This window comes from Euprymna scolopes, chromosome 14 (genome assembly GCF_053919585.1).
Source record: "Euprymna scolopes isolate OS-2025 chromosome 14, ASM5391958v1, whole genome shotgun sequence".
NCBI classification, from domain to species: domain Eukaryota; kingdom Metazoa; phylum Mollusca; class Cephalopoda; order Sepiida; family Sepiolidae; genus Euprymna; species Euprymna scolopes.
In genome coordinates, this window is record NC_136495.1 from 69,281,964 (window position 1) to 69,343,050 (window position 61,087).

At 33.5% G+C, this 61,087-nt stretch overlaps 2 long non-coding RNA genes across 2 annotated transcripts in view; both read right to left on the reverse strand.

The window, feature by feature from the left end:
• LOC145293062 (uncharacterized) overlaps positions 1–5,888 on the reverse strand; it is a 21,004-nt gene extending 15,116 nt beyond the window's left edge. The window contains exon 1 of the long non-coding RNA XR_013869650.1: positions 5,583–5,888. This is a non-coding gene — a long non-coding RNA (uncharacterized LOC145293062). The remainder of the gene's footprint in view (positions 1–5,582) is intronic.
• Positions 5,889–30,973: 25,085 nt separating this feature from the next.
• Positions 30,974–56,448, reverse strand: LOC145293061 (uncharacterized). The gene is made up of 2 exons (XR_013869649.1): positions 56,058–56,448; positions 30,974–31,349 (listed from the first exon to the last, which is right to left on the reverse strand). It is a non-coding gene; the product is annotated as an uncharacterized LOC145293061 (long non-coding RNA).
• Positions 56,449–61,087: the final 4,639 nt, after the last annotated feature.

Genomic DNA, 61,087 nt, shown 5'->3' on the forward strand with positions numbered 1-61,087 from the left:
AGAAATTTAAAATTATATAGGTCAATAGAAAATTAAATTTGAATGCATTTGTAGTTATTTATTATATAATCTGCTTAATTTAAATTCTCAGTTGTTAACTGTACTGCAAGAATACCTAGCTAATTTTTAATAAAAGTTATTTATAGTTAATTTTTTTTATCATAAATCTATTTCATCGACAAACTAATGAACAATAGTAAAAGTGATTTATCCCACACACTTTATCTCTGTGTCTTTTTTACACTTCATTCATATAAGAATTTTTTCCCCCATTTACTTGTCATCATTTTGCTACTTTCAGAAAAAGCAATCCTTGTCACAATAACAAACTTTTTAAAATAAAATCGTAAGAAAATTAAATTCTTATTTTTACTTGAATTTACTTTAACAAACAGAATGAATAGAAAATTTGTTTATTCATGAGATACTGTTTAGAAAATGGTAAAAGAAATTCAATTATTATTTGCTTTTATTTTCAATCTGATTTTGAATTACTGTTTATTTGAATAGATGTGAGTGATAAAATACACAATGGCGATTGAAAGAGCAGGTTCACAGAAAATTAAAAAGAAAGAAAAAGTAGTGAAATGGTTTTTAAATATTGAGCATCTCTTTTCTTTGATTGGAGGTAAAATGATTATGTTATTTATCTCAATGTTTTACTATTTTAATGAGAAAATATGAAAAATACACCATGTTACATTCATATGATGAAAACTTTAGAGGAGGCTCATCTTAACATGGCAGCTTGCCAATCTGACCCAATATAATTGAATTTAAGATACATATATATGCTGATGATACAAGACTGTATTCTAGACATGACATTACTTGAACACACATATCATAGGCAATTGCTGAATATTTATAAGATGACCCCCGGTCAGTAGTAGAATAGGTCCAAACATGGATGGTTAGATTTAAGCTCCTTTCATTTAATAATTATAATTTTTCGTGCTATTGTAGCAGATGATAATCAGTTAAATCATCGCATCCATCCAAAAAATGAGATTTTACATCACCTTCCTTCCAAGCTAAATTCCTTCCATAGAATTTTGCTTCTACCATTTTTTCCTTTTTAGACTTTGTCCAAAAAATTTAGTCCTTTTCCTTTCACTTCTCTTCACCATTTGTGTTTGCCGATTTTTTACTTTTGGGGAGTGACTGGATTTCTGAGTTACTGGTACTTCCTTGTTTGGAGGTTGTATATGGAAAGTGTCATATAACACTTCCATTGGTAACTCTTGGTTTCTGACTGTTTCTATGTACAGTTGGTTAATATATTTTTTGTGGAAAAAAGTCTGCCCTTTTATAATGTAAACCATTCTCCCAATTCTTCTTGAGATTATGCCTTCTTCCCAAAAACTCTTCTCTGCCTGATAATTTTTGAAGAAAACTTTATCCCCGTCCTTGTAAGTCTTGTACCTTGATGCGATGCCTCCATTAAGTCTCGAAAGACAAATGATATCCTCTGTAGGGGCAGTTGCACATGTAATTGTGAGGCAAGGGTTGCGCAATTCTCCAACCACACTTCTCCTGACTCGGCACTGTTTGAGTCCAGTGGCAAGGAAAAGTCCAGGCCGACTGGAAACAATGCCGAGATAAGCAGAGAGCACATACATTTTATATTAGGTGATTATATGTGAACACAATGAACTTTCAGGAGAGGGAACAAAAGCAGTTAATTAAGAATTTAGGGTGTGGGATCTCTTTTAAACATAAATTTAACATAAAATGACCATTCATTTTTTTCTCAATCATGTTAGTGGTATGGTTAAAGGAATGTTTGGGAACTGTTGCTACTCAGGCTCAGGATCAATGATCAAGTTAATGGAGATTTAGTATTATTGTGGATTAAACCCTCAGATAAAGCATAAGATTTTACTTTTTTTAGGCAATTATATGTAAACATCTTGAAAATTTTAGCAGAAAAAATACGAAAACAAAAAAAAAACGCCAATTATTTTAGCACTTAAAGTCTCATAAAAAATGTAACATAAAATTATTCTCTGCTTCAGCAATTAATCAAATTCCAATCATTCTAGCCATTTAACACAGTTAACCTCTAGAAACTGGTTGTTATGGGAAATAAATCCTGTTAATAAAAATTTAATTAATAACTCTAAAAAATTGGAAATGATGGATCATTTTATGTTGAATTTATATACGAAACTAATCCCTTATTCTAAATAATTGTTTTTGTTTCTTTTTCTACTAAGTTTTTAAGGGTATTCACACATAATCGCCTCAATGTAGAATGTGAATTTTTGTGTGTGTGTGGGAGCAAAGTGATTAGATTGCTAGTATTAATCTATAAAATTTGATCCCCCCTCCCCCCCAAAAAACACACACAATTTGTCTGTTTAATGATAAGAAATTCTGGTAATGTACCCTGAAATTTCATTGGCTTAGATAATTGTTCAGAATAGGTGATCATTTACATTTATATGCAAAATTGATTCTCCACTTTAAATTACAAAATAATTATTTGTATTTTTCAGCAATTCAGAAGTATGGGTGACCTTAAATATGGCCGTATTGGTGTCAAGTGAAAACCTTGATTTGAAGAAAACAATGGCCCGGTTATTAAACTGGACTCTCGATTTTATTGTAAAACAAATAAACAAATTTTCATGAAAGAAAATGTGAAACTTTTGTATACAATTTTTTTTTCTTACATATATTGTACAAAAACAAGCAATCATTTTTTTTTAATAGAATACAATGTTTTTTTGATGGTTTGAATCTGTTTTAGTATTATAAAAATATATTATTTTATTAAATATTCATTGATTTCTTTATATTAATTAGAAAAACCGAATAAGATGTTGTTTTTTATATTATTATTGTTTTTATTTTATTTGAAAAATACAATAGAATGGTTTTTTAATTGTTTGAATCTGTTTTAGTATTATAAAAATATATTACTTTATTAATTGATTTATTTATATTAATTAGAAAAACTGAATAAGATGTTGTTTTTTTTGTATTATTATTGTTTTTATTTGATTTGAAAAATACAATAGAATGTTTTTTCAATGGTTTGAATCGGTTTTAGTACTATAAAAATATATTATTTTATTAAATATTAATTGATTCTGAGCGATGCAAGAAACTAGTTTAGAAAACTTGAGTTAACTGCCCTAAAATCCTAGAATAACTCGGTAATGGGAGATCATTTTACATTAAATTTTAATTCGAAAAAGATTCTCCACACTAAAATTCTACCAAATTTGTCACGTTATCATCTTAGTAATGTAGAATTTATTTTGATGGAGGATTTGAGCGAAGGGTATTATTGGGTAATTTACTTATTTTATTTTGTGTATGTGAACATTTTGTTTCATTGGAATATTTTTTGTGTGTGAACATTTCTTTTTTATTGAAATATTTTTAAGCAAAAATACTTTTTCTTTAAATAAAATAAAACAACCTAAACATGGCTGTCGGCGAATTAAAAACAGGAAGTACAGTTTCCTAATCAGAACAAATCTACATCAGTAAGCGATTTTTAACTGGCATCTGTATGGGTCGCCCATAGTTCTGAATCACCATTTATTCTAAAGTTTTTCAGGCTGTTCATATGTAATCGCCTAAAAAAGTGTATTCAAAGTTATTTAAGTAGGGCAATGATCATCCGCAAATTTAATATTTTCAAATATTATTTTTTAAAGTCCTCTAATACTTTCAAAGAAGATGTCGCTATTTTTTTTTTTTTCGAATCTGGTCGGAAAAAGTGAATTTTTTAGATTAAATAAAGAGCAATAAAAACTACTTGAAAACCAAAATAAATGCGGCAGGTAGGTATAAAATTAACTTTTATTTGCTATGGTAACATTTATTTCTTGTATATATTTATTTTTCGTATAGTTGTTTGTTATCATCTCTGCTAAATACTAGGTATGGGCAAAAATGGGTGGACAAAAATAGGGGGGGGCCTAGTTTTGAAAGCCGATTTATCATAATTTTTTTGTAGGTTTCCGACTACTTTTTGATTGTATTTGAAAAATTAAAGACTAAAGTTAATTTCCAAATCAAAAAAATATTTGTACACGTGAAAAAAATAAGTTATGAAAAATGTTTTCACGGCGAGCTACTCAATTCAAGTAAATTTTAAATTTAAATAAATTCATTGTAAAAATCCTTTAAAAGATAAATATTAGTTTTCTGGGTCTATTTCAAAGATAATTAGTAAAGTCCTAAGATATTGAATTAAATTTAAAAAAAAAACACCTTGTTTGTACAAAACATGCATTAATTAGTCCCAAAACTGAGTGATTTTGCCGTTCGCAAAATGCAACAAACTAAAATTTTGTATATATGAAGGCCCAAAATTTGAGGCACTCGAAAGACTGAACATGATGTGATGTAATTAAAAGGGAGGAAGGAGTGTGATATTTTTCTTTTTTTTCCCCCAGACATGCATCCATACATTCCTATTCTGAACGTTTGTATAAAGTTTTCCATTTTTTAATTTAATTATTTTTCTATGTTCCTGTTTTTAAATTAATTATTTTTTTAATTATTGTTCAATATTATATAAAAAATATGTTACACCGAAAGTTTCACATTCTTGCAAGCAAGGAAATTATTTAAATCTTGCATATAAAAATTATATGAAACCTGTAATTAAAAAAAAATGTAGAAATACTTTTTGCAATTATAATTTTTTTGTGTGAAAATATTAAAGTAACAATGTTTGATTTAATGGTAATATTGGTAGTTCGAGAAATTCATTTTTCTTTGAGTTATATCGAATTCATTAATATGGATTTTGGGGCTTTTTTCGTAATGTCCATGTAAAAATTATTTTATTGTATTTTTATTGTAACAAATTACAATACTTTATTTACATAAAAAAGGCAAAAATAAATTCTTGCATTTTTTATTTACTACTGAAAACCATAACTTTAGAAAAATTATTTTTTGTTTCAACAAAATAATACATTTCCACAAAGATTTACATAAAAATAATCAGTTCATTATATTCTGCGATTGTTATTTGATAAATACTAGGAATTTCATTAAAATTGGTTAATTTCCTGATTTTTGGTGATTTTTTAAGTAAAGAGAGGGGTCAAAATGTTTATACATTTTGAGCATCGGCATTCATTTTGCCCGTACCAACTAAATACCTTGTAACCCGGATCCCTGAGATGTCTCTTATATCTGGGTTACACTGTATATCACTAAGAAGGAGAATTTCCATTTTGGCTATATCTGCCCCCAGTGCCCCCGCCCCCGTCCCTAAGTGTGGCTTTAGTTTTCAATCTGTTTATATGGGGCTTTTTCGCTGGGAAAATCTGACGTCATGTTTTATATTGGCACTCCGCGGATATTTGTCAAGTTAATTTCTTCTTTTTAAGCGATTTATGTTTTACCTTTTATTTTCAGACGCATATGCATGCTTTTCTTTTCTTTTTTAAGACGAACTTCTTAACGACCGTTTATCAAATAAATGTCTTTTTAATACTTTAAATTTCCGAATGCCTCATCTACTTTAACGAACGAAATGAATTAAAATGTGTCAGTTCATAAGAAATTATTTAAAAAATCGTAAAATAATTTCAATTATTACTTACTTTTTGCCATTTGCTTTCGAATTAATATTGATTTGAACGTAAGTGATCAAATACAAGATGGTGACCGGCACGGCTGGTCCGCAGAAAATTGTAGAAAAAAAAAAAAAAAAGGGACGAGTCAGCAACATTACCTCTGATTTCAAAGAAAATTTGGTGCTTGTTAAATCAATTTTTGGAAAATATATCGTTTTAAGCAAAAACAATATTACGTAAGTAATTGGGCCCTCTTGCAGTTTAAGGAAACAAAAATATCAGGAAGAAAATGGAACATAAGTCGTGCTACACCGGTTACTACCGGTGTAACACGACCTATGTTCCATTTCCACTTGATTGGCTCGTGAAATTGACGTTATTTTATAGATAAATGAAATATTGAAATTGACAATATTAGAAAACAGATTTTTTTAAATGATTTTTAATTAAATACAGGAATTAAAAAAAAAAAAAAGAAGATTTTAAGCAGTTTAGATTTTTTAAAATCACTTCCGCGTAGAAACAATAAAAAGAAACGATATTGAAATTGACAATAGTAGAACACAGATTTTTTTTTACAAAACTGGTTCAGTTCACTATAAATAGGCAATCAAATTGTATTACTTATAACTATTCAAAATGTTTTACAATAATTATTTTATTTCTATTATTTTTCTATACTAATATTTTAATTATTAAATACTTAGTAATTAAGTTCTTTTACAATAATTTCAATTTTTAAATAACTATTAATATTTTATAGTAATAACTGGAGATCTAATTATTTTTTGTAATGTTAAAATAAAGTAAAATAGTTCACTATATATTTATCGAATTGTGTTACTTTAATATGACTTTATCCTTTTAAACGTTCTTTCTGCAAGAAAGAGAGAGACTGTTTCCTCCGTGGTGGCGTTACTGTCTGGTTATGGAAGCACAAAATGTATATAATGGCACCCTTGAAATAAAAATAAATGTTTTTGTTATATTTTAATTTTACACATGTTTTTTTTTTTTTCAAACATATTTAAGTTTTATTTTTTTTTCAAACATATTTACGTTTTTTTGTTTGTTTTTGCAAACATATTTAAGTTTTATTTTTTGCAAACATATTTAAGTTTTATTTTTGAGTGGGCTCTTTCTTTGATCACGCGCATATATATATATATATATATATATATATATATATATATATATATATATATATATATATATATATATATACTCGCGGGAAAGATAAAATAAGTGCAGAAAAAATTAAGAAAAAAGGGGGGGGTCCATAACAAATAGAGAAAAGAAAAAAAAAACATTTTTTTTATTATAAGAGCGGAAAAAATACTCGCGGAAAAAAGATTGTACCCATAAACATGTCTAAAAGAAAAATATAGCAAAAACATTTAGTTTATGCTTGCAAAAAAAAACAAACAAACAAAAAAACGTAAAAACAAAAAAAGGTAATGTTTGAAAATAAACAAGCAACAAAACGTAAATGTTTGGGAAAATACAACTTAAATGTGTTTGCAAAAAAAAAAAAAAAAATGTTTAAAATTAAAATATAACAAAAATATTTATTTTTATTTCAAGGGTGCCATTATATCATTATATACATTTTGTGCTTCCGTAACTGAGTGAACAGTAACAGACATTAACGCCACCTATAGTCAACCGGAGGAAACAGGCTCTCTCTTTCTTCCAGATTGCCTTATTTTTATACTAATAATTATTAAATACTTAGTAATTAAATTCTTTTACAATAATTTCAATTTTTAAATTCTATCAATATTTTATAGTAATGACGTCATTTTCACTGTCCAATCAAGTGACATTCTTATTACCGGTGTAACACGACTTATGCCCCATTTTCTTCCTCATATTTTTGTTTCCTTAAACTGCAAGAGGGCCAAAATACTTTAGTTTTAACACTTTGTGTGCTATTACGAAACAAAAATAAAAGAAAGAAAACACTTACGTATTATCAAAGAAAGCAATTATTTTATTTAGAAAAATTAATTTAGTTTAAACAATTCTTGTGTTATTACGAAAGAACAAAAAAGAAAACACTGTACTTATGTATCTTTAGTACCACGCTGAAATAATAACGTTATTATTTCGAAAGCCATTCTTGGGACGGGGAGGGTATCGTTTTATAGTCATTTCAGGCGCACTTGTGCAGGATGCAAACGGCGGCTATTGTTAAGGGGTGATAACTCCAACTTCTTCTTGGTCAAAGTTGTACAAATAGCCTCGAACCCTATTATCATTAAAAGGGACATGTTGGGTCGACACCAGTGTTGCCAACAGAGATTTTCAAAACCCGCTAGATTATGGGATATAAAATCTCCAGAAAATCGCTAGATTTTTTTACTTTTTGTAACCGAGATTTTGAAAACCCGCTAGATTAACAAAAAAAAAAAAAAAAAAAATCTCCAAAAAATCAAAAAAAAAAAAAAAAAAAAAAGAAACACTAGATTTTAACGTTGTATGTACCTTATATATAAATTTAGTCGTTATGCTGAGTACGGAGCGTGCTTTTTTTAGACATCAATTTAAAGTTAAATTCAATTTTTACGGTATCTTTTGTTTATTAAATTGTAAGGTAAAAGTTCACAGGAGTTAACAAAAAAGCCAATCCTCCCACATTAAGAAGGTTTCTAAATAATAAATAATAACGTTATTATTTCAGTGCAATCAGTATTCTGCATAAGTACCATACATTTACGAATATAAAAAATATTACGTCTCTCTCTCTCTCTCTCTCTCTCTCTCTCTCTCTCTCTCTCTCTCTCTCACACACACACACACACACACACATTCAATAAATTATAAGTTTCAATTTATATTCCTTGTCGAATAATAAATTGGCGTAAATTCTAATTTACAGAGTTTAGATAAAAAAATTTAATTTTTTCATTAGCTCCCAAAATGATTGTCCGATTTTATCAATTACTTTTTTGCAGCAGTGTGTAGAGGACTAGGATATGTAAATCCTTATCCCGTTACAAAAGAAAATAATGAAATGAATGGAATTGAAGGAAACAAAAACTCAATTGATGGATAAGATAAACGTGTCGTTTGTTTATTGTTGAAAGAATGAATGTTTTAGATATAACATGTGTTCATGTCCGTGTGGGTGTAACCATCGTTTGTTGCGGGACTGGTGGTGTAGAAAGAAAAGGAAATGTGTGTTCATCTCACTATCGTTTGTTCGCGCGTAGGAAAAGAAGTGAGTAATATAGTAGAAATGAGAATGATGGTCCAGCATGTAGACAAAGACAAAGACAAAGATAGTGGATTAAGCTGTACGCCATGTTAGCAGTCAGCTATGTGAAGGTATTCTCAGGGACAAGTTGTATATATATAGAGAGAAAGAGTGAGAATGTCAATCCAGTTCATGGAGAGAGAAAGCATATAAAGTGTACGTACTGTTTGTTAGCTCTTTGTCCCACACAGTAGCAAGTGGCGTGAGGTACGCGCGTGCATGCGCCTGCTGAAACAGTAGTGGCTGGTGCGCCGGCCAACCACCTCGGAAGACAGGTTGGAAAAGGAAGAAGCCGCTTATTGCTCTTTCTTTTATAGGTGCTTCCGGTGGTCTTTTGTGCATGTGTGGATTTCCTTTGAAAGGGGAAGTGACGTTGTCCATGCGTGCGTGTATGTGAGTACATGTGAGTACGTTATTGTGTGTGTCTATATACACGTGAATGTGAGTGTATGTACACGAACGTGAATATATGTACGTGTGTGGACGTGGGTGCATATGTTTGTGTGCACGTATGTATATGACAAGTAATATAGCTTGAAATGTGAATGCATGTTTTTGTGTGAGACTAGAAAAGGCTCGCGCAAGTGACAGGATAAAATATCTATATAATACTAAAAGTCTATGGATCTTGTATGTTTGCAATCAGATTTCCGGTTTTCAACATCCGGTTGCGCATGCGTAAATAGCAACATCTTCAATCCGTTATTCCAATTCCGGAATTTTTATATCGCTTTTAATACAAACAATTTCATTTAATTTGATCAAATAGTTATTTATATATACAAATAATACATAGATTCATAGATAATTATAATATATATTATAAAATCTATTTATCTATGAATCTATTAATAATATGAAATATTACCCTATACAATTTATGGAAAGAAAACACCTCTCACTTTCCCTCTAATAGATTTCAACACTCCTACTCCCTCTGTTTTCGTTACGTACGCGAGAAATAGTTACGTGTATGTGTGAGAGAGAGAAAAAGGGAGCGATGTAAAACTGGATAGAGTTATCCCCCTTAACTAATGCAGACCTTTTTACTAGAGGGCGTTATTACAAAAAAAATTCTTTTTCTTCTTCCCATGTTTTTTAAAGTCGTCTGCTTACATTTCCAAACGGAAAGCTGAATCGGTAAATGCACACATTTCTATTACATTAAATAGTGTTTTCCTTTACACAATGGGTACTGAATGTTTGCTTAAATTAAATGAAAAAAGTTACATTTTATTTTCATTTTCTATTTAAAAAGCCATTATTAACATGTGGAGAGTGTTTTTTTTTATTATTCTGTACTTTCAACTAACAATTTCATTTAAAAGATGATATATCAAAATTTGAATTTAACTATAATAAGGATTATGATACCTGTTCAGTGCATAAGTATGACCAACCACTTATAATTCAGTAACTGTAATTTAAAAAAAAATAACAATTATAATAAACAGAACGACTCATAGAAATCTATCTATATTCTTTTTTCATTTTAATATACTTTCATAGAAATGCTTCTGTTATGTAAAAAAAAAACTATTTTCTTTATGCCACAAGTGTCACGCTCATACATGAATTCCATAGCTAATATAACGTACTGACCCAACGGGTCACGGGTGGTCTAGTTAATTATAGAAATATGTGCAGATATGAATTTGTCTGTTTTATTTTTCATTTTGCGAATATTAATGTGTCTGAGTTTGCAAATAAATATTATTTTTTTCACAAATATTAATGCGTTGCTATTTAGACATAGGGCTAGTCGGAGGTTTTGTTGTGTAAGAAACAAATTATGAAATCACAATTTTTCAGATTAGGTCCACCTCCACAATTTTCTTTTAAATGACAACTTTTATAGGTTTTCGACTATGTTGAATACGAAAATCGCATGGAAATTTTGCAGAAATAGGTAGCTTTGTATTTTTTGGTGGCCATCACGCGCGTGCACGCGCGTCATAAACAAATCTACTCATCTATGACTGACACTGCACGCGCATAAAAAAGATGGCCGCCAAAGAATACAATGCATATACAACTTTTTATATCTCGATAACTACTTATTTCTGCAAAATTTCAATGCTATTTTCGTATTCAGCATAGTTGAAAACTTCTACAAGTTGTCATTTAAAAGGAAATTATGGAGCTTTGGACTTAATCTGAAAATTTATCAAAATTAAATTGCAAGATCTCAATATCGCCGAAGAAATTGTCGGCAAAAAATACAATTCAAATAAATATTTGTATAATAAAAACAACAACAAAAATCAACGATTGCGTGTGCATTAAAACTAAAAAAAAAATACATTTTAAGTAAAAGCATATTACATGTCATGTCGAAATTAGTAAAAATTCCAAAAATGATACAAAAAATGCTCAAATTGAAGATCTAAAAGTTTTAGACTACCCCCCCCCCCAATCATTATTATCGACGCATAATTTTCTACTTTGAAATAACGAAAACAAGGAAAATAAATCAGTCGGTATTGACTGCAATAAAAAAAACCCATAAAACTGCATTTTTCGACAGATTTTATTCTTTTTCTTGTAATTGTAATGTTCTGCTCGATCATTTTTCAGAATTATTGAATTTATTTTTATTATGGAAACCAAAATGGCAAATCACAGCGAACTCTCCAGATCTAGCGGGAAACTCGCTAAATTGGCAACCCTGCCGGTGCCGGCCCAACGTGTCCTTTTTTGTGACAATATGGTTCGAGGCTATTTGCGCAACTAAATGGCAAATTTGGCAACACATTTATTTAAAAGTCTGCGTAAGAAAATATAATTTTAATTTTAAAAAAATTGTAATAAATATAACATTGGATTTTTATAAAGTAAAATAACTTCTTCTTTTTTTTAATTAATAATTTAAATGTTTTTGACCGAGAAGCGCCACCTAGCGACATTTTGATGAAACGCACCAGTTTCAGATGATTATTTTAAGCATATTTGGAACCCCCTCAAAACAAGGGGGGTTGTAAGCAAAAAAAAAAAAAAAAAAAAAATATATATATATATATATATATATATATATATATATATATATATATATAAATATCGTTTATGAAAAATAAGTACAGTGTTATAAAGTTCATTCTTCTCTTAATAATCGCTGAAAATTTCGTATTGATTGGATAATTACCTGATTTTTGGTAGATTTTTAAAAAGACGGTCCGTCAAAATGTACTTACTGTTGCGTATAGCTAAACCCCCACCAGCCCACCACTGCCCCCACCTGCCCTTTCTATGATCTCTCCGAAAAAGGAGGAAGACTCTCTGTATGAAAAAACATGGCGCTCAATAAAGCTGCCGTCCCATCCGGACGAAGTAAAGAATAGATACCCCGTAGCAGACGACGCCGCCTGGCGGTGCCAGGCGCACAATTCAACTAACACCGGTGATTCGACCTTGACATTGGCACAAGCACATGGCGTCGGTTGTTTTTAAACACGTCAAATAGCAAACATGCTCGAATATTCACCAGCATTTTTTTAAAAATATATTTACAAAACCTTTGAAGATTTAAAAGAAAAAGTATATATTTACAAAACATTTTTTAAAAATAAGTAACAAAACGAACGTATTTAAATAAAAGATATTTAAATAAACGGGTGTCTCTTTCTATTTTGGATTTTTGCGACCAAGATTGATTTTTATGTACCGTGTTTTTTTTTTTGGGGGGGGGGGTTCTGTGTGCGTTTTTAAGACAATTCAATATTTATTCTTTAAAACATTAACTTCAGCGACAATTAATATATTTTCAAAATAATATTTTTAAATATTACATTTTTACGAATATTCGCGAGCAAGATTTTTTTTTTAAAATAAAAGATATTTCAATAAATGGGTGTCTTTCTGAGTGTGTGTTTAATATATTTACAGAACTTTTTAATAACTATTTTATTCTTTTTATCAAACAAAAATAGAACTTTTATAATGACATATATATTATGGACTGTTTCAAAATTTTAAAATTAAAGTTAGTTTTATTTAAAAAAAAAAAAAAAAAAAAGACGAGGTGTTTTTTTTTTCAATTAAATTATAAACTTTATTTGAACTTTCAACAAACTTTTACAGACATAAAAATAGACTTTATAGATATTTTATAATTTTTTAAAAATATATTTTACGAAAAGTTTTTTTTTATCATTTCATTGTTGAATAAAATTTCAAAGTAATAAATGGTGACAAAAAATATCTCGAAAAGAAAAAAACACCTCGTCTTTTTTTTTGTTTTAAATAAAACTTTAATTTTAAAATTTCGATGTTTGAAAAATAGTCCATAATATATATTTCATTATAAAAGTTCTATTTTTGTGTGATAAAAAAGAATAAAACAGTTAATAAATAATAAATAAATAAATAAAACAACAGTCCATTAAGTTCAAATAAAAACTGTTTGAATAAAACTTATAAAAAAAGGTTCATTCTATACGGTTTTGGCCATTTCTTTTTTGTGCGTTTTTAATACAATTCAATATTTATTTACAGTGCGATGTATGTCGGTGGTCAGTGAGGAGAAATCCTTTTAGGCCGAGGCATTTTTTTACGCATAATAAAATCACAAGTATAAACAATCGAGATAAAAAAAATATTATTTTATTCACATATCTTTTTATAACTTTTATTTGGATCAAGTAAAGAATATGGGATTATCGATAAAATATTTCACACATATTTCTCGAAATGTAGCATATATGTCATTCGGCCGTCGGTTTCGAAATATTCAGTTGCATCATGGCATTTTTTTGGCTTATTCTTTGACTCCCATAGATATATTGCTAATATCCATGTCTGTAAGGATAACTTAGAATTTTTAAAAAATGACTTGTATCGTATAGATGTTCTGTTTTTATATTTTTGACACATTTTATTTTGGCATTTCCAAACATATTTATCCAATGTCATTGAATGTTTCGTCCAATTCATACGGACATTACAGAATTCACAATTCATTTCATTTGCAAGTAGGAAATGCTGTTTCATCCATTCAATTATGGATAGATGGTCTCTAGAAATCAACGGACACACAACATCTTTGAAAATGGCTTTATCCATTTGTTACAGTATTTAAAACAAAATGGTCCAAATATTAATTTCTTTTAATACCTCGTAAAATTTTGGCTTCTTCGACTTTTGGATTTTTTTTGTCATTTAATAAATTGATCACGTGATGGTATCATGAGATTAAATCAAAATTCAATATTTAAAAATATTATTTAAAAAAAATATATTAATTGTCGGTAAAGTTAATGTTTTAAAGAAAGAATAATTAAATAAATACTGAATTGTATTAAAAAAACACACAGAAAAAAAAAGAATTATAAAACACTTTACATAAAAATCAATCTTTAGCACAAAAATCCGCGAAACATAATTATTATTCTAAGGTTTATCTTCAAAAGTTTGTAAATATATTTAAAAAAAAATTGCTGGCGAATATTCGAGCATGTTTGCTATTTGACGTGTTTAAAAACAACCGACGCCCTGTGCTTATGCCAATGTCAAGGTCGAATCACCGGTGTTAGTTGAATTGTGCGCCTGGCACTGCCAGGCGGCGGCGTCTGCTACGGGATATCTATTCTTTACTTCGTCCTTATATCCTAACTCCGTGTCGTCTTCACTCTGATATTAACCCGTGGACGTAACATGGTAGCAGCGGTGTTTATGGAATTAATGACATCCAAGGAGACCGACAAATCATCAAAGAACGTGTAAGCAGTATTACTTTTGGTTTTAACTTCTGCTATGTTTTTCTTTTATTAGTCGGTCGCTCTAGTAATGGCGTCTCGTGGTCCCAGCAGTCTGTTATTTTTAGGATCGTTATTATTGATATCGAGTTGCTGTCGCAAGTGATTCTTGCCAAAACTTTTTTTTCCTGCCTCTTTGCATGAATTAACGTTCAAATCAAAACACTTCTGCTTGACGGCGATGTCCGTCGAAGAGAATATGACTGCTGCAAATGATACCGTGTCATTGACTAAAGATATGTCCGGCTTACACATAAGGCCACCAGAGTGACTCATATTTGGTGGGAATAAGGCAGACTCGTGGAAAATATTCCATAAACGATGGTCCAACTACTCGTTATTGACACGTCTGGACCATAAACCACGAGAAATTCAGGTTGCCCTTCTGGAGAACTGTTTGGGCGATGACGCCATGAAAATATATCAGGGCATGCAGTTCGACACCCCGGAGACTGAGCGCACTGTAGATGACATACTACAAGCTCTGGAGGAGTATTCCGTCGGAATTCTCAACGAAACATATGAGAGATTTGCGTTCCGTGAGAGGAAACAGGGTGAGGGAGAGGCTTTCGACAAGTTCTACAATGATTTAAGGGTACTGTCGAAGACTTGCAATTTCTGTACCCGATGCAGTGACTCACTTCTGTGGGACCAAATTGTAGACGGTGTACGTGACCAATTAACCAAGCAGGAGCTACTGAAGATACAACACCTAAATCTACAGAAGAGTGTTGACATATGCAGAGCGGCTGAAATGGCCTCAACCCACAGCCAAGGAATGGGACTGGATACAGCCCAGGTAATAAGAGTATATGAAACCAGTCAAATAAAGGAACCCGTCTCCAAAAGAGAATGCCAATTCTGCGGCTATGCACATGTGCCAAAGCGCAACAGATGCCCAGCCCATGGCAAATTATGCCATGCATGTAATGAGAAAGGACATTTCAAATCCAAATGTCCCAACAAAGACAGAAGGACGCGAAAACAGAGACAGAGCACACGGATGTATGGAAGCAAGAAACGTATTGCACCCTCACCACGGGTAAACCAACTCGATACATCCTCAACAGAAGAGGATGAAGAATACACCCACTGGGTAAATGCGATAAACCCCCAGAAAACAAAACAGGCAAAAGATGCCAAGTGCCTTATGTTTTTGAACAAGAAAGAAATTATTTTCCACATTGACACAGGGGCATCCATTAATACCCTCCCTGAAAGGTTTGCAAAAAGGATGCAACCATACAAAGGGGTTTTGTCAATGTGGAATGGGTCTTTGATGAAGCCACTTGGTGTATGCCGAAGAAAGATAAAAAACCCCAAAACGTAGCAAACCTACTCAGTGAAATTTGTAGTGTTTAGGGATGGAGATGATTGCCAACCACTGCTTGGCCTGCGGGCAAGTGTACAAATGGGCCTTGTGGAGATAAAGCAGAAGAACTTCCACCATGTCGCAGCAGTCAACATAGAGGAAAAGCTACAAGGAAGTATTTGATGATCAACTGGGCAAGCTGCCGGGCGTTGCCACTCTCCAGCTCAAGCCAGATGCAATACCAACTATAATGCCCAATCGGAAAGTTCCTATAGATATACGCTCTGAACTGAAGAAGGAGTTAAGTCGACTGACCACATTCGGAGTTATCAGACCAGTAGATAAACCCACTCCATGGGTTAGCCAACTTGTCATAACAAGAAAAAAAAACTGGACAATGAGAATATGCTTGGATCCTCATGAGCTCAACAAAGCACTCATGCGAGAGCACTACACCATACCAATTCTTGAGGACGTCCTTCATGACATGAGAGATGCAAAAGTATTCACAAAAGTGGACCTCTCATCAGGATATTGGCACGTTGAGCTCGATGATGCATCCAGTGACTTGACCACCTTTCAGACATGTTTTGGCCGATATTGCTGGTGTTGGTTACCATTTGGCCTGAACTCCTCAGCTGAGATATTCCAAAGAAAGCTGAATGAACAATTCCAGGGTATGCATGGAGTTGTTATCATTGTAAATGACTTGGTAATCTATAGGAAAGACCAAGAAGAACATGACAGACGGCTCCACAAGCTACTCCAGAAATACCAAACAATAGGAGTTAAACTCAACCCAGAAAAACTAGAGACCAGACTAGACGTGATCACTTTCATGGGGCATCGCATCACTAAAGACGGCATTGGAGTCGACCCAGAAACAGTAAGGGCTATCAATGACATGCCAGCACCAGGAAACATTGGGACTCTCCGCAGATTCCTAGGTATGGCGAGCTACATAGGGAAGTTTAATCTGGTAACAGTGACAAAACCCCTCCAGAACCTGACTAAAAAAGATGTTCCGTGGTCAGGGTCAGATTCCCAACAAGCAGCTTTCGACACTGTCAAAGAAGCAATTGTCAACTTACCCGTCCTTACATACTACGACCCCCACAAGGAGCTGATTCTCGAGAATGATGCATGTGAGTACAGGTTAGGAGCAGCGCTAATGCAGGTGGACAAACCAATTGCATTTGCAAGTAGATCACTATCAGATGCCGAACAAAGATATGCACAAATTGAGAAGGAGATGCTGGCAGTTGTATACAGTCTAGAGAAATTTCACCATTATACACATGGAAGAAAAATAGTAGTTTTGACTGACCACAAGCCACTTGTCTCAATCAGCAAAAAGCCCTTATCGAAGCCGCCAAAACGGCTGCAGAACTTCCTGCTACGTGCGCAGCAATACAACTACACACTACGATATAAACCAGGGAAAGATATCCCATTAGCAGATACGCTGTCGCGAGCAGCAACAAGCAAGCAAGAGTTGGAAGAAATAATGTCAGTGAATAATCTGACAATGCAGCCGATACAAGACCATAGGCTCGCAGAGATTCGCCGAAAGACAGTTGAGGACTCCAATATGAGAGCACTGGCAGAAGTAATCGCTAAGGGGTGGCCGCATAATAAGGAAAGCTTACCCAACTCTGTCAAACTGTTTTTTGATTACAGAGATGAACTCACGGTACAAGATGGGCTAGTACTGCGAGGACAAAGAATAGTCATACCACATGCTGTGCGGAGTGAAATGAAACAAAAAGCACATGCCGGCTACCTTGGCATAAATACATGTCTGCGACGAGCGAGGGACCTCATATTTTGGCCAGGAATGTCTAAAGAGATTAGACAATACATCGAAGCCTATGGCACCTGTGCAACCTATGCAGACTGCCAGCCAGCAGAAGCACAGATCATAGCACCAGTGCCAGAAAGACCTTGGCAACAAGTAGCAGCAGCCCTTCTATCATGGGGAGGGAACAACTATCTGATCACAGTAGACAGACATAGCAATTTCTTTGAAATTGACAAACTGGATACGCCCACATCAGAAGCCATGATTGAATGCATGAAAGCGCATTTTACACTCCATGGAATTCCAGAGGTGCTGACATCCGACAATGGTCCTCAATTTTCGTCTTATGCATTCCGAAGGTTTGCAAGTAAATGGCTATTCATACACGAGATGATATCGCCAGGCAACAGCCAAGCAAATGGTGCTGCCGATGCAGCAGTAAAAATCACCAAACCCCTCTTCCGAAAATGCAAAGCGTCAGGAGAAGATCCATTTCTGGGACTATTGAACATACGCAACACACCAGCTGAAGGACTAAGTACCAGCCCAGCACAAAGACTCTTTGGTAGAAGGAAAAGATCAACAGTACCAGCTGTCGAGTTAAAGCTCAAGCCACTTTACCTACATTCAACTGATGAAGCATGGAGGAAACAGGAAAGGAGGATTAGGCACAATAAGACGGGAAAAGAGCTAAAAGGCCTCAACGTGGGTGATAATGTTCGAGTCCAGCCACCCAGTCCCTACACAAGAGAGTGGAGGGAAGCAACGGTCCGAAAACGAATGACTGGTAGGTCCTATGAAGTGGAAGCAAGAGACGGACAACGATACCGCCGAAACAGGCGATTCCTGCGCAAAACGCCTGAGTCAAAACATTCCTTCCCAGGACACCATCAAACAACACATACAGCTGATGATCACCCTCAGTCTCAAATACAGCCTGACAATCCCATATCACAAAGAGAAAGGATTGCACAGGAAAATGAGCCGACTGAAGAAAACGTTTGTGTAAGGAATGACAGCCAACAAGTGACCACGCGCTAAGGACGCATTATTCGAAAACCTGCACCCTACAACGAATCGGTACCTAAAATAGCACTGTCTACATCCGCCACTATAAAAATGTGGGTAAATGTTCTATGCAGGCCTAAATTAAGGTCCATACACTTCTCCCCATATGTGTGTATTAACGAGCCATTCACAGCTCGTAGTGTGAATTTACAGGGAGGGGATTTCTTGTCGGCTGCAGTCGCAGGAATGAGAGACACCTATGCCCCGCTGTCCACCAAAAAGGACGTACCTGAGTTTTTGTCCACCACATACAATAGGCGGCCTGAACAAGATGCACCGACAGTTGATGCCGCATTCTTCTGTCGGTTTAAGCGTAACTACAAGGTGGGATACAGGAATTTGCCTTCTCCCCAAATCTCTTGTGCTTCCAGCAAATGGTCCTATCCTGCCTCCGTTCTCTGGAGTGGCTGCGCCCCCCCCCCGCCTTTGCTTATTCTCGAGGGTAAGTCTCGCGATGTCCTCCGCCATTTTGTTCATGTGAGCTTCCAATCTGGTCTGTCCCTCCATTAGTTTGGAGAGTAGCTCGTCTTTCTCCGATGTCTGAACGCCAGCCATCGTTGACGACCGTGTCGACATTATATCGGCAATATGGTCGGCTATCTCAGCCACTCGTTCCACTGGCATAGATTCATCTTGTGCAGGTATTACCACCTTATACTCGGTTGGTATGCGCTGTAGGAAGATGTGTTTGACAATATTATTGTCCATTGTCCCTTCAGCCAACTTCTGCAGGCGCTTTAGAAACTATGACGGCGTGCTATCCCCCATCGTTTCCTGTTCTAATAATTGTGAGATTCGCCTGTGTGCTGAAACTGACACAGCAGTTGTCACTCTTTCTCGTAGGGTGTCATATGGTTTCTCCGTGGGAGGAGATATAATTAGGTCTCTCACCTCGACGATAACATCCTGAGGTAATTTAGTCGCCACATGGCAAAACTTTTCAGTCTGTCCTGATATCGTTTTCTGCCGAAAATATAAATCTAGCTGTGCGAAAAACAAAGCAGAGTCATTCCGTACATCCGTTGGAATCAGACTGAATGTGGGCGACGCCATTTCACATTTATTTATTATTATTATTATTATTATTATTATTATTATTATTTATTTATTTTTATCTTATTTATTTATTTATTTATAGCGACAGTTAGCTAGATGACACCGTATAGTAGTAATAGTAGGGACAGAGCAAGAGGAAGACGAAGTGTGACGTAGTATTCACATCAGCCAATCACGAGACTGGCGCCGCGTGCAAACTGAAGAAGACGCGGTCGGCCATATTTGTTGTGCGAGAAAAATGTGAATATCCCGATGAAAGGGTAACGATACTTGTATAAAATAAATATCGGCACAAAAACGTAACTAGTCATTATTTTTTTATTTTTTTATTTTTAACTTACGTACGTAAATGTTTTGTTTATTTATTTTTAACTACTCTGACGCCGGGATTCATGTTATGGATTATTTTTTATTTAAAAATAAACTTTAATTTTACGCATTTTCCTTTTGTTATTAAAACATAAAAAAACGTTGCTTTGCGTATTCTATGTTGCTAGTTGGGGTCACCACTGTTGGTACGGGTTTAGGTTCTTCCAAGTCCCAAAACTACCGACCAGCTTTAATAATTACTAAACGTACAACAAGTATAAACGACAAGAATTTATTAACAAACATGAAAACATGACAACACTGCAATTCAGAACATTAAGGTAAAAAGATTACTCACTTCAATAGTGGGGTTTACTGGAGGAGTGAGGACTGTATTCTAGAGTTGTACTCTACCTGTCCAGTATTGTCTTTTAGGAGAAGAACTTTTTGCGTCCGTGCCTCATGTGTACGGACTCTCCTCTTCTTTTCTCAAGGGACCTCACTCCTTACCCTACACCGGTAATCCGGTGCTCTTATTTATTCCCCTACAAACAGTTAGTATACCTAAGAGAGAAAGTCCTCCAGCTGTCTAACCTGTGGAATACTATAGGCATTTTGGGATATTTGGCCCCAAACATTGCCCTAAGTACAAAACGGCGCCTTAAAAAAGTGTGTAAGGAACAGCGCTCACACTGAAAGACAAAGCAATGTGAAGAAATGTACATCAGGGAAACTTTCTTGCATACAGTCAACAACTGGACTCTCATCATGATCCACTGACAGGACTTAGCCGGGAACATCTGATTGTCGTATTTGACAACAATCAAATCACCAACTTTTCATCCTGGAGAAATTTGTGTTGCAACTTCTGCGATCTTGTCATTGTACAAAAGTGCAACTGTATCCCCATCAGCTTCTTCCTCCTCCTCATCATCGGATACCTCATCATCGACTGCAAGAGAATGCTCTAGTGTGCTCCTTTTCTCAACAGGTAGTTGAAGTTTATTCTCTCGGGTTTGTCTGCTCTATCAGGAGAACAGGCTTCTAATCTGTTGTGGGGTAACATATTTCTCTGGTATTAACCGTGCCCTTATAATGTGAGCTGCCTCTTCAGGAGACACTTTATTCCCTGTCAACTCTCCGTTGATGAAGCAATCATACAGAATTGTTTTCTGCTCAAAGGAAAATCTGAAATTACTTCGCACAGGGAGTGCCCAGCCCTCAGTCTGCAACATCTTCATGTATTTATTCACAGAGGATGATTCATGGTGGACGACTGCCAAAGCTGTGGACCTAACCTCTGACAGGGCTTTCATTTTGGCCACAAACATGCCTTTGACTGCATCCATTGATGTAACTACTTGTGCCACCATATGTTCACCAAACAACATATGGCTTTCAAGATCTTCCCGCTTCTCAAATGAACTAGAGCAGCCTGATTCCATGCAGTCAGAGAGAGAGAGAGAGAGAGAGAGAGAGAGAGAGAGAGAGAGAGAGAGCGAGAGAGAGAGAGAGAGAGAGAGAGAGAGCAGTGTTGGCGACCTTGCCGTTTTGCTTTCTTTGGTTCTGACACCATGGCAAATTCTGTGCACTGCTTATATGTGTTGTTGAAAGGAAGAATTATGGCTTGGCATTAAGATTGGTGTAAGGGTGTGACTGACCTTCCCCAATGCCAAAGAACTTCCAGAAAATCATGTTTTCTTGCTTGAATTCCACAGAATGGTATGATTGGATTCCAGTGACTTTGTCCCCTTGCAGATCCTGTGTTTCTACCTTGATGACTGAACGAGAAACATGTGGCGGGAAAAAACACTTGAGCAGTCCAATAAGACCCTTGTCATGTGGAACGGGTCACAAATGCAACTGTTAGGAGAACGTCGGATAAAAAATGATAAACCCAAAAACTAGACTCAAGTATGCAATGAAGTTTGTCATTGTAAAGGAAGACTTCCATCCACTACTTGGAGCGAATGGCATCCAGCAAATGGCACTCATTAGTGTGAACAATGACAAATTTAAGAGGGTTGCAAACATATCTAAAAAAGACAGCAGCCAGCACCCGGAGAGCATCATATCCGAATTTCAGGATGTATTCCAGGAAGAATTGGGTACGTTACCTGGAGAGGTTCATCTGGAGGTGAATTCCAACGTAACACCACATGTTGCAGCGGCTCGAAGAATACCAGTGGCTATCAAGGTAAAAGTGAAAGCCAAATTAGAAAGACTGGTCAAAAAGAAGGTAATTGAACCAGTGAACGAGCCAACACAATGGGTTTTTTATCACTGGTAATCAAAAAAATGGAAAGTTATGGATATGTATTGACCCCAGACATTAAATAAGGCTCTTAAACGGGGGCATTTCCAGTTACCGGTACTGAACGATCTCCTCCCAGAACTTGCTGATAGCAAAGTTTTCTCAACTCTTGATCTAATGGATGGATTTTGGCACCTGAAGTTAGATGAAGCCAGCAGTCGCTTGACCACTTTTGCCACTCCATATGGTCAGTTTCGATGGAAGGTTTTACCATTTGGAATTGCTCCAGCCCCAGAAATATTTCAAAGAGAACTATATAATAATGTGGCCGATTTGAAAGGAATCATCAACAAAGCAGACGATCTTCTGGTGTCAGGATTGGTAAAACGATGGAAGAAGCAATAGAGGACCATGATAGAAAACTCAGAAGGCTGTTGCAAAGATGTTGTGATTGTGGGATGCGATTGAATGCTGAGAAAATGAATTTACGGCAAACATCTGTATCATTCCTGGGTCACAGGATAACCAGTGAGGGTTTACTTCCAGATCCTGAGAAAATAAAAGCCATAAAAGATATGCCACGGCCAACAGACATTAAGGGAGTGTAACGATTGGGAGGATTTGTGAATTATTTGGCAAAGTTTCTGCCCCACCTCTTTGACGTGATGGCTCCAATTCGCAACTTAACAAAGACGGATGTGCTATGGACGTGGTCTCAGATCCACGAAGAAGCTTTTGAGAAAATTAAAAAGTTGGTGAGTGAAGCACCAGTATTGAGATACTATGACCCCAACAAACCATTGGTCGTTCAATGTGATGCAAGTGAGAAAGGAATGGGGGCTGCAACTGCATTGCTACAAGAAGGTCAACCCTTAGCATATATTAGCCGAGCACTTACAGACACAGAAACCGATATACACAGATTGAAAAAGAACTATTGGCAGTGGTTTATGCCTGTGAACGGTTTCACCAATACACATTTGGTCAACAGGTTACAGTACTGACTGATCATAAACCATTAGAAGCAATAATGAAAAAGGAATTGGGGAAATGCCCAAAGCGACTTCAAAATATGTTAATGCGGTTGCAAGTTTACAATGTAATTGTTCTATACCATCCTGGTAAGAAGATGTTCCTGGCAGACACCTTATCAAGGGCATACATTCATGGAGTAAGCAATGAATGTATCGATGATGATGATGATGTCCAGGAAACGGAATATATTCCAGTGACAGAGGGAAGGTTGCTCGAATTGTGCTCAGCCACAAAAGAAGACAGATGTATGCAGATGTTACAGCAAGTAATTGTGGAAGGATGGGCAGAAGAAAAAGTACATCTTGACCCAGAAATGAGGCCATATTTCAGCATGCGGAATGAAATGACGGTACAAGATGGATTAATATTCAGAGGAAACCGAGTAGTAGTACCAACAACACAGTGAGCAGTGTTAAAAGAAAAATTGCATTCCACATACCTAGGGGTCGAAGGATGCTGCAGAAGAGCAAGAGAATGCTTGTCCAGGCCAAATATGAATAGTGACATCAGAGACTTTGTCTCAAAATGCCCAACGTGCAGGAAATATGAGATAGCCAATCCTGCAGAGCCTTTAATGGTTCATGAAATTCCGGAGAGACCCTGGGCAAAAGTAGGAGTAGATCTCTTTAGCTTTGCAGATAGGGACTATCTCTGCACCGTTGATTATATGAGTAATTTCTGGGAAATTGACCATCTCCCAACTACACAAGCTAGAACGGTGATCACTAAGCTTAAGCACCATTTTGCACGACATGGGATACCAGATCAGGTGGTCACTGATAATGGACCATAGTTTAGTAGTCAAGAATTCTCCATCTTTGCAAGAAAGTAGTGTTTTGCACATACACCCGTCAGTCCTTACAATAGCAAGGCAAATTGAAAAGTAAAATCTGCTGTAAAGATGGCAAAGAACCTTTTCCGGAAATCAATGGAAGATAAGGCTGATCCATACCTATCGATGCTGGATCACAGGAATATGCCAGCCAAGGGTCATATATCATCTGCGCAGAAGCTAATGTCAAGAACAAAGACACTTCTTCCAACTAGAGAAGACCTACTCAAACCAAAACTACACAAAAATCTAAGCAAAACAGTAAAGTGAGACAGCAGAAAGCAAAAGCATTATTTCAACTAGAAAGTAAAACCACTTCAGCCAGTGCAACATGGAGATGTGGTACGTATTAAACCACACATAAAAGGTCAGCGAGAGTGGAAGAAGGCAGAGACTGGATGAGAGGTAATACCATGTCAGTTGCTCCGACGTAATAGGGTGGATTTTAAAAAACAGCAGCACTCCCATCACCATCATTGATCCCTCAGTCATACCAAAGGCCTAGCGAGGAGGCACCAATAACTGAACTGCCAAGTTTTTTATTTTTAAAAAAATTTTTTTTTTTACACAGTGGTCACCACTTATCAAGGCCCGGAAGCCACTCAGGGATAAGGGTTATTGCAAGTACGTACATTATGTTAGTGTGAAGATTTGATGAAGTGTTTACTTAAGGGGGCGGTTCATTAGGAATTTGTTTACGTTGGACTTGAACACATCCAAGTTGTAGTCAGGTGGGAAGCAGGCAGACGGAACAGAGTTCCACAGGCGTGCAGCTCTAAGAAAGAAGCTTTGTTCATGGAATCCACGTTTTGATTTAGGCACAGAAGGGGTTTATTATTCGCAAACACCTTGACTCGAAAATAATAGAAGAGAAGGAATGAGGCCGGCAATACCATCCCCAGCAAACCAAAATACTGAAGGAATGAGGATGACACGTTCAGGGAGACTAGTAAGGAATCCGGCTAGATTCAAAGACTATACACACTAATTGAGTCCAAGTGAAAAGGGCAGAATAATCCCTGTTAGGCCGGAGGGTAGTCAGCCCAGTGAAGGCCTAGGTCACAAAGACAAAGCATTGTTTTGTTTTTGTATTTTAGTTATTTTATGTTTTTATTAGTGGATCTTTTTCCTTTGTTGTTGTTCTTAAAAGGGGGAAGATGTTGCATGAGGAACTAATCTCAGGTTACACCGCTAGAGTAACGTCCCTTAGCAGTGACAGAATTGTATTGTAGATAATGGCGTGAGAATAAAATAAGATCCCAGTAAACCAAGTGTACGCATTGTGTTGTTTTCATTAATGGGAATCCACATGCAAAGATAATGAAACAGGCTACAATCTCTAGCAGACGCTGACGTGTGCACACATTTACTGTCTATGTTAAATAAACACAAAGAAATGACAGTGCAAATTTTGACCACAGAATGTCAATGTTTGATAAATCTTAACGGGACACTGCTATGATGCAACAACAACATTCTGCTATTCCATCTGTTTCCAGTTTAAAATCTGTACAAAAATTCCCGACTGGAAAGAATAAAAAGCCACCAATACCCTATTGGTCATTTGATAGGGACGGATTTTGTGAAAAAATAACTTTAAAATTATCAGGATGAACTTTTCACTGACGAGAGGCAAAACTCATAAGAAAATGACAACGCGTTTCCAAAAATCTACCACAAATTCAACTTTTGATACGTTTAATGTAAATTTTAAAGCTCGTAGGAAATATATAATTGTTGAGATAAACAACAAGCCAATAAAATTTCAATTCGATACTGATTCCGACATAACTCTGATTTCAAAGTCAACATGGGAGTTATTAGGAAAATCAATGCTTAAAAATACTAAGCATGTTGCTTGCAATGCATCTTGAAACAAAATGCAACTGGTGAGTTAACATAGAAAATAATAGCATCTTCACTAAAATATAAATAAAGTTATTCAAAGAGAACATTGGAACACAAAGAGAGTTGTTTTGGTAGGTTGGCTTTTGTCCCAAACAGGATGTCTTATCTTGGAGCCTGGTTGACGCTAGTAATGGATGAGATCAGGATAGTATGTCTTGTAATAACGAAATCTATTCAGGGACTTAATCATCTTTTGCACCTAAGCAGGAACTAGAATTTCGCGTTGGCATTTATAATCCAGACAATGCAACATGGTGCAAGATAACGTGTATATATGCAAACAATATACATCTGTCATGTAACTGCTACAGACCAGTTATAATTATTTAAAACATTAAAGTAGAATCATTTTTCACAATGTTAATTATTACAAATAATTATAAATACATTGTTAAAGAGTATGGAGTTTATAAGTGGAGTCAGTTGTATTGTTTTCATTATTGTAAGTTAAAAATATTGATTTAAATACATTGAATTTGTCTTTGCAATAAAAATGTAGTATGAATTATTCACTGATTCTGTGATCAGCAGCCACTAAGGAATCCAACATCTGTTGAGAATATTCAATCACCTTGATTTAGACAAGGATACACAATTCACATCAAGTATGGATCGCTGTTAGTTTCAGAATTAGTACTCCAAAACTAATATTTAAAAATATGAACCAGAAACCATGCTTTTTGTTTTTTTGATACTATCGACTCTCAGTAAAAACCTTCAAGTATATACAAGTTATAGGAAATGTCTGATCGAAGAAATATCAGGTTTTATAGTACAATGTTGTTAAGCATTTTAGATCTTATTATAGTCAACTTCATGTTTCTCAAGAAAGCTACTAGTCGAGCTAAACATTTTTCCCTATCTCGATCAGCATTACTTTCATTTGAACACCTACTTTCTGTCAAGAAAATAGTTGTGCAAAGACAACATGTTATTAGCATGTAGATAATCAAGTTTACTTTCCATTACTTTCATTCATTAATTAAGAAGACCTTATTTTAACCTTAAACACTGTTATTTTTATTTGGATCCTCATATAAGGATATCCTTTTATGTCGCTGTATAGACAAGGGAAATACACTCGGAGCTAGTAGCTAGTAGATTTTAAAAGAAGCTCTAGTAGATTTGCAAAAGTTGTCTAATATTCATCCATGTGTATTTTTAAATTTTAATAAAAGGAAAAGCCATACATGTTGCAAGAAATTTTCTCTAACGTTTCCATTATTACAAGATAAAGCATGGATGAAGACTTGAAACCCTATAATAAAATGTCAAAAGAATATTAAATGCAAGAAATTTTAAAAATACAATTTCGCATTGACATTTTTATATGACATCAGTTAAAAGACAATGGGAAATGGTAATCTGGATTAAGTAATGTAGCATAAAATTGAAAATGTATATAAGAAAAAAGATATCAAAATTAAAACATAGAAGCAATACTGTATGTCTGATGTATAACAGTTGTTTTAAAATTTTTGCAAAGGTTTTTCTAAAAGTGCAATTTTTATCTTTATTCTCCTCATATCTTGGGAAGGTCAACAACAGAGTCCTCAAATCCTATTATCACGCAAATTTTGAAATTGAAGCAATTACACACCACAGTGCTACCGCAACAGATTTTTTTTAAAGATGTCATTGAAAATGATGGGCAATACATTTCACAATATTCTTTATTTCACTTTAAATTTTTTTTTTCTTTTAGCATTGCAGTAGGTATTCTTTTGCTTGCTATTTAGAAGTTTAAACGAGTGTTGTTTTATACATTTTAGTCGTTTTCTTATTTATTATTTGCATTTCTTTGACACGTGTTTTCTAGAAATACATTACATATACTTTTTGAACAATCCCTCATGAGGACTCATGACTTCTATTATAATGTTGATGTTTTCGAGATTTCAACTGATGCTTTCTTGAAAACTGAAGTACAATATGCTTTATTCTGAAGGATGAAAATGTTAAAACTGATGTTACCGAAAATTCTTAACCACACATTTTTCAACAATAGTGTTTTACATATGACTTTTATGATTGATAGGATTGAAAATGATGAAAAATGTACTTCGCAAAAAATAAAATTTTCTTCACTTTTATGCTTTGATTTAGTTAATACTCATGCGTTATCATTATATTTCTTTATGTATGACCCATACATCTGAGTGCTCATTTAACGAGCTTTCATGTTTCTCAAATCTTGAGTAAGTAAGGCATTAAGAATTTTTGTATTATTTGGATTCTTCACGCTACTGTTTTAATCTTGGGTATCATTTGCACGGTTTACTTGATGTAATCTCCGACTTTCAGCAGATGTATCTTGTCAAACTCAGGGATCTTTCTGTTGAACTCTGGAATCTGCACGGAACTCTGATTATTTGATTCAGGGAGATAGTATGCTCTCGTTCCATCAGATACGATATAATTCACAATTTGTATTTTGAGTATTGCCCACACTGAGGATTGAACCATCAACAACCAGAAGAATGTAATTTACAACTGAATTTTACCAAATATTAGCACTACGCCATGGATCTTTGCAAACAATAGTCCAAAAAATTCCTAATAATATGAATAATCAATCTTCATTAAAAAAAATAAAGAATTTTCTTCTTCTAAATTAATTATGCATGCAGATTCTTTCTTCTACTGGTAAGCTGTCTAATGAGCATTCAAACTTTTTTCGATTACATTTTCTCTTTATATCATATATGAAACCTTGCTACGTTGTCACCTACTTTTTCGCTCTAATCAGGTTATTATGTTACATGAAAAGACTGTCTCTTCTCATGTAAATAAGAAGACATACTAGATAAGTGAAAATAATATTAGGAAAAGGCTAGAACCGAACCCTGTAAGCAAGTGTTAAATATAATAATGGAAAATGGAATGTTAGAAATTAAGCCCATTGTTAATTCTATTAGAAATAGTTAAATATTGTTTATGTCGGAAAAAGAGTCGACTGTCCATTCTTTTAGAAATCTGAATATTAAATATGTCAGTTAAAAGGATGGACAATTCAAATTAAAAATATATTGTTGAAAAATAGGTTAGCATTAGAATTAAGGATTCTTTTGTTTACCAAGTGTGTTTGGACAAACATATGTAAAGCCATCTGAAAATTAGTCACGTTTGAAAACCACACTTCTGACGTCAAAAACAAAAGAGATTTCTCAATATAGGAATCTGAGGGTCCGAAGTTAGAAGTCAGTTAAGAGTCAAGAGTTGATGAGGATGAGATAATCAGAGCATATCACACATGGTGATAGAGTTGGAGAGTGGGAGGCAAAGGGTAGAATAGTAAATCATGTAGTTGAAATAGGTGAAATTCCTGACGTCACCGATTGGTCGATTGAAGAATAAAGAAACCATCTATGTTTGTAACTACTTGTCTCGTGTCGCCATTTCTTACAATGGAAAAGGTAAATGTGTTTAGCATCATCTTATAACAAACTCTTGTATAACCCTCCCAAGTATTATGTGTCCTCCTCACCATCATAAGTGAAGTATCTCCTCCCATCTATATGTGTTAAGAACTGTTGTCTCATATATCTCCCAGTCTGTATTAATATGAAACCTCCAAGAATTGTCAGTCGTCATGATGTAATATATATATATGTCTTCCCATCAAAATTATCATCACCACTGTTATATATGTTCCCAATTTGTGCCCCCTGCTATGCAACAATTATCATTAGGAACGATCCCTGCAATCAAAACTTAACCTTGTTTAGTATGTTGGGGAGTTGCATAAATCCCCCGAAAAAAAAAAATAAATACACCACCAAATAATGTAAAATAAACTTTGGTTTATTTTCGTAAAAAGAAAAGAAATTACTTTTTTGTCTGTATAAAAGAAGAAAGGGAGGAAAAATGTGAAGACTTGGGAGCGTGAGAGAAAGAGTCGAACTACGTGTTGTGGTGAAGTGAGAGAAAGAGATAGTCAAGCAATGTTTCTTCACATCCAAGACAAGCTCTTATCTCAGCTACTGAATTTCACTTAGCGAACGTTCCTGTTGGTGCCTGTTGTCCCTCTCTGACGAGAGAAGTTGTTTTTGCATTTTATATTTTTTTAGAGGCACCCAGAAGCTTGCCAAAAAATAAGTTTTTTAAATCGAGCCCTGATTGGTAAAAAATTCATATTTTTGACGAAAAAAAAAAGGTGCTTTCAACGACGTTGGCCATTTCTGAAGCGTCCTATTTTTTTACCCAAGAAGTTTGGTGTGTGTGAATGCTGTAATTCCCGTGCAAATGAATTTATAAATTTTAATGCGTGTGTGTGTGTGTCTTAGAAAAATAAAATAAAAAACAACACAAGTATGACGATGTCGGATTTGATTGTTGTATTTTCTAGGTAGAATGTATGGTATGCATATTATTTCCCAGGACTTGCTGCTATACTTTACTATATTAAGAAGATGCATAATAATGAGGCATCAAAACAGTAATTGATGGAGGTTACTAGACCAACGGGTCAAACGAGCTGAAATAAAGGAAGCAAGTGAAATGTATTACAGAATTCTGAAGAACACATGAAGAACATAATAGTATAGAAAAGATTGAGAGTAGTAACATAACGGTTGCAGAAAAGAAATGGTAAAACCAATCAAATTATGGATACATTTCTACAACTTATCAAGACACTAAAACAGAACAGACATTTACCGGCCCAAATATAGTAACAGCATTGCATACATTGTGATATTAGGTTGGTGCAAAAAATGTCGTTTTTTTATGTTTAACTACAGGGTGGTCAAAAAGTCAGGTAACATTTTAAAGAAAAACGATATTAGCAATACACGTATATTTAAGTACCATACATTGAAATATAAAATGAAACAAACATGAAATATGTTTATTTTGTTAACTTAAATCTTTCTTCAAAATGTTTAGAATTGTTCCCCTTTTTATTTCTGATTGGCGTGCCATATTTCGTGATGATGTTTTGGGGGTTTCATCCACAATTGCCTGGACAGTAGCAATATTCTCATCAGACCGACCGGTTCTTGGTCTTCCTGACCGAGGTAAGTCAACAACAGAACCGGTTTCATCAAATTTCCTATTTAATTTAATTACATGCTTTCGTGTTACAGTAAAGCCAGGAAACAATGTAGAGAACTGGCGAGCAGTTTCAGCAGCATTTTTATTGTACTGAGTGTACAATCTTACAATAGCAACCTTTTGCGGCGTTGTTAACTTTTGGGTGGCCATTATACCTGAAAGAAAGAAGAATATAAATGACACAACACATAGATTTAAAATTAAAGTTTATATATTACACTCAAATATTTAAACAAATAATATTAAACAAATAGAGATTAATGGATCATATTGTTTTTTCCACCTTTAACATGTTACCTGACTTTTTGACCACCCTGTATATGTATAAAACGACATTATTTTTGCACCAACCTTATAGTATCAGGCGTGAGAAAATGTTTAAAGTGATCGAGAAAACCAACATTACGAGAAGCAGAGAGATCAATGGATTTAATGGATGAACTCCAAGAAAGATTTGATGAAAAAAAAAGAAGTTTCAGAGTCAATTTCTCAACCATCTTTAAGAATCTCAGAAAGGAAAGGGACATATCTACGATTGAAAGACACAAATTGAATCTTAACAAGATTAAATGAAACAAGTCATTTCGTACTCCAATCCACAACTGAACTTGGGTCAATGAGGACTAGCTACATATTTCAACTGATTCCAGAAAGCAACACCAGAATAGAGAGCAGTATCATAAGCATACATATAAATTTTCAGAATAATATTCTGTGGAAGATAATTGAGAAGAAATCGTATTGAGTCTTGATGAACAGCAGCACTGACAAGAAAAGAGAATGAAGACACCATCCAGAGTTACAAGTTTCAATCAGAAAGAAAAGACTTAATAATGCCAAGAACCTTATCATAAGTACCACAATCCTGAGAGGTGTGTAAAAGACCAGAATACCACACTCTGTCGAGCACTTTCAAAATATCATATGCAATAGTCCTACCATTTCCTGAATTATCTACAGGGAGATCTGCTCAGTTGCGGCAGTTAAAAGATAAGCAGTTAAACAGAAGTCACAAAAATCATACTGAATATCACTAAAAAAGTTCAAACTTTTCAGAAAATGTCATAAGCCTTTCTGATCGATATTGACGATCTGCCAAAGAAAATGAATTTTTTGTTCTACTCAGTGTTCCTAATGCTTTGGCTCGATTGTTTCTCTAAATGTTCATGCATCATTACCAGGTTAGTGTTTCTCATATAGAGGCCAATAATGACTCTATGCTGATGGTTCATCTCTGAGAGTCTTAGTCATTCTATTCTGAACAGGTATAGTTTTGAAAAGCCACTGCTTTTTAGATAAGTGAAACATTAATTATCACAGCCTGTTTGGAGTTGCAAAAACTGAGGACTGACCTGACAAACCTATATTTTTTAGCACAGTTCAGTAAGTTCTCAGAGTTCTAACAATTAATTTAACACTCAATATCTAACGCTTGATATTTTAAGGAATTATATTTATATGTGTGAGCAAAATCCTACCTGTATTTCCCTAGAGCTTAAACTTTGATCGTTTGCTGGTGTTATTAAATTATTGAGATCAGAAAGATATACCTCGGATTCCAGTTTTTTTCATGTCATACTTAAAAACTTAGTATTTAGTTATTCACTTTCAGCATTGTTTAAGCCAGCACTATTAGGAACAGTAAGTTCCACTAGGATTGCTACTATCTGCATATGTCAGATTTAACAGCTTTGTTTTTAAGGATTTCTTTTCCATGTGTGTTTTTAAACTTGTAAAAGTTATGACCTATACACTTAGAATATCTTTTCGCTTTTTTTATTCTACTTCATGCCTTCTCAGAAAACAAAGGGATCCTTCCTTAAGCTTGATTTCCTTATAAAATACACTAGTATCAATGGGTGTATTTATTAGAAATGTTGCTACATTTGAGAATATCTACGTTGCACACCTCAGAAAATTGACTTATTTCTCAACTTAGATCTTAGAACAAAGGGCCACTTCCTGGAGCTAACATTTGATTTCTATATAAGATACATAGATATCTGCATGTTCAATTAATGTTTTCCTTTAAACACCTTATGTTAATAAAGAACTGAAGAATATCATTTTGTTGCTTTTTTATTAATTTAATTCAAAGAGATCAAAGGCAGGAACATTTGATTTCCCTATGTTAAATCTATATCCAAGTTAATTTATTTATTGCGGACTACTATCCTCATCTTTCTGCCAACTATTCCTCGGGCTTTCGTCAGGTGGTAACCACAATGGGATAGGAACTCCGAATCTCCTAACTGCATTCTCAGCAATTACTGCCATCCATAATTGTTGTCGTCTCACCAGGTTTTGGCCAAGTAAGCCTCTTGCCGGCTTTGGGTAGGATTGAAACCGCTATCTTCAGACAATTCTCACCTGGAACTGTAGAGATTCAACGTCTCTATCTACTGTGCCGTGGGTCCCGAAGGGAGATCAAGGTTGGACATTTTGATCTTATAAATCCATGTTTATTATCTGATCTTCCATACGAATGGTATATATATATTTTTTTAATTTTAAAGATGAGGATAATAGTTAGCAATAAATAAATTAATAAATAATACTCGTCTCAATAATGAATTCCAATTAAAAAATATATTTATATCCAAGTGTTGTCAAACTTTTTCATTATTTGCGTTGCCTCTATCAGAGCAGGTATGATGTTTATTTATTTCAAGGACAATATTTCAAGCTAATCTTCAGGTACTGATATTTGGTTACCATATCACGTTTAGCTTTATTGATGGCATAGTCAATTCAGACAGTTAAATGATTGGAGTAGTCCTTTCAAGTTTGTTCAATATGACAATGTTTTGATGGCCTTGCCTTTTATATATCTGTAGGTAAAAATACTGTAATCTTTCGTTTGATGTCATGGGTGAAAGTTCATGCTCTCAGATGTTTGCAAATTTCTCAAGCAACAGTTATCCATCACACTTCCAGTGTAGACATCTACATACTTTGTTGAATTGGGCAGTATAATGAGCATGTTCTAAAAGGATTTTGCACAAACACATTAGGTGGCTTGAACTTTGACTGGCCACTTTACTAAACCTGCTTTTTTATCTTTCAATTTTATTATATTTTTGATTTTGCTGGAATGACGCATCGTAATGTATACCAGGCATTCACCTATTATTTCAGATACTGCAAACAAGACTTTTTAAGATTCTAATTGTCCCTTTACATGCTATAGTTTATGTATTTTCAAATGCATCTTTCGTAAAAACATTTTGTTACACAGTTTACAGGGATAATGTTTTTCAATGGTATGTCTTTGCATGTGGGTGTTTAAATTTTGTTTTAGTGCAAATTATTTGCCACAAACTTCACAATAAGGTTTTAATCCCGTGTGTGATTGCATGTGCCTGTTTAACTTTGATCTCTCTACAAATGATGAGCCACATTCTTCACAAGAAAAGGGTCTTTCTCCACTATGAATTCTCTGGTGCCTTATTAACTTTGACCCGTTTGCAAATGATGAGCCACACTCGTCACAAGAATAAGGCTTGTCTCCAGTATGTGTTTGTGTATGCATGTGAAATGCTGACATAAGTGAAAATGATAAGCCACAATTTTTGCAAGAATAAGGTTTTTTCTCCAAGATGTGTTTGCATGTGTCTTTGTAACGTTGTTTTCCATGCATACAATAAGCCACAAAAATCACACGAATAATGTTTTGTATTTTTTTGTTTTATTTTACTTCAGTCGAAGTTCTCAGAAATCAAGGGGCCCACAACCTGGGGCTAACACTTGAAGTCTATATGAGATACATAGATATTCGAATGTTCCATTTAAGTTCTTTATCTCTCAAGCACTGAGTTAGTAAAGAAATTGAGAACATAATTTTTCTCTCCCCAATTAACCATTTTCATACGTTGTAGTATATCTTTCATTTTGGTCTCTTTGTCTTACTGGATTCCAGGACAAGAATTTATCTAGTCTGGTGGAGTATCCAGCTTCGTGCTATTATTTTAGGTAACATCACTTGGAGAAGGTGCACCATCCCTCGTAAAAAGCTAATGTAGGTTAGCCATAGTGAGGAGATCTTATTTGGGCAGTGAATACTATGTGATTTTGAATATTTGGTCAGGGTTTACTTCTATGGAAAAAGTATCCTCATGCCAGGTTGTTCTGACAAACCCCTGTACAGAAAGACCTGCAAGGACAGTGTCTAGTAGGCATTCAAGTTCTCTCTCGTAGGCATTCAAGTTGTGTCTTAACATGTGCCTATTTAAGCTAGATGTCTGTGCAAATTATGAAGCACATACTTCACATGAATAAGGTTTTTCTCCTGTGTGTATTCGCATGTGTATCTGTAATCTAGATATATACATAAATATTAATCCACACACTTCACAAGAAATAGTTTTTTCTTCACTGTGTTTGCATGTGCCTCTTTATGGTTGACATCAATGAAAATGATGATCCACACACTTCGGCAATTTATAGGATTATCTTCAGTGTGAGTTCATATATGTATTTTTAATGTATCTCTTCTTGGAAATAATGAACTACAAACTTCGCAAGAATAAGGCTTTACTGTGTAAGCATATGCCTTTTAAAATTTGCCTTCTGTGAAAATTCTGAGTTACAAATTTCACAAGAATAAGGTTTTTCTCTTTTTTTGTTTTATTTTACTTCAGCCGAAGTTCTCAGAAATCATGGTGCTCACAACCTGGGGCTAACACTTGAAGTCTATATGAGATACATAGATATTCGAATGTTCCATTTAAGTTCGTTATCTCTCAAGCACTGAGTTAGTAAAGAAATTGAGAACATAATTTTCCTCTCCCCAATTAACTATTTTCATACGTTGTAGTATATCTTTCATTTTGGTCTCTTTGTCTTACTGGATTCCAGGACAAGAATTTATCTAGTCTGGTGGAGTATCCAGCTTCGTGCTATTATTTTAGGTAACATCACTTGGAGAAGGTGCACCATCCCTCGTAAAAAGCTAATGTAGGTTAGCCATAGTGAGGAGATCTTATTTGGGCAGCGAATACTATGTGATTTTGAATATTTGGTTAGGGTTTACTTCTATGGAAAAAGTATCCTCATGCCAGGTTGTTCTGACAAACCCCTGTACAGAGAGACCTTAGACACTCGAGGATAGTGTCTAGTAGGCATTCAAGTTCTCTCCAGTGTGTGTTAGCACATGTATTTTTAATGTGGATGCATATGCAAATGATGAGTTGCACACTTTGCAAGAATAAGCTTTTTCCCTTTTTTTTGTATTTTACTCCAGTAAGTTTTAAGAGATCAAGGGGCTCCTTCCTGGAGCTAACACTTGATTCCGTTATGATTTAAATTTATATCTGAGGGCTCTTTTAAGAATAGATACTGTTCCCTTTATGGCTGCTATCTGTATTTCATTAGAGCTTGGTCTTCCAGGGATTGCTTCTAAGTATTTATGAAGATTCTTTTTTATTAAGCCAGTTGCTTCTATCACAACCGGTATAATGTTTATTTCTTTTTCCATTTTTTTTTTTCTTCCTTTGAAGATTGTAATGCTGGGCATGGGGCAGCCAAACCAGCTGCCAACACTGCCCCGCTTTTTTATTGAAACCAACCGAGAGCTCTTTTTAGTATCCTCGCTGTTCCCTTAAGTGCAATTGTCTGAATCTCTTTTGCACTTGGTTCACCAGGAATATTAGTTAGATAGGACTTCAGGTTCTTCTTCATAAGTCCTGTGGCACCTATGATAACTGGTATGATCGATATCCCCTTTAGGTTCCAGTTTCTTTTCATATCATACATGAGACCTTGGTATTTGGTCTGTTTCTCTCTTTCAGCTCTGTTAAGACCGCCATCATTAGGAACACTCACTTCAATCAGTATGTGTTCGCATGTGTGCATTTAGCTTGGGATTATCTGAAAATGCTAACTCACAAACCTCACATAAATATTTTTCGTTTGTTTGCATCATTACTTATGAGATTTTTATGAAAGTTTTGTTTATAAAAATTCTTTTTAATATATGTTCATGAAATGTTTTCTTTTTCTTCCATTCTCCCTGAAAATTAACAGATTTTATTTATAAAAAAAACAAAATCATAAAATAAATTTCATGTGCTAAAAAAATTAATCTCAAATTTATTTTGTTTACAAATTTGTTTTATTGAAACAGTAATATCATTACAATGAATTTAACTAAAATTATAAGAAACTAAGAAAAAATAAATGAAAATAATATCTACATATTAATACTGTATTACCTTTAACATACATACGTACATGTCACTGTTTCCAGATTATTAATTATTTGATCAGGAGATCCTAATTATTAAAATGGATAATAGAAAGTATAACTAGAGCTATGACAGCAACATATTCTTTTCATTGTTTTGACTCTCGAGTATATATCCGACACAGTTAATCAAGAGAGAACCACAACACTCTATATAAAAAACATATGAGATATAAACAGATACACACTCGAGAATCAAAACAATGAAAAGAATATGCTGTTGTCAGCATAAAACATACTACGAACATTAAATTATTAGTATATAGATACACTAATTTAATATTCATAGTATGTTATCACCTATCGTCGTTTCTGATAAATAAGACCTCCAAATCACTGAAGACAGCATGTAAAAAAATATTTTTTAAAATGACGTTGCTTTTGGGCCGTAAGTTTTCAAAGAAACATGTTTTTTTTTTTGGCTTCCTTGGCATGATTTCTCAGATAAATTTTGTTCTTAAAATTGTAATGTAAAAATAGTTGGAAAAATATTTAATCATTTATTAGTATCTTTAATGTACGTATGTGTGTCATGGTTTATTTAAAAAATAATAGACTCAGTGTAAGTCTTTTAATTCTATAAAAAATATCTTGAATTATTATTGAAACAAAACTGACACTTATTTCTACTGCAGCCGTGGAATTTCTACAGCCCCCCCCCTAGTCAATGATAAATTTTTAAATATTTAAATTCGATTTTGTTCAGATATGTCTCTAAAGTAAACAATCTTGCAAATTTTATGCATGAACGAAACATGAATAGTGGAGTGTCATAAGTAGTAAAGACAGCAGTTATTTTAAGAGATTAGAAAAGTTATAATTTATAAAATATCACAGACAAGCCAATTTCGTTTTAGTCTAAAGAATAAGATATCTCTTAATCACTAAATGGAAACAAATTTTAATTATATATTCCCATATTCCTTTAATTTTCTATCTATTTTTAATAATGAAAGCTAAAACAAGTTAACTTTTTTATATTCTGCAATAAACAATAATTTCAGAAAAATATTTATTTTATCATTTTAGCATTTGTTAGTGTTGTGGTGGCACCCACTCATTTACATATGTGGATAATATTACACATAAATAGCAAGACTTGGTTAGTCTGAGTGTGTGTTAACCAGAAGCCACCGAAGGCCAAGCCGAGAGCAGATATATTCTCCAGCCAAGACTCTCTTACTTGGCAACCATTACGTAAATATACTGTAAATATACTTTTCCTAATACACTTCTTATTGATCTACCTTTGTTTGTTGAGTCTTCATTTGTATTGCCTTATACGTTATTTGGTTCAACCTGCAAACATAACAGTTGGCGACGAAGATGAACGCCAAACATAACAGTTAGTAAAGAAGATTACTGTAAACATTAGAAACCAAGAAAATGAGTCATTGATGAGTTAGTTTCTGTTTTCAATGAAAATAATTCTTATATACCTGCTTCCAAAAGGTAGAGATTCTTTTCATAGTTGAAAAAATATGATGTGTTGACAAAAAAAAATCCTATGTTTTCTTAGTAAAAAATTAAATCAAAAGTAGAGGCATGTTTAATAATTTAAATATTTTCTCTTTGAAAGCTATGAAAAATTGATTTTAATAATTGCTGATTGGAATAAAATTCACTTGATCTATGTTAAAAATGAGATACAGTGTAACAACTTGACAGAAAAATGAATACAAGCCTCAACTGATGTTCGAACAAACACAGATTTTATTGATTCGCCCAACACTGTGAAATATTGAAAGAAGGGATTATGGTAAATACGACAATAATTTTACACATTCAATCAGTTTATACATTAAGTTCATAGAAATATTGGAATGTAGTTTTACCTGTGTGCCCTAACAAATATCACAGAAATATTCGAATGTAGTTTTACCTGTGTGCCCTAACAAATATCACATAAATATTCGAATGTAGTTTTACCTGTGTGCCCTAACAAATATCACAGAAATATTGGAATGTAGTTTTACCTGTGTGCCCTAACAAATATCACAGAAATATTCGAATGTAGTTTTACCTGTGTGCCCTAACAAATATCACAGAAATATTGGAATGTAGTTTTACCTGTGTGCTCTAACAAATATCACAGAAATATCAGAATGTAGTTGTACCTGTGTGCCCTAACAAATATCACAGAATATTGGAATGTAGTTTTACCTGTGTGCCCTAACAAATATCACAGAAATATTGGAATGCAGTTTTACCTGTGTGCCCTAACAAATATCACAGAAATATTGGAATGTAGTTTTACCTGTGTGCTCTAACAAATATCACAGAAATATTGGAATGTAGTTTTACCTGTGTGCCCTAACAAATATCACAGAAATATTCGAATGTAGTTTTACCTGTGTGCTCTAACAAATATCACATAAATATTGGAATGTAGTCTTACCTGTGTGCCCTAACAAATATCACAGAAATATTGGAATGTAGTTTTACCTGTGTGCCCTAACAAATATCACAGAAATATTGGAATGTAGTTGTACCTGTGTGCCCTAACAAATATCACAGAAATATTCGAATGTAGTTTTACCTGTGTGCCCTAACAAATATCACAGAAATATTCGAATGTAGTTTTACCTGTGTGCTCTAACAAATATCACAGAAATATCAGAATGTAGTTGTACCTGTGTGCCCTAACAAATATCACAGAAATATTGGAATGTAGTTTTACCTGTGTGCCCTAACAAATATCACAGAAATATTGGAATGTAGTTGTACCTGTGTGCCCTAACAAATATCACAGAAATATTCGAATGTAGTTTTACCTGTGTGCTCTAACAAATATCACAGAAATATCAGAATGTAGTTGTACCTGTGTGCCCTAACAAATATCACAGAAATATTGGAATGTAGTTTTACCTGTGTGCCCTAACAAATATCACAGAAATATCAGAATGTAGTTGTACCTGTGTGCCCTAACAAATATCACAGAAATATTCGAATGTAGTTTTACCTGTGTGCTCTAACAAATATCACAGAAATATTGGAATGTAGTTTTACCTGTGTGCTCGCACAAATATCACAGAAATATCAGAATGTAGTTGTACCTGTGTGCCCTAACAAATATCACAGAATATTGGAATGTAGTTTTACCTGTGTGCCCTAACAAATATCACAGAAATATTCGAATTTAGTTTTACCTGTGTGCCCTAATATCACAGAAATATTGGAATGTAGTTTTACCTGTGTGCCCTAACAAATATCACAGAAATATTCAAATGTAGTTTTACTTGTGTGCTCTAACAAATATCACAGAAATATTCGAATGTAGTTTTACCTGTGTGCCCTAACAAATATCACAGAAATATTCAAATGTAGTTTTACTTGTGTGCCTAACAAATATCACAGAAATATTCGAATTTAGTTTTACCTGTGTGCCCTAATATCACAGAAATATTGGAATGCAGTTTTACCTGTGTGCCCTAACAAATATCACAGAAATATTGGAATGCAGTTTTACCTGTGTGCCCTAACAAATATCACAGAAATATTCGAATGTAGTTTTACCTGTGTGCCCTAACAAATATCACATAAATATTCAAGTGTAGTTTTACCTGTGTTCCCTAACAAATATCACAGAAATATTCAAATGTAGTTTTACTTGTGTGCCCTAACAAATATCACAGAAATATTGGAATGTAGTTTTACTTGTGTGCTCTAACAAATATCACAGAAATATTGGAATGTAGTTTTACCTGTGTGCCCTAACAAATATCACAGAAATATTGGAATGTAGTTTTACCTGTGTGCCCTAACAAATATCACAGAAATATTGGAATGTAGTTTTACTTGTGTGCTCTAACAAATATCACAGAAATATTGGAATGTAGTTTTACCTGTGTGCCCTAACAAATATCACAGAAATATTGGAATGTAGTTTTACTTGTGTGCCCTAACAAATATCACAGAAATATTGGAATGTAGTTTTACCTGTGTGCCCTAACAAATATCACAGACATATTCAAATGTAGTTTTACCTGTGTGCCCTAACAAATATCACAGAAATATTCGAATGTAGTTTTATCTGTGTGCCCTAACAAATATCACATAAATATTCAAGTGTAGTTTTACCTGTGTGCCCTAACAAATATCACAGAAATATTCAAATGTAGTTTTACCTGTGTTCCCTAACAAATATCACAGAAATATTCAAATGTAGTTTTACTTGTGTGCTCTAACAAATATCACAGAAATATTGGAATGTAGTTTTACCTGTGTGCCCTAACAAATATCACAGACATATTCAAATGTAGTTTTACCTGTGTGCCCTAACAAATATCACAGAAATATTCGAATTTAGTTTTACCTGTGTGCCCTAATATCACAGAAATATTGGAATGTAGTTTTACCTGTGTGCCCTAACAAATATCACAGAAATATTCAAATGTAGTTTTACTTGTGTGCTCTAACAAATATCACAGAAATATTCGAATGTAGTTTTACCTGTGTGCCCTAACAAATATCACATAAATATTCAAATGTAGTTTTACCTGTGTGCCCTAACAAATATCACAGAAATATTCGAATGTAGTTTTACTTGTGTGCTCTAACAAATATCACAGAAATATTCGAATGTAGTTTTACCTGTGTGCCCTAACAAATATCACATAAATATTCAAATGTAGTTTTACTTGTGTGCCCTAACAAATATCACATAAATATTCAAGTGTAGTTTTACCTGTGTGCCCTAACAAATATCACATAAATATTCAAATGTAGTTTTACCTGTGTGCCCTAACAAATATCACAGAAATATTCGAATGTAGTTTTACTTGTGTGCTCTAACAAATATCACAGAAATATTCGAATGTAGTTTTACCTGTGTGCCCTAACAAATATCACATAAATATTCAAATGTAGTTTTACCTGTGTGCCCTAACAAATATCACAGAAATATTCGAATGTAGTTTTACTTGTGTGCTCTAACAAATATCACAGAAATATTCGAATGTAGTTTTACCTGTGTGCCCTAACAAATATCACATAAATATTCAAATGTAGTTTTACCTGTGTGCCCTAACAAATATCACAGAAATATTCAAATGTAGTTTTACTTGTGTGCTCTAACAAATATCACAGAAATATTCGAATGTAGTTTTACCTGTGTGCCCTAACAAATATCACATAAATATTCAAATGTAGTTTTACTTGTGTGCTCTAACAAATATCACATAAATATTCAAGTGTAGTTTTACCTGTGTGGCCTAACAAATATCACATAAATATTCAAATGTAGTTTTACCTGTGTGCCCTAACAAATATCACAGAAATATTCGAATGTAGTTTTACTTGTGTGCTCTAACAAATATCACAGAAATATTCGAATGTAGTTTTACCTGTGTGCCCTAACAAATATCACATAAATATTCAAATGTAGTTTTACCTGTGTGCCCTAACAAATATCACAGAAATATTCGAATGTAGTTTTACCTGTGTGCCCTAACAAATATCACATAAATATTCAAATGTAGTTTTACCTGTGTGCCCTAACAAATATCACATAAATATTCAAATGTAGTTTTACCTGTGTGCCCTAACAAATATCACAGAAATATTCGAATGTAGTTTTACTTGTGTGCTCTAACAAATATCACAGAAATATTCGAATGTAGTTTTACCTGTGTGCCCTAACAAATATCACAGAAATATTCGAATGTAGTTTTACTTGTGTGCCCTAACAAATATCACAGAAATATTCAAATGTAGTTTTACTTGTGTGCTCTAACAAATATCACAGAAATATTCAAATGTAGTTTTACTTGTGTGCTCTAACAAATATCACAGAAATATTCGAATGTAGTTTTACCTGTGTGCCCTAACAAATATCACATAAATATTCAAATGTAGTTTTACCTGTGTGCCCTAACAAATATCACAGAAATATTCGAATGTAGTTTTACTTGTGTGCTCTAACAAATATCACAGAAATATTCGAATGTAGTTTTACCTGTGTGCCCTAACAAATATCACAGAAATATTCGAATGTAGTTTTACTTGTGTGCCCTAACAAATATCACAGAAATATTCAAATGTAGTTTTACTTGTGTGCTCTAACAAATATCACAGAAATATTGGAATGTAGTTTTACCTGTGTGCCCTAACAAATATCACAGACATATTCAAATGTAGTTTTACCTGTGTGCCCTAACAAATATCACAGAAATATTCGAATGTAGTTTTATCTGTGTGCCCTAACAAATATCACAGAAATATTCAAATGTAGTTTTACCTGTGTTCCCTAACAAATATCACAGAAATATTCAAATGTAGTTTTACTTGTGTGCTCTAACAAATATCACAGAAATATTGGAATGTAGTTTTACCTGTGTGCCCTAACAAATATCACAGACATATTCAAATGTAGTTTTACCTGTGTGCCCTAACAAATATCACAGAAATATTCGAATGTAGTTTTATCTGTGTGCCCTAACAAATATCACATAAATATTCAAGTGTAGTTTTACCTGTGTGCCCTAACAAATATCACAGAAATATTCAAATGTAGTTTTACCTGTGTGCCCTAACAAATATCACAGAAATATTCAAATGTAGTTTTACTTGTGTGCTCTAACAAATATCACAGAAATATTGGAATGTAGTTTTACCTGTGTGCCCTAACAAATATCACAGACATATTCAAATGTAGTTTTACCTGTGTGCCCTAACAAATATCACAGAAATATTCGAATGTAGTTTTATCTGTGTGCTCTAACAAATATCACATACATATTGGAATGTAGTTTTACCTGTGTGCCCTAACAAATATCACAGACATATTCAAATGTAGTTTTACCTGTGTGCCCTAACAAATATCACAGAAATATTCAAATGTAGTTTTACTTGTGTGCTCTAACAAATATCACAGAAATATTCGAATGTAGTTTTATCTGTGTGCCCTAACAAATATCACATACATATTGGAATGTAGTTTTACCTGTGTGCCCTAACAAATATCACAGACATATTCAAATGTAGTTTTACCTGTGTGCCCTAACAAATATCACAGAAATATTCGAATGTAGTTTTATCTGTGTGCTCTAACAAATATCACATAAATATTCAAGTGTAGTTTTACCTGTGTGCCCTAACAAATATCACATACATATTGGAATGTAGTTTTACCTGTGTGCCCTAACAAATATCACAGACATATTCAAATGTAGTTTTACCTGTGTGCCCTAACAAATATCACAGAAATATTCGAATGTAGTTTTATCTGTGTGCCCTAACAAATATCACATAAATATTCAAATGTAGTTTTACCTGTGTGCCCTAACAAATATCACAGACATATTCAAATGTAGTTTTACCTGTGTGCCCTAACAAATATCACAGAAATATTCGAATGTAGTTTTATCTGTGTGCTCTAACAAATATCACATAAATATTCAAGTGTAGTTTTACCTGTGTGCCCTAACAAATATCACATACATATTGGAATGTAGTTTTACCTGTGTGCCCTAACAAATATCACAGACATATTCAAATGTAGTTTTACCTGTGTGCCCTAACAAATATCACAGAAATATTCGAATGTAGTTTTATCTGTGTGCCCTAACAAATATCACATAAATATTCAAATGTAGTTTTACCTGTGTGCCCTAACAAATATCACAGAAATATTCGAATTAATTTTACCTGTGTGCCCTAATATCACAGACATATTCAAATGTAGTTTTACCTGTGTGCCCTAACAAATATCACAGAAATATTGGAATGTAGTTTTACCTGTGTGCCCTAACAAATATCACAGAAATATTCGAATGTAGTTTTACCTGTGTGCCCTAACAAATATCACATAAATATTCAAATGTAGTTTTACCTGTGTGCCCTAACAAATATCACATAAATATTGGAATGTAGTTTTACCTGTGTGCCCTAACAAATATCACATAAATATTCAAATGTAGTTTTACCTGTGTGCCCTAACAAATATCACAGAAATATTCGAATTAATTTTACCTGTGTGCCCTAATATCACAGACATATTCAAATGTAGTTTTACCTGTGTGCCCTAACAAATATCACAGAAATATTCGAATGTAGTTTTACCTGTGTGCCCTAACAAATATCACATAAATATTCAAATGTAGTTTTACCTGTGTGCCCTAACAAATATCACAGAAATATTGGAATGTAGTTTTACCTGTGTGCCCTAACAAATATCACAGAAATATTCGAATGTAGTTTTACCTGTGTGCCCTAACAAATATCACAGAAATATTGGAATGTAGTTTTACCTGTGTGCCCTAACAAATATCACAGAAATATTCGAATGTAGTTTTACCTGTGTGCCCTAACAAATATCACAGAAATATTGGAATGTAGTTGTACCTGTGTGCCCTAACAAATATCACAGAAATATTCGAATGTAGTTTTACCTGTGTGCTCTAACAAATATCACAGAAATATCAGAATGTAGTTGTACCTGTGTGCCCTAACAAATATCACAGAAATATTGGAATGTAGTTTTACCTGTGTGCCCTAACAAATATCACAGAAATATCAGAATGTAGTTGTACCTGTGTGCCCTAACAAATATCACAGAAATATTCGAATGTAGTTTTACCTGTGTGCTCTAACAAATATCACAGAAATATTGGAATGTAGTTTTACCTGTGTGCTCTAACAAATATCACAGAAATATCAGAATGTAGTTGTACCTGTGTGCCCTAACAAATATCACAGAATATTGGAATGTAGTTTTACCTGTGTGCCCTAACAAATATCACAGAAATATTCGAATTTAGTTTTACCTGTGTGCCCTAACAAATATCACAGAATATTGGAATGTAGTTTTACCTGTGTGCCCTAACAAATATCACAGAAATATTCGAATTAATTTTACCTGTGTGCCCTAATATCACAGAAATATTCGAATGTAGTTTTACCTGTGTGCCCTAACAAATATCACAGAAATATTCAAATGTAGTTTTACCTGTGTGCTCTAACAAATATCACAGAAATATTGGAATGTAGTTTTACTTGTGTGCCCTAACAAATATCACAGAAATATTGGAATGTAGTTTTACTTGTGTGCCCTAACAAATATCACAGAAATATTGGAATGTAGTTTTACCTGTGTGCTCTAACAAATATCACAGAAATATTCGAATGTAGTTTTACCTGTGTGCCCTAACAAATATCACAGAAATATTCGAATGTAGTTTTATCTGTGTGCCCTAACAAATATCACAGACATATTCAAATGTAGTTTTACCTGTGTGCCCTAACAAATATCACAGAAATATTGGAATGTAGTTTTACTTGTGTGCTCTAACAAATATCACATAAATATTCAAGTGTAGTTTTACCTGTGTGCCCTAACAAATATCACATACATATTGGAATGTAGTTTTACCTGTGTGCCCTAACAAATATCACAGAAATATTGGAATGTAGTTTTACCTGTGTGCCCTAACAAATATCACAGAAATATTGGAATGTAGTTTTACCTGTGTGCCCTAACAAATATCACAGAAATATTCAAATGTAGTTTTACCTGTGTGCCCTAACAAATATCACAGAAATATTGGAATGTAGTTTTACCTGTGTGCCCTAACAAATATCACAGAAATATTGGAATGCAGTTTTACCTGTGTGCCCTAACAAATATCACAGAAATATTCGAATGTAGTTTTACCTGTGTGCCCTAACAAATATCACAGAAATATTCAAATGTAGTTTTACCTGTGTGCCCTAACAAATATCACAGAAATATTGGAATGTAGTTTTACCTGTGTGCCCTAACAAATATCACAGAAATATTGGAATGTAGTTTTACCTGTGTGCCCTAACAAATATCACAGAAATATTGGAATGCAGTTTTACCTGTGTGCCCTAACAAATATCACAGAAATATTCGAATGTAGTTTTACCTGTGTGCCCTAACAAATATCACAGAAATATTGGAATGTAGTTTTACCTGTGTGCCCTAACAAATATCACAGAAATATTCAAATGTAGTTTTACCTGTGTGCCCTAACAAATATCACAGAAATATTGGAATGTAGTTTTACCTGTGTGCCCTAACAAATATCACAGAAATATTGGAATGCAGTTTTACCTGTGTGCCCTAACAAATATCACAGAAATATTCGAATGTAGTTTTACCTGTGTGCCCTAACAAATATCACAGAAATATTCAAATGTAGTTTTACCTGTGTGCCCTAACAAATATCACAGAAATATTGGAATGTAGTTTTACCTGTGTGCCCTAACAAATATCACAGAAATATTCAAATGTAGTTTTACCTGTGTGCCCTAACAAATATCACAGAAATATTGGAATGTAGTTTTACCTGTGTGCCCTAACAAATATCACAGAAATATTGGAATGCAGTTTTACCTGTGTGCCCTAACAAATATCACAGAAATATTCGAATGTAGTTTTACCTGTGTGCCCTAACAAATATCACAGAAATATTCAAATGTAGTTTTACCTGTGTGCCCTAACAAATATCACAGAAATATTCGAATGTAGTTTTACCTGTGTGCCCTAACAAATATCACAGAAATATTCGAATGTAGTTTTACCTGTGTGCCCTAACAAATATCACAGAAATATTCGAATGTAGTTTTACCTGTGTGCCCTAACAAATATCACAGAAATATTCAAATGTAGTTTTACCTGTGTGCCCTAACAAATATCACAGAAATATTGGAATGTAGTTTTACTTGTGTGCCCTAACAAATATCACAGAAATATTGGAATGCAGTTTTACCTGTGTGCCCTAACAAATATCACAGAAATATTCAAATGTAGTTTTACCTGTGTGCCCTAACAAATATCACAGAAATATTGGAATGTAGTTTTACCTGTGTGCCCTAACAAATATCACAGAAATATTGGAATGCAGTTTTACCTGTGTGCCCTAACAAATATCACAGAAATATTCGAATGTAGTTTTACCTGTGTGCCCTAACAAATATCACAGAAATATTCAAATGTAGTTTTACCTGTGTGCCCTAACAAATATCACAGAAATATTCGAATGTAGTTTTACCTGTGTGCCCTAACAAATATCACAGAAATATTCGAATGTAGTTTTACCTGTGTGCCCTAACAAATATCACAGAAATATTCGAATGTAGTTTTACCTGTGTGCCCTAACAAATATCACAGAAATATTCAAATGTAGTTTTACCTGTGTGCCCTAACAAATATCACAGAAATATTGGAATGTAGTTTTACTTGTGTGCCCTAACAAATATCACAGAAATATTGGAATGCAGTTTTACCTGTGTGCCCTAACAAATATCACAGAAATATTCAAGTGTAGTTTTACCTGTGTGCCCTAACAAATATCACAGAAATATTGGAATGTAGTTTTACCTGTGTGCCCTAACAAATATCACAGAAATATTCGAATGTAGTTTTACCTGTGTGCCCTAACAAATATCACAGAAATATTGGAATGCAGTTTTACCTGTGTGCCCTAACAAATATCACAGAAATATTGGAATGCAGTTTTACCTGTGTGCCCTAACAAATATCACAGAAATATTCGAATGTAGTTTTACCTGTGTGCCCTAACAAATATCACAGAAATATTCAAATGTAGTTTTACCTGTGTGCCCTAACAAATATCACAGAAATATTGGAATGTAGTTTTACCTGTGTGCCCTAACAAATATCACAGAAATATTCAAATGTAGTTTTACCTGTGTGCCCTAACAAATATCACAGAAATATTGGAATGTAGTTTTACCTGTGTGCCCTAACAAATATCACAGAAATATTGGAATGCAGTTTTACCTGTGTGCCCTAACAAATATCACAGAAATATTCGAATGTAGTTTTACCTGTGTGCCCTAACAAATATCACAGAAATATTCAAATGTAGTTTTACCTGTGTGCCCTAACAAATATCACAGAAATATTCGAATGTAGTTTTACCTGTGTGCCCTAACAAATATCACAGAAATATTCGAATGTAGTTTTACCTGTGTGCCCTAACAAATATCACAGAAATATTCGAATGTAGTTTTACCTGTGTGCCCTAACAAATATCACAGAAATATTCAAATGTAGTTTTACCTGTGTGCCCTAACAAATATCACAGAAATATTGGAATGTAGTTTTACTTGTGTGCCCTAACAAATATCACAGAAATATTGGAATGCAGTTTTACCTGTGTGCCCTAACAAATATCACAGAAATATTCAAATGTAGTTTTACCTGTGTGCCCTAACAAATATCACAGAAATATTGGAATGTAGTTTTACCTGTGTGCCCTAACAAATATCACAGAAATATTGGAATGCAGTTTTACCTGTGTGCCCTAACAAATATCACAGAAATATTCGAATGTAGTTTTACCTGTGTGCCCTAACAAATATCACAGAAATATTCAAATGTAGTTTTACCTGTGTGCCCTAACAAATATCACAGAAATATTCAAATGTAGTTTTACCTGTGTGCCCTAACAAATATCACAGAAATATTCGAATGTAGTTTTACCTGTGTGCCCTAACAAATATCACAGAAATATTCGAATGTAGTTTTACCTGTGTGCCCTAACAAATATCACAGAAATATTCAAATGTAGTTTTACCTGTGTGCCCTAACAAATATCACAGAAATATTGGAATGTAGTTTTACTTGTGTGCCCTAACAAATATCACAGAAATATTGGAATGCAGTTTTACCTGTGTGCCCTAACAAATATCACAGAAATATTCAAGTGTAGTTTTACCTGTGTGCCCTAACAAATATCACAGAAATATTGGAATGTAGTTTTACCTGTGTGCCCTAACAAATATCACAGAAATATTCGAATGTAGTTTTACCTGTGTGCCCTAACAAATATCACAGAAATATTGGAATGCAGTTTTACCTGTGTGCCCTAACAAATATCACAGAAATATTGGAATGCAGTTTTACCTGTGTGCCCTAACAAATATCACAGAAATATTCGAATGTAGTTTTACCTGTGTGCCCTAACAAATATCACAGAAATATTCAAATGTAGTTTTACCTGTGTGCCCTAACAAATATCACAGAAATATTGGAATGTAGTTTTACCTGTGTGCCCTAACAAATATCACAGAAATATTGGAATGTAGTTTTACCTGTGTGCCCTAACAAATATCACAGAAATATTGGAATGCAGTTTTACCTGTGTGCCCTAACAAATATCACAGAAATATTCGAATGTAGTTTTACCTGTGTGCCCTAACAAATATCACAGAAATATTCAAATGTAGTTTTACCTGTGTGCCCTAACAAATATCACAGAAATATTGGAATGTAGTTTTACTTGTGTGCCCTAACAAATATCACAGAAATATTGGAATGCAGTTTTACCTGTGTGCCCTAACAAATATCACAGAAATATTCAAGTGTAGTTTTACCTGTGTGCCCTAACAAATATCACAGAAATATTGGAATGTAGTTTTACCTGTGTGCCCTAACAAATATCACAGAAATATTCGAATGTAGTTTTACCTGTGTGCCCTAACAAATATCACAGAAATATTGGAATGCAGTTTTACCTGTGTGCCCTAACAAATATCACAGAAATATTGGAATGCAGTTTTACCTGTGTGCCCTAACAAATATCACAGAAATATTCGAATGTAGTTTTACCTGTGTGCCCTAACAAATATCACAGAAATATTCAAATGTAGTTTTACCTGTGTGCCCTAACAAATATCACAGAAATATTGGAATGTAGTTTTACTTGTGTGCCCTAACAAATATCACAGAAATATTGGAATGCAGTTTTACCTGTGTGCCCTAACAAATATCACAGAAATATTCAAGTGTAGTTTTACCTGTGTGCCCTAACAAATATCACAGAAATATTGGAATGTAGTTTTACCTGTGTGCCCTAACAAATATCACAGAAATATTGGAATGCAGTTTTACCTGTGTGCCCTAACAAATATCACAGAAATATTCGAATGTAGTTTTACCTGTGTGCCCTAACAAATATCACAGAAATATTGGAATGTAGTTTTACCTGTGTGCCCTAACAAATATCACAGAAATATTCGAATGTAGTTTTACCTGTGTGCCCTAACAAATATCACAGAAATATTGGAATGCAGTTTTACCTGTGTGCCCTAACAAATATCACAGAAATATTGGAATGCAGTTTTACCTGTGTGCCCTAACAAATATCACAGAAATATTCGAATGTAGTTTTACCTGTGTGCCCTAACAAATATCACAGAAATATTGGAATGTAGTTTTACCTGTGTGCCCTAACAAATATCACAGAAATATTCGAATGTAGTTTTACCTGTGTGCCCTAACAAATATCACAGAAATATTGGAATGCAGTTTTACCTGTGTGCCCTAACAAATATCACAGAAATATTGGAATGCAGTTTTACCTGTGTGCCCTAACAAATATCACAGAAATATTCGAATGTAGTTTTACCTGTGTGCCCTAACAAATATCACAGAAATATTCAAATGTAGTTTTACCTGTGTGCCCTAACAAATATCACAGAAATATTGGAATGTAGTTTTACTTGTGTGCCCTAACAAATATCACAGAAATATTGGAATGCAGTTTTACCTGTGTGCCCTAACAAATATCACAGAAATATTCAAGTGTAGTTTTACCTGTGTGCCCTAACAAATATCACAGAAATATTGGAATGTAGTTTTACCTGTGTGCCCTAACAAATATCACAGAAATATTGGAATGCAGTTTTACCTGTGTGCCCTAACAAATATCACAGAAATATTCGAATGTAGTTTTACCTGTGTGCCCTAACAAATATCACAGAAATATTGGAATGTAGTTTTACCTGTGTGCCCTAACAAATATCACAGAAATATTCAAATGTAGTTTTACCTGTGTGCCCTAACAAATATCACAGAAATATTGGAATGTAGTTTTACCTGTGTGCCCTAACAAATATCACAGAAATATTGGAATGCAGTTTTACCTGTGTGCCCTAACAAATATCACAGAAATATTCGAATGTAGTTTTACCTGTGTGCCCTAACAAATATCACAGAAATATTCAAATGTAGTTTTACCTGTGTGCCCTAACAAATATCACAGAAATATTGGAATGTAGTTTTACCTGTGTGCCCTAACAAATATCACGGAAATATTGGAATGCAGTTTTACCTGTGTGCCCTAACAAATATCACAGAAATATTCGAATGTAGTTTTACCTGTGTGCCCTAACAAATATCACAGAAATATTCAAATGTAGTTTTACCTGTGTGCCCTAACAAATATCACAGAAATATTGGAATGTAGTTTTACCTGTGTGCCCTAACAAATATCACAGAAATATTGGAATGTAGTTTTACCTGTGTGCCCTAACAAATATCACAGAAATATTGGAATGCAGTTTTACCTGTGTGCCCTAACAAATATCACAGAAATATTGGAATGTAGTTTTACCTGTGTGCCCTAACAAATATCACAGAAATATTGGAATGTAGTTTTACCTGTGTGCCCTAACAAATATCACAGAAATATTGGAATGCAGTTTTACCTGTGTGCCCTAACAAATATCACAGAAATATTCGAATGTAGTTTTACCTGTGTGCCCTAACAAATATCACAGAAATATTCAAATGTAGTTTTACCTGTGTGCCCTAACAAATATCACAGAAATATTGGAATGTAGTTTTACCTGTGTGCCCTAACAAATATCACAGAAATATTGGAATGTAGTTTTACCTGTGTGCCCTAACAAATATCACAGAAATATTGGAATGCAGTTTTACCTGTGTGCCCTAACAAATATCACAGAAATATTGGAATGTAGTTTTACCTGTGTGCCCTAACAAATATCACAGAAATATTGGAATGTAGTTTTACCTGTGTGCCCTAACAAATATCACAGAAATATTGGAATGTAGTTTTACTTGTGTGCCCTAACAAATATCACAGAAATATTGGAATGTAGTTTTACCTGTGTGCCCTAACAAATATCACAGAAATATTGGAATGCAGTTTTACCTGTGTGCCCTAACAAATATCACAGAAATATTCGAATGTAGTTTTATCTGTGTGCCCTAACAAATATCACAGACATATTCAAATGTAGTTTTACCTGTGTGCCCTAACAAATATCACAGAAATATTAGAATGTAGTTTTACTTGTGTGCCCTAACAAATATCACATAAATATTCAAGTGTAGTTTTACCTGTGTGCCCTAACAAATATCACAGAAATATTGGAATGTAGTTTTACCTGTGTTCCCTAACAAATATCACAGAAATATTGGAATGTAGTTTTACCTGTGTGCCCTAACAAATATCACAGAAATATTCGAATGTAGTTTTACCTGTGTGCCCTAACAAATATCACAGAAATATTGGAATGTAGTTTTACCTGTGTTCCCTAACAAATATCACAGAAATATTCAAATGTAGTTTTCCTTTGTGCCCTAACAAATATCACTAAATATTGGAATGTAGTTTTACTTGTGTGCCCTAACAAACATCAAGAAACTGATGGATTTCAAGAGTTAGAAGGAAGTTCAATTTAATTTTGGGACATCCAACAGCTCTAAGTCCTTACAGTTGTCTGCATTAAATTGTTATCTATCAAAATTTGGAAAAATTATCTCATTTTTTAAGCTGTATAATTATTTGTCTCAATCGACAAAATTACAAAAATTTATAAAGAGGTGTTTGATTAGTTTTAATGAATTTTGTTATTTTAAAATTCGAAATTTTTTATTATTTCAGGTGTTACTTTTGTACGTTATTCTAATTTATTGTAATAAAACTAAATATCTAAATGTTTCTTTTGTTGGTGATATCATCGGAGTATACCGTAGAGTAATTCCAGCATGACCGAAAATCTTTAATGGTATAGTGTTGAAGAAAGGATAGTTCTTGTTTCAATAGATGCAGAACAATTAAAGCTAGCAATAAAAACAAATGATTTCACTTATAAATTCAATATCTGTATTTCAGTATTTGCATAATTATTTTTTAATAATTAAAATTATATTAGAAAATGGTTTTATTTTAATTTATAGTTTTTAAAACAAATATTTCATTGCAAAATATTACAGAAATCATTTTTAAATATGTAAACAATTAAGTTTTATAAAGGTTAAATAAAATGTAAAAACTCTTTTAAATGGCTTGCTTTTTTTTTTCAACATTTAACAGAGAGATGCTTGTTTTCAATTTACGCAAGTTTTACATTTTTTTGTTTTTTCTTCTGATGAGTTCCTCCTTCTGATTTGCAAAAAACAGGAATGTATAGAGTCCATGTGTGTGCATTGTATGTATGATAAGAAATTTTCTGATAGAAAGATAAAATAGTCTTTGAACAGTCTATAGGTTTATGAATGCAGTGTATTGATAACAATTTTTCCAGTTTTCGAGTGTTTGTGTTGAGGCTGGATACATCAAAGTTGGAGCAAGAGAGAATTTCACTAAATTGGCATTCATTTTTTTCAAGCAGTTCACCAAGCATGAGAAACTTTTTCTCAACAAAAATATTTGTGAAACTACTTTTCTGCTGAACTCATGACGTGACAATCCAGTTCATCACGTTTTACTTGGATCTTCTTAAAATCGTACTCAAGCATCTCATGTTTTCACTTAAAAAAGTTTTACTTCCTCTCCTATAACCTTTAAACAAGCATTATTTTTTTTAAAGCTCTGCTTTCATTCTCACAATTGGCCAAAGATTTTCATTTGTTCTTTGTTGTAAAATTAGTAATTCCTTTTTACATCATTCTTTTTTCTTCTTATCAACCTGTTCCACGAGACCATTAATCAGATCTAATTTAAAATAATATATATTGAATTATGATGATTAACTCTGAAAATCTGATTAGAGTTCCTAAAAAATCCGGTGAATAATAGTTTTACTAAAGTAAGAAAATTCAATGTTAAAAAATCTTAACTTTGATGCAACAATCGCATATAAAACTACAAAATTATTTGTATGTTTTTAACAAAAAACATGTCATTTGCAAATATTTTAATTTACACATTACCAAAAGCATCAGTTTTAAACACTTCCTTTGAATGACATATATGATTTATAATCATGCATAAAAAGTAATGATCGACCTCCCTTAATCTTACATTGAATATTTATTATTTCTGTGAATATTTTGTATAAATAAGCATATTCAAAAATATGTAAATGAACATTTAATTGAAAAAAAAATATATCTGAAAAATTCATAAAAGTAAATAAACATATTTATTTAAAAAAAAATCAGTTTACGAATATTCTTAAGTTATTATATTTAAAGACAATATTGAAATGAAACCAATGCAAAATCATAAAAGGTAATTAGGCGAGTGGCCAAACGTGTTATGACGTAGACAACAAGCAATGGCTCGAATAAGTTAATATGCGTAATTGCCAAAAAGTTTCTACAGTAAAATGCTAAGCAGATCGACAGATTAAATTTTCTCGCGTTTAGTAAAAGTAATTTATTATAAGTATATTTTCTTCGCTCCATGCATCATCGATTATACAATCAATTTATCTACTTATGTTGAAAATTTAATTAAAATCCGGTACTAAAAATATGTTTTTAAAAGCTGGTGAAAGGGCAGGTTACATGTAAATTCGAACGTTGCCTCCTTTTCGACTCATCCCTTTAGAAATAAAACAATCAAAACAACTAAATTCAAGTAATACTTACTTTTTGTTAGGCAATCTGTTTTCAAATAATTTAAATGTTTTCAAGAAATAAACGATTACAAGACGTGCTAATTAAAGTTCAAGGATAAAAGTCAACATTCAAGATGGCGAATGGAAAAGCTGGTTCGCAGAAAATTAAAGAGCGAGGTGGGGATTTAACAAACCATTTCGAAACAGGATCGATCTCATCGATGAGTATTATCGTTTAAATTATTATTTTCGATCAAAATACACTAGAGTGCTAAAGACACATTTAAAAAGTTGATTTTTAGAGTTATTCGGGTCTTTTTGGAACGAATATCAAATTAAATATTGTCGCCGACAAGTAGATTTTTTATGGGTATTTTCCCCCTACTTTCTTTCCACGTCAGCAAACACCTTTAAAATGTCGACGGTAGTGGTACAATGTACCACTGGTACATAGGAGACAGGAACTTTTAAACACACCGGAAGTTGGCCCACGTCTCTTAATTTAGGTATGGAAGCACAGAATCGACACAATTTTCAATTATATTTTATGTTTATTATTTTTTTTAAAACTTAATTAAACATAGTTATTTTTAAAAAATATGCGATTACAAAAAATACAACAATTCATGAAAAGTTTATGTATTTTTATATATTTTTATAAATTTTATAATTTTTTTGGTAATATATTTTTTAAAACATATTTAGGTTTTAGTTTTTGTTCTTTTTTTCAAATATAGTTAGTTTTTTTTCTTTTTTTTTTAAAATAATTTAAACCTGCGTAATCTATTACGATTTTTTTTTATCAATTATTATTTTTACTTTTTTAATTGCATATCTTTTTATTATTTGAAAAAAATTTTTTTAATCGCATATCTTTTCAAATAACTAAGTTTATTTAAGTTAATATGTTATATATTTGTTAAACTATTTAAGTATTTTAAAAATATATTTATTTACAGACACATGAAAAAAACTATGATGTGTCATAGCTTTAGCAGTTTTAAAAAGGTGAATGTGCAACAGAAAATAGTTTAAGTTTAAAAATGTGAATATTTCACATATGTTAAAAACACTAAATTCAAACAACATAAGTACGAATATATTACGCAGGTTTAAATAATAAAACAAACTATATTTGAAAAAAACAAAAACAAAGAAAAAACAAAATCTAAATATGTTTGAAAAAATATATTAACAAAATATTTATAAAATTTATAAAAATACATAAACTTTTTAATCAATTGTTTTTTTAATCGCATATCTTTTTATGCGATTAAAGAATAAAAAAAAAACAATTGATAAAAAAGTTTACGTATTTTGATATATTTTTATTACAAGGGTGTGAAAAAATAAACATAAAATATAATTGAAAATTGTATCGATTCTGTGCTTCCATACTTAAACTGAGAGACGCGTGTGCCAAGTTCCTGTCTCCTTTTATGCATCATTACCATGTCGATTTTTAAAGGCTTTCGAGTATGTTGAAAACGAATATCACAGTTAAAATTGGGGCAGACAAGTAGTTTTCTGGATATTACAACCTTTATTATTCAATGAAGTCCATTATGTTTTCACCGGTGGCCATGTTTTTTTCCCAACTGAAAAGTACTAATACGCATATGTGTTACAAAAACAACCTCCTCCTTCCTATGTTAAGAATGGCGAACGCCATTGCCATTTATTAAGTAATACATTGGAAAAAATGTTTTAATTTAATATCCAGAAAACTACTTGTCTGCCACAAATGAGAATGTGATATTCGTTTTCAGCATACCCGTAAACCTTTAAAAGTTGCCATTTTAAAGGTGAGTATTAAGGCGGAAAGAAAGTAAAAGATTATGATATTAAGGTCTTTATTATCCAATGTATGCCCTATTGTTTTCACTGGTGCCCATGTTTGTTTTTGCGCACATAAAATTTTTGAAACAAAACGATAACTGACCATCTTCCTTGAACTGATATCAACGTAAAGCAGACAACAATAAATGTTTATTCAGTCTTCGGCTAATATTGAAATGTAGTATCATTTCCATTTAAGGTCTCAATCCTCCCAAGCATTACAACCATCTTTGAAGAAAATAATGGGCTCATTAACTGTCACTTAACACACCTTCATTCTTGAGGCAGTGCCAATGGAAATGTAGCTATATTATCGGAAAGAAACCGTTGCCAAAAAAGTTCTTGACAATCTAAGAAAAAAGTTATATTAAACTATATATATAACATCTGGTCTGTGGAAACAGATGCTAAAGTGATTTTCTCCTTGTGATTGGTTTCATATCAATGGGTAATTATGTGACCCTTGATGGGATTACGTCTCATTGATTATGTTATCTTAATTTAAAAAAAACCCAAAAAACTGGATTCTTGTCAGCATTTGAACGTCATTGTAAATTCCAACCCGTTCTGTCTGGTTCTCCTAAACTCGACCACAGCCGTCTTGACTTCAGGTTTTTTATTACCTCATTTTGATGAGTAGCCTTATTAATATGCAAATTACTGCCTATCAAATGACATCACCCCTGATCTTTAAAGATCACCTCATGAACTTAAAACCCTGCTAGTCTCTCTACTAGCTCACCTTACTTGGCTAGACACAGCTAACTCACGATACTCGGCTAGACATGGCTAACTCACGATACTCAGCTAGACACAGCTAGACACAGCTAACCCATGCTACATGGCTACACACAGCTAGCCCTCATTACACAGCTTAGCACACAGCTAGCCCTCACTACACGGCTAAGCACACAGTTAGCCTTCACTACACGGCTAAGCACACAACTAGCCCTCACTACACGGCTAAGCACACAGCTAGCCTTCACTACACGGCTAAGCACACAGTTAGCCCTCACTACACGGCTAAGCACACAGCTAGCCTTCACTACACGGCTAAGCACACAGCTAGCCTTCACTACACGGCTAAGCACACAACTAGCCCTCACTACACGGCTAAGCACACAGCTAGCCTTCACTACACGGCTAAGCACACAGCTAGCCTTCACTACACGGCTAAGCACGCAACTAGCCTTCACTACACGGCTAAGCACACAACTAGCCCTCACTACACGGCTAAGCACACAGCTAGCCCTCACTACATGGCTAAGCACACAGCTAGCCCTCACTACATGGCTAAGCACACAACTAGCCCTCACTACATGGCTAAGCACACAACTAGCCTTCACTACACGGCTAAGCACACAGCTAGCCCTCACTACATGGCTAAGCACACAACTAGCCCTCACTACATGGCTAAGCACACAGCTAGCCCTCACTACATGGCTAAGCACACAGCTAGCCCTCACTACAAGGCTAAGCACGCAGCTAGTCCTCATTACACAGGTAAGCACGCAGCTAGCCTTCACTTAAAACTGACGACTCTTCTTTATACAACACAATCAAATTGCATTTCTAGTTCTTTATTTAAAAGTGAGGACTTTTCAGAAAAAAAAAAACGAATTGCATTTTAAATTCTTTATTTTAAAGTGACGACTTTTTTTATTTAGAAAATTCAACCATTTTAACTTTTTTATTCAACGGCGATATTTTTCTTAGAAAATTCAATTGAATCGAATTTTAACTTCTTTGTTTCAAACAACAACTTTTTTCTTTCCCGCAAATACTACTGAATTTCATTTTAAATTCTTCATTTAAAAGCCGTGACTTTTTACATACAAGTCGACCGTTCTTTTAAGTTCTTTTAAAAGTAATGACATTTTTTCCAGCAAATACAACCAAATTTTAGAGTTGAACACTCAAATTGTCATTTAAACTTCTATAGAACAACAAATTTTTTAAGTTAGATTTGCATGTGCATATAGAAATTACTCCATAGTCCGACAATTATCATTTTAATCTTTCTCTTTCTCGACACTTTCAAATTTCAGCATGGCTCGTTTAATCTTTTTCTTTCTTGACACTTTCAAATTTCGATGCAACTCATTCAATCCTTCCAATTTCTAGACGTTTTTAAATTTCGATCCAACTCATTTAATTTTCCCTTTCTCAGCGCTTCCAATTTTCGACGCAACTCATTTAGTCTTTCTCTTTCTTGATGCTTTCACATTTTATCTCAGTCACAGCAATTTTATTTTTCAGGCCAAAATAGTTCCTAATTAAAAGAAGAAGAAGAAAAAAAAAGAACTGGATTCTTGTCAGCATTCGAACGTCATTGTAAATTCCTGATGGTTCTGTTCGGTTCGGTGGTTTTCCTGAACTTGAATCCCACCATCTTGACTTCGGGTTGTTTATTACCTCATTTTTGTGTGTAGACACATTGATATGCAAATTACTGCCTATCAAACCACAGTCATAAACTAGCATTGTCAGAAACCGACCTTAAGTATGCATGAAAAAAAAATTGAATAATTTGACCTCCTATCTTTACAAGCTTATAACTACTGGAAAAATGTAATTCAAATCCCAATTACAGGAGCAAAGACCAAATTAAAAAAAAAAAATAAGTTTAATAGCAAATTATGAAATATTTGTTTTTTTTTAAATCGGTTTTCTTTAAAAAAGATTTGAAGAAAATCAACGCAAATTTTACTTACTTCGATTACAAAAGAATTTGATATAAATTCCAAAAATCACTTACCTATAAAAAATACTATTCAACGTGTAGTTCCATTCTTCATTGTTAAGAATTTATCCATATTTATATTTTAAATTCCATTTATTTTTTAAATAAAATAATTTTTTTAAACGACTATTTGAAAAAGGCGCCATTATGTAAGCATTTTTACGTTCTTATTGAAGTACTGGTTTGTTCTTGTTTAGAACTACGGATGGACAGAATGAAGTAAAAACGACACATTCACCTTAGCCGTCTAGCCTTGTGTGTGAAGAAATGTGTTCCCATAGTCAAATTTTACTTATAAGTTACTAGTCAAACTAGTCAAATTTTACTTAAAAGTTTTTGCCTTAAAAAAAACAAAACAGTTGAGGATTTTTTTCTTTTCTCAAAACATACATAAATTTTTGATTTGATATATTTTCATTCTTCTTTAGCGAGTGAATGTTTTTTTTAAATATCTAAAAAAAAGAAAACATTGAATGCAA